The following is a 63202-nucleotide window of genomic DNA, read 5'->3' as shown; positions in this document are numbered from 1 at the left end:
TTTAAATAAGCTCAATTGCATCTGGGATATGTTTAAAACTATTTAAGGTGTTAATATTGCCACAGTAAACTTACACTCTTGATTGTGTATGCAACTGCACTTTCATAATGGATAGTTTTTTCCATAATAACAGGTAAATGCATATATGCATATGAGTATATGGAAAAGTTTATTTGTTTTGTTTTATTTTTGAAGACTTACCAAATATTCTATCTAGCAGCATTAATCATCACATAGTTGTCAAGTATTTGTTTGTTTAACAGTCTAAAACACAACGTTCGCATTTGCTTTGCTTTGTCTTATCTTTTAGTTTTAAATGTTATTATTCATATAATACAATTATTTTTATCCTGCTTGAATAGATAAAATTCGACCTGGTTGGTAAAAATATAAAAATAAAAATGGTTTAAAAATGAAAGGAGAGAAATGACTTCGTGGTCCTTCGAAGTCCAAAATTTTAATTTATTAAAAAACGTACTAATGTACACATACGCCAGAATTGATATTTCAGAATTTTGTTATCATTTTTTCAGAAGTTCTTGCATTCACGTAGAAACAGCTAAACTTTTTCAGATTATGTTTTAATTAGAGCTTAATTTTATGTGACCTGAAATGTGAGGTCTTCACTCAAACTATCAGGAACGATTCTCACAATTATTTATAATCAGAAATAAAATGATTAGTTTAGTTTATTATTTGGAATTCCAGGATCAAATGACGGGGCTTTCATACCTTTCCTTTTAAAACAATACAAATGAAGCCTTACAAACGATACCTGATTACTTTTGAAGTCTTCTAAATCATATATCCTTACTTTAATTTACTTGCCCATTGTAATGAGGAAATACCATGTAATTGGTCTGAATTATTTTGTATGTTTACTTGGTTTTTGTCTTGTGAATCCTCCAGCCCAATTTGCATTTTCAAGATTAAGAACAGCAATTCAAGTGTTGTTCATCTGATATACATTTTCCATACCCCCATACCCATAATATTATAAAGTTGTCAAAAGACCGATAATCAATTACCTTAAGAGTTACTTTTGTCATAGTTTTTTCATGCTTTAAATTGTAGCAACTCTGTCATTCTTGCTACATTTACATTGCTATTGTAGGCGTTTGGAGAATAACAGATTTGTTTCGATTGTTTACACTATATACTGCCATCATTTGTTTTGTTTAATATGACGTTACTTTCATTCGTTTCGAAATGGCAATTGATACCAATAAAATGATCATTCATTTATGCATTTAGCCTTTCGCACATATTTGCACAAAAAGAGCCTGTTGAACTAGACAAAACATATCTACATAGTCTTTCAATCTGTAAATATTGTACACTGTCGTGCTTTTCTCTGGTTGTTTATGACGTTTTAAACTGAAACCGTTGGATTTGAACTAATCAATTTTTCAGACTGGATAAATATGATGAACTTAATAGTTGGAATTTGCTTTGAACTAGCTTGCAGTATTTGTGAGCACTCTCAAATCGGTACTTTGAATTTTTCTTTGTGTATTTGTTGTTTTGGTTGAGCTTCGTGCCGATCTGATGAGTCAAACCCTTTCGGACTGATTTTTACAGTCGTTCTCATGTAAAGGCAAGGGAGAGTTAATAAAGTCATCATCTATACCAGGATTTGAATGCTGTACGCCAGACGTGCGTTTCGTCTACAAAAGACTGATCAGTGACACTCGAAGCAAAAAAGTAAAAAAGGCAAAAAAACGGACGAAATGAAAAACATAGAGGAACCACAATTCCGAAAGATTTTGCCAAATAGAGCTAAGGTAATCTATTACTGAGGAAGAGAATCCATAGTATTTCGAAAAAATCAAAGTTTTGTAAACAGTACATTTTCAACTATGACCTTATGAGTAACAATTCTTGTCAACACAGAAGTGCTGACTACTGGGCTCACAAACATGTTTAATTCCTCTACATTTGTTATGTGTCTATCCCAAGTCAGGGTCATGTAATTCTGTTATTCAGTGTTTATTGGTTGGTTGTTTCGTCATTATGATATTATTTTTCGTAATTATGTTTTGCTTGAATCACAATCGTTATTGTTTTGTTCTTAATTCTTTGAAATTTTGAAACGAGCGTCTGGCGGAAATATAAAATTTCAATCCTGGTATCTATGATGAGTTTATTTGTCATGCTGGGACTTTTTATAAATTACTATGTGGTATGGGTTTTTCATTGTTAAAATCTGTACGATTACATAGTTGTTTACAGCCTCTTATTTTAGTATTTGATGTATAATTGTTTCTTCGGCTATCATACCACATCTCCCTATTTTAGTATTGGAATAGACAAATTTGGTAAAAACTAACATCGAACACTGTTTGTGCTATTTAGCATGATTACAAAATATATATAAAAAAGTTTGAAATAGAGATAACTACACAAAACAATTCAGACTGAGATATTGTATCGTTGTTGTCTGAAACAACTGAAATACAGATACAAAGTTAATGTTCATATTATAACACATAATCCAGATGTTTGCTTTTGCCTTATCCTCTCAATTTCTTCCTCGTTTTGCTTTATTTCAGCTTTTCTTTTTTTCCTGTTTTCTTTTTCTAATTCATAAAACTCACGATCATAATAACCTCCCAATGATTCTATTTCATTTGAAATTTCTTGTGCATATTGATCTCTAGAGTTAGACAAATTTTCAACTGCAACTATTCTTTTTCCACATTGTTTATAAAGTTTTTTCAAATCATCTGAAACATCTTCCCTCATGTATTGATGTATTGGAATATGGTCATCATTGTCGTCTTCGATATCGGCTTTTCTTGTCATAATTAATATGGTATGGTCAAAGTAAGACTCTTTTTGAAAAATTTGCCTCAGAGTACGAATAACCCCCTTTTCCTCGTCTGTTGCTCTCCCAGGTTTTAGTACAATCAGAAATGCATTTGGACCTGGTTTCAACGCATCAACAGCTTTGCGTATTTCACTGCTAACATTTTTGCCTTCTGTGTTTAATATCCCTGGTGTATCAACAACTGAAATGCGCCTACCAGACGGCAAAGTTCCAGTTACCATTTTAGTTTTTTTTGTGCAACTGTCAGCAGTCCCGCTCGAAACGAACTTGTTTTCCCCGAGAAGAGTATTTCCTACCGCGCTCTTGCCAACACCCACTTTTCCAATTAACACTACTCGGATACTATAAAAAAAAGTAATAGATGATGCTATATTGTTTTATAGACTTGATCTAAATTACGACTACGGCTTAAACAATCATGTTTAACGTTTGACCAATATCAAAGAAAAACATATACATGTACACTCCGATGAATAATATCTACTAAGTATTTAGACCTTGTTTGTAATTGATAAAACATACACACACACAGAAATAAAAGATAAAAAATGTATTGGAAAAATATAATCAATTCATGCGCAACTTTGATTAGTTTAACCACGACAAAGGCTACGATTTGCTTAATTTGCTGCTTTTGTTGTATTCTATATCATGCCACTTTTGAGTCCAGTTTGGCAGGAAACGCTGGCTCTAACGACATTATCATTTGGGTTTTTCAATATTTTGTACATTAAAAATAGATTTATCAGTTTAAACATAAGTAAATTGTTTTTGCCTCATTTGACGAAGCACATATTCTTTTGAGTACAAAAACAAATTGTAGATACAGTTTTGAGCTAGGTATATCGATAATATCAAGAAAAGAAGTGTCAAGAAAGGTTTGACTAGAAAAATCCAACAAGAGCGCTCCAGTGTCCCTGAATTTATTTCATATCACTACCACAGGGTAATTTTCCAAAAAGAGTCCTCATATCTTAACTAATATTCATTGTTCTTCAGTGACAGTAAAGTTTAAACTTATCTAAATCTTCAAATTAGATGAAAAAAATATTAATTGAACATATAAATATTGAACGGTGGTAGTCATGGTGAAGAAAATAAGAACGTAGAGGACGAAATTCTTTTATGACAAATAATATGTTTAAGATTCTTAACGATGAATATGAATTAAGAAATTGGTCCATTTTAAAAAAAATTTAAATGTGAAATGGATTCTTTCAGCGAAATAAACAGAATTCTTTGGTTTTGTAAAATGTTTGTTGAGTTATTGTTTCAATAATAATAATAATAAATATAATTATTATAATAATAAAAATAATTATTATAATAATAAAAATAGTTAAAATAATAATCAAAATAATTATAATAATAATAATAATAATAATCATTATAGTTATGAAAATAGTTAGGCTTACGTTTCCCCCGTTTCAATCTTTATTTAGCTTGAAGGGACCCAATAATTGTTTAACTACAGCAAATTTAAAGACAACTAATATATTCTCAGTTCTTATTGTCAAAAAATCTAATTGGAAGTCTGCCTGTAGTCTGCCTTTGGTGTAAGATCTCCTATAACTGAGACCTTTTTTTGTTAAGTACCGAGTGTATATATTTGGCTATAACTATTCATTATAAAACAAGTGAGTGGCAATCTTAAAGATGTAATCTTTCGTGTACACAATGTAGGATTTCAGTATTTTTATACACATCAAGGAATTCTTGAATCAACTCATTTGCAGAATGTCTTTTCACATTGTCAAAATAGACACCAGCAATTAAATATTTTTGTTTTATGAAAACGAAATACGTCTACGATCTATTTTTCAATGAAAGACATTCTGTTCACTATATCTCTGCCATAAAATTCATAATTAACAATTGCATATCATCAGGAGTGTGCTGATTGGTGTTCAGAGTCTAATTTGGAAAACAAAACACGAGTAATTATTTCCAACTTATGCACAAGAAAGTTGCTTGAAGAGAATAACATTTATACATTCGCAAATACATATACATTTGCACGCATGATAATCTACAAATAAATGAGCAATATAGCACAATACAACAAGAAGTTAGGGTTTGTCAATACCTCGAAATTCAATGTGAATGAAACATATATTTATATTCCCCAGAAGATACCTTCAGGATATTTGTTATTCAATTAAATGAATGACCCATAATCTTTCCGTCTTACCATTTGTACTTTTTCAAACATCATATTATTGTAAGGTGAACTGTTTTTACATGATTGGTTAACCTTTCGGACTAGTGAAAAAACGAGCTACTTCTGTACTTTTCTACTTTAATGGATCTATCGTGGATTAGCTCATCAAAAATGAAATATAGGAAGAATGGCAACGATAGGTTTTCTGTCATATTTTATTACAAATTTTCTTTGTTAATAAAAAGTCAACAGTTATATGGATGTTGAGGGATGTTTTTTGAAAAGGAAAGTAACCTTTTTTTAAAGTTGCTTCTGTCATGGTCTCCAAATGGATACTTTTATTCAAAATCAGGTACAAAAATTTAAAGTAAATTGTGCAGTTTTTAAAGTGTAATTAATATCATATATTGTAAAAAGTTCTTCTGTAAAGCCCCCAAAATAAAGCAGCTCAATGTTTAAGCGAAAAGAAAAAAAAAGTTATCTCCTAAATTATATAATTATTACTGACGGTTCATATCATTATAACCTTTTTATTCTCGCGTCTGTTATAAATATATGTTGTATTTGATTAATTTCGAAATGATATACATTTGAAATATAAAAGTTCTGTTAAACATGATATGTCAGTTTTCATGGTTTACGTCGTTCATGATTCTTCATTCTACATTCTACAAAAGCGCTACGGACGCATGAAGTTTATGAAATGCTGATTATTTTCACTTACATGAACTGGGTCGATACCTTTGCTGTTTTACTTTTAGTATCAGCCGGTATCGTCAACTCAGTAGTCGGTGCTTCGGTACTGACACGATTTATAACATAATTTTCTAAAATGACCCGTTTATAACTAAGAATTTATTAAAAAACTAAGGTTTCAACTCCCTCAGGCAAAGGTGACTCTATATGAATTTGTTTCTTCCTCTAAGGTCATAGTCATAAAACTTCAAACATTTCACCGTTTTTATAAATCCCTGGCTTTCAAATGTTAATTTTAGAGCGTTCCTGCTGAAGGTAAATTCGGAAAACGCCTTGAACGCACGAAATTTATAATTATTATTTCAATTCACCCAATAGTGTTTGTAGCTAAGAATTTGTTCTTTTTCAAGCGATTTTTTATAGTGATTATATAGTAGTACTAATCGGTATAATTATGATATTGATTAAGATTAATATTATTATTAGACGTATTAGGAAAGTCAATACGATTTTGACGCTGATGTTAAATACCGAAACCACTACAGGCTATTGTGGGGACCATCTCAAAAACCCCAGGTAATAATTTTATTATAGTTACCTGTATGGGTTAGTTTGATAATGCCGAGATGATTTTTATACAATTACATAATAACAATGTACTACGAGGAGGATCCAGCAAAACAACACGATCATTATTAATATTATCATAAAATTGCCTTGATTGAATAAGTTTAAGATCGTTGTTCCTCCATTTCTTACTATGTTGTTGAACGACTACAAGGAAAATCTGCAAAGTGATAAAAATAAATGAATAAAAAAAATACCACTGCAATCAAATCACACCCGAATCCGATTTTTTACTCTACGTCAATCTTTGTACAAAGTGTTCGTTTATTTGAAATTTATCTAAGATATACCTTTCAAAGCATTTATACGGGATGGGTTTTGCTCCTTTTTTTGGGGGGGGGGGGGGGGGGGGGGGGATACGGTGACCTATAGTTGCAAACATTTGCGTCATTTGGTCTCTTGTAGATAGTTGTCTACTTTGGCAACCATACCACATCTCCTTAATTTATATCATTTTCTAGATTAGAGAAATGTGTAGCTTACAATTCTAATAAAAAAACCTAGAAATTTGTGTACTTGACAATTAAAAAAAATAAAAGAATGAAACAAAAACTATTTCAATTTGATAATCTTTATCTTTTTATTTTATCCAGAAAAGTCACTCTGGCAATTTAATGTAATGCTGAAAAGGGACAATACCTAAAAAAAAAAACCCGTTAAAATGTGTGAATTAATTATTCTTATTCACATTTTAATTGACATTTTCTTTCTATCACCTTTTGTCAGTTAGTTTATCTTTTTATTTTATCCAGAAAAGTCACTCTGGCAATTTAATGTAATGCTGAAAAGAGACAATACCTAAAAAAAACTCGTTACAATGTGTGAATTAATTATTCTTATTCACATTTTAACTGACATTTTCTTTCTATCACCTTTTGTCAGTTAGTTTTTCGGATTTTCGGACAGAAGAGGATAACGAATAAAGTTTTAAAAGATTACCACATTTGGCCATTATTCAAGCATGTTAAATTTACGTTTCGGTGAAGGGTCGGAAGTTTTTTTTCTTGGTATCACGGCTACCTCCACCAACAAAACAGAACACCACGATTAAATTGAGATATTGTTGAAAGTGGAGTTAAACTTTTACATGGAGAAGTTAATTTTATTATCCTTGGGTCAGAAGGATATTTTGAAAATGGAATATTCGTTTTCACCTCTTGCAAAGACTGCTTAATTATATGTCGGGCAATTTTTGTTTTCGATTTCCTTCATTTTGTTCTTCCTAATATTCAATATACTCTTCGCTTTCTAAATAGGAAGGTATATAGTGATGGTTGAATGGGTCCACCCGTCCGTTCTTTCTTCTTTCTGTCCATGCTGTGCATTCATACCCAGATAGTAGTAGACAATACGAATCACATACGGCTCGTGGAAAGTGGTTTTCTTGAACATAAAAAACGATGCGCAGCAAGACAACCTTACATATTGTACTCATATTATTTAATGTATATATTCGGACTTGTGGTCGTCAAATCTGCCATTCCCATTTTTGACCCTTACATATATTTTTTTTTAAGTTTTGTTTTGCATTCCCAAATCAAACAAATACAAATGAATGTATGAAGATCTACGTAAGGCCAATGCACGTCTTAAAAAAATTGGAGTCGACGTAAACCATTCGCTTCATATCAAACACACCACAAAGCTGAACTATACTCCGGGATACTTTTCAATGCAATTGCATTTTGAGAAAGTCCACACTAACATCTTGTATCGGTATTGGTATTTAACATCAGCGCAGTATTTAAATCCCTTTCCTAACACGTCTATTATTATTACTATTATCATTATGATTGTTATTGTAATTATTATCAGTTTTATTATTGATTGCTGAATTGTTGGTATCGCGATTAACCCGTAAAATATCTTTCATATTTTCTATCAAAAGTCTAAATACACAGCTTGAGATCGAGGTACTGCGAAACTTTTTATATTATAAGTGGTGGTGTGGAAAAGACCGGATTTTTTTTTTTAATCTCGAAAATCTGAAAGTCCCTTTTCAAATGCAGTAGTTTAAGAACATTTGATTTCCCCGCTGTCACAAAAGTATTCTTCATTAAAAACATTTCAGTCAGAATTAAAAGATTTGCTAAACATTTTGGCATTCTTAATTGAACTAACCTCATCTAGCAAATTTGTTCTTTTTTTGTATGAGGCTTGTTACTAGTGCAAAACTGCAAAACTACCAGGAACGCTTCATTTGGAGATCCTGTTATAATTTTTTTAGATATGGTTTTACCCCCAAAGGATATATTGCTACACGGTATAGTTTACAGGGATGCTAATATGTGTAAAATATCGTATTTTATGAGGCCTTGGTTCATACTTATTTTTCTAAAAAGCTTTCATTTCCATTTAAAGTGATAGAAGTCAATTTAAAATAAGTTTTAAAGACTTGAATAAATTTACTTATTCAGGGGTCAAATAATAGCTCTTATCATATCTTCTTTCTTTTCATATTTATTTGTTAGACGAAATTTCGGGTTTACAACTGCCAACAACTCAGTACAGCAGACCATAAAAAGAATTCTAAATGTTGACGCACGGTGTTCATTTATGGACTAGTCTACTTACCATTTGAAAAGCTCAAAATCCCGCCCTTTACTAGACAATTAGGGAGTACACTCAACACACACAAATTACCATTGATCAGTGAGTCTTTGATTTTGCCATTTGTTATGGGAATTTCTGTTTTGAATTTTCCTTGTAGTTCGGTACTTTTGTTGTTTTATTTTTTATAAGTGTCAAATTAATGTAAGGACTGTTCCAGATTTAAATGCATGATGCATAATAATTTCCAAATTGACCAGTAGAGGACGTGATTTCGAGCTTTTCATAGTGTAAGTACCCTTTTTAGACCATTATCACCCATAATGTATTTTTTTTAATTATAAAGAAAATGCAAGTGCCAACCACATACAATTTATAAATCTAAGTACCCCGATCCCCATCCGTTCAATTCTGGAGCAACTCACAGGGATGGATAACAAAATAACAGAAAGATGCACTATCTGAAAAACAACTTTATTAACGTCTTCACTATCAACTTTTACCTTCATAAGGAACGCTGAAACCCAAACATTTGAATAAAAGTAAATTAACAGAAAGCCAGAGATGTATAAATACGTAGAAACATTAGGAGCTTTATCATAAAAAGGACATATATTGATGAACAAAATTTGCCTGAGGGAGTTGCAACCTTAGTTTCGTAGTAATCTGAAATTCTTAATTTATCAAAGGGGAGTTTTAGACAAATATGTTATAAATCATGTTAGAACCGAAGCACCGACTACTGAGGTTTTGATACAAAAAATACTCTATATGGGCATAAAAAGTTGTCGTCACTATTTTAATTCCGATTTTGTGATTTTGCCCTATTTTCTCAAATAGTCCGTTTCTATGTATGTTGGCGTTTGTTTTTGTCGCACTTCAGTGTCTCTGTCGTTCCGTTGTTTTCCTCTTATAGTTGATGTGTTTCCCACTTTTTAAGTTTTAACCCGGATTTGTTTTCACTTAATCGATTTATGACTATTGAACAGCGGTATACTACTGTTGCATTTATTTCCCAGGCGGCCACGAATTTCTTGTAGAAAGTTCCAGACAGGCCGTTTGAATGAAATCAATTTTATTATTTGGGGTTTAATTAATCTACTCATTTAAACGTTGACAATGTTTTTTTTCAGGTAGAAAACATCTAAAAATTAATTAAAGGAAAGGGGTTAAACATTTTTGAGCGACAAATACGGAATTTACTTTATTCTTTAATGTATTATGATGCATTTTTAGGTACAATTGGGTTACATTTGGTATGGGACGATTCTGTGACACAAGAATTCGTTTAAAAACCATGTACAAAAAAGATTAACGAGTACAAATTTCTTTTGTGAGGCTGTTGTTAACATGTTAAACAAACTGGGAAATATCGAATAAAGCAATTTTGCAGTTTTCATTTAAAAACAGCAAGCTTGATGTGCTAAAACAAATATGGAAGAAAGTGTTTATATTTTCAACACTAATGCCATATTTAAGGTAAAAAAACAAACATTGAGGGAATCATATGAACTCCAAATCAATCACTATGCGAATCAACAGTTAGTCGACATTCACAATTAGAAATATGACACAATTGGAAAATTAACAGATGAGACGACTTTTCTGGTATCTAAAGATCTTAGACCGCGAAAAAAATTCGCTAGTGAGTGGAGACAGTGATGCATCGTACCAGTCAACCAATTAGTGATGGTGACCGTAAAATTTATGTGGTGTCGATATAGGTCTTTATTCCACAAAACTGTTAGAGCAAAAAAAGAGAAAAAACGCCTGTTATTGCAGTCCCTCGAGTGAGAACATAATCGAGCTTGAAGTTGAAATAATCTCGCTTCTCATAGAGTCTAGTTTGAAGTCGTCCATCTGTGTCAATATCGAGATAAAGATCAGATATGAAGCCGATCATCTAGTCTAAGAACTAGTTTCGGAAGTATTTTATCCCAAGTTTAATGGGATATATGAGAGGCAAGCACTCACTGACATTCGGGGTATTGCGCGATAAGAGCCATTACATTCCCCGGAATTACATAAATAGTAATTCATCAACATATGTACAATTATATAAGTTTGACATTTTACACAAAACTTTTGGAAAATGTAAAATGAGTCAAGACTTTACTCAACAATATTGTTTACCCACATTAAAATCTTTGTTTAGGAAATCTTGTAGCAAAACATCTGTTTGGGTTAGTCATTCGCTCATATCTAAATAATAATGTCAAGCGTCAAAATCAAGGATACTTTGTCAGTTTTGTATTAACGCCAACAAGTTCGACGCCCTAATGCAAATATGTAAGCCATAATTCAAAAATATGAATACTGATATCTAACAGAATGATGTCTTATGATATCTGAAGGATTTCGTTTAATAAATAAATAAATGTTGGAATTCAAGGGTCCTAAATAAAGGCCATATTATATCTCCTACTTTTAGTATATTTATCCCAAATTCCCTTGTCAGATATGCACCAGGTATTAATATACCCAACCTGCATATTTCAAATTCAATTTAATATCAATGTTATAAATGAAAAATTATATTTTTACTAAGTAGAGATTTTTGACAAACGTTATCAACAAGTAACATCTTTCCCAATATCAGTTATTAAGATTAAGTTTCCATTATCTATATTTGTTTGTAATTTCTCCACTTTTTCTGCAGAAGTTTTTTTAATAACATAGGCGATCAATTCAGTGAACCTATTTAAATCTTTTATACTTATCTTAAATCATGGACATTGTCTTCGTAATAACACATCAGGTATTTCATGTTTTGTCTATATAAGAAATATAGAAATTTTAAATTCTTTTATTTTGAATTATACATCATGTCATAACAAAGTTCTTGTAAGAATGTATACAATGCAAAATCATGTGAATGCTCTAAATGTTTGGTTGCACTAAAGTTCTTAAATTAATTCAGCGTGGAACCTTTATCATGCGCCGTTTATAGAATAGAACAAAAACCCCTTTTTTGCTCTTCTGCAACTCTTTCGATTTCTCGTCTCAATCGTCTGGTTTCCTCCTCCTGAATTTTCTTTTGTTGCATTAATTTGAAGTATGCATGTGAGTAGAAACCACCCATTTTAACCACTTCATCAACAACTTCCTGGGCATATTTTTGCTTTTCATGTTCAGAAGCATGTTTATTTTCTACTGCCACAATTCTTCTACCGCATCGCCTGTATAAGTCTTTAACATCATCAGCAGCATATCTCTGCATATACTGTTGGATGGAGATAGGATCTTCATTTTCGTCTTGAATATCCGCTTTTCTTGTCATCACTATAACTGTATGTTCCATGAATGCTTCATCACCAAAAAGACCTCTCAGCTGTTTTATGACGCGTTTTTCTTCTTCTGTTGCTCGTCCTGGCTGCAAAACAATCAGAAATGCATGTGGGCCTGGTGATAATGCAGCAATGGCTTTTGTTACTTCATCACGAACATCTCTACCTTCAGTATCCATAATACCGGGTGTGTCTACTACTCTAACAGCTCTACCATTTGGTAGTTTTCCAGTCTTTGCCTCGCATTTGATTGTTACAGATTCCGATGCTGCTGTAGACTTGAATTTTTTCTCTCCGAGTAACGTATTACCTAATGCACTCTTTCCAGCTCCTGTTTTGCCAATAAGGGCAACTCTTATTCTGAAAAAAAAAAGAATCATGTGATAAATAGACAGGAAACGTTAACTTACTATTTGCTTTCCTTTGAATCCTAAATTATTTGAAGTTATAATTAGTTGTTTCACATTAACAATTAACTGTCATTGTGGGTGAATATAATAAAAAAGTGAATATTGAGTGATATCTAAACATGTTGTTAGAAATAAAGACTAAATTTTACTTCATGGCTGAAATAATATCTTTCATTATTTGTAAATGGGGAATTTAAAAAAAAATATGTATTAATACCTTTTCAATATATTTTTTGTTTTTGTACATAAACATATGATTACGCACTTTTAAAGAAATATTACAGTTCTATCTTATTAAGAACAAACCTTTTTACTTTTTTTAAGACTATTAACTTTCACAATTATTTACGTTGGAAATTTTTTACTCCCACATGAATCTCTAAGATCCCATAGTTTTATTAGACACACATAATTATTGACCGATGTTCCAATAAATTAAAATAAAAAAAACTTACTAAATTAAAATTTTGTCAGTCTTCTATGAAAATTCTATTATTTCTTTCGATGAAAAACCATACCGAGAAATCATCACAACTGTCTTGACCATATTTTGATTTCTATAAAATGCTTAAGCAGAAGAACATAATGATTATCATTGATAATCCTTTTTTATATTTTAAATGATGTCCATGATGAATTTAAGATAAAATTCATATAACTGCAGTGGTAGGAATGTATTGTAAGCGCAAATTTAGATGTTTGTTACATCACTCTTTAAACCCGATGGCTGTAGTACAATGGTTTTTTCATATTTTGAAGAAATCGTGTTCTAAACGATTTTAGTTTGATATTTTGACAAAGCATATTATATCATCAGCATGTACACTCCCCCGAACGAACTCTGCGGAGTTATCGCAGCCGATAACAAATAATGGCAAACGACAAAATCGGCAATGCTTTCATGTTATTCACATACAGAAGCTCACATATTAAATCTTCTATATTTATGTTTAATATGATACAAACATTTATGTATTTACAGATTCATTTTGTTTAATTAATAACCGATGATCAAATAGTGTATGACACATTTTATGATTTCATGTGCATATAACTGAAGTTCCCTTTTTAACATAAGACGATTATGCAAAACAGAACTGAAATTAGATTTTTTATTACGAATTCTTAATTTTTTGTACAGGGATTAAGATGTCTGTTTTTACAAATTTTTAAATTTTTCATCGTTTGTTTTAAATTGTTTATATGGATTGTATTTATTGCTTTTATTGTGTTATGCTTAATTGCATTTTTTCCTAGATTCGTAAAACATAGATATTAAATTCGTTTTCTCAGAGATGGTTAATTAAGAATTAAAATAATTTGCAATATAAAGAAAAATATAATGACGAGTTCTGAAATTATTGATAGAATTTTGTGCTGTTCCAGTGACTTTAAAGTCGATCTTATTAATGTTATTAACTAATTGAAAAACTTTGAAATGACAGGTTAATCCATAGAAAAAAATAAAAGTGAAATTTTCATTGTGTCAGTCAGATTTCTGTTACTTTATAGAAAGCGATCAGTAAAAATACTTACGTTTCCATATTTCTGTTCCAGCTATACTTCTGCTACCGCAATATTAGACACTGCAGTTTAAGGGCCACGAAAGATATGGCAACAAGAAAATATTCACATGATACCTTATATGGTAAAGTTTTCCATGGTTTCTAAGACAGCATGGCTCATGTGATACGACAAATTGCGAGTCGTCGTTTTAGGACGACTAACGACTTTCATTGCCTTATTTGGAAATCACATGCTATAGTTACCAAAACGAACATTTAAACATTAAGAATTGCGCACCACTATTCTGTTTGTAAAACACACTAACAGAAGGTGTTGTATCATGGCAAAGAGCTCAAGGTAAGACATTTTGACTGTTATTTTCATTTTCAAAAGTTAATTTTCTAATCTATTTGAGAAAAAGAGAAACAAAACCATAAACAACTGACAAATTAGAGAAAAGGTACAGTCCTTTGAAATTATGATTACGCTGAATTGTAAAACGTTTTTTTTCTAAATAAACACATCCTTATATGGGGTCTTCGTCGCGTTTGTGATATGTTACGTGTAAGAATATTCATGAACAGGTAGTGATGGTAAATATCCATTTCTCAATACGTTCCATTCACAAAAAAAGTTATAAATATGTTGATTGTGTTTATCCTACATAAATTGAAACGGTTCATGGCTGCCCGTGGTTTATCTTCAAATTTATCTGGTGTAGGTTCTGTATTATATGTTTACCTGTTTTCCTATAAAACACTGCTTTTGGTGTATTTTTACCGTACATATGGAGTCCCTGTCATACAAGTGGGAGGTTAAGCAAATTATAAAACCAGGTTTATCCACCATTTTCTTCCGAAAATGCCTATACCAAGTCAGGTATATAACAGTTATTTTCCATTCGTCCCTTGAAATAGTCGAGCGTTTGATTGTGTCAGGTTTAATGGAATTCTCCCTTTTGGGAATTTAACTTGGAGTTCAGTATTTTTGTTAATACTTTTTTCCCAAAGGTAAATTGAAGCAACAGTTGGTTACCAATGTTCAAATCTCGTACATTCATGTAGAATTTACAAAGAAAAAGCCGAGGGAATCGCATGAACTCCAAAACCTCCAATAATCCACAATGTACAATGAATCTGTTTACAATAAATAAATAAAATTTAAATTTAAAAATGGAAGCACAAATTACAAATAAAAAGTTTAATAAATAAATCAATTAAACATATCACATTTTTAATGTCAAAATAGTATGATAAATTAAAAAAAGGCTCGGTTTATCAGTGTAAAATTTTAAATTATTCAAATAATGTTTTCAGGCAATTGGATGGAATGACCATAGTCTTATTTGGGTCACTTGGAAGCGGTAAAAGCTCTACTGGAAACAATATCATAGGATCAAAACCGTTCAAAATTGGAATTGGGACAATACCCATTACAACAAAAGTTGAAACAGAGACCGCATATCGAGAAAAGTTGGCCATTCGTGTAATCGACACACCCGGTCTTCAGAAATCGTCGGACTTTTCAAAATTAAGAGATGAAATTAAGCGAATCCTTAGAGACCATCAGATAGGGAACGTTACATATGCTTTGGTAATTCAAGTAGGAAGATATACAACAGAGGAAAGACAAGTAATTGAAGATATTTTCAAGAAAAATAAATTATTCCTGAAGAATACCATTATTATTTTCACCAATAGAGAAGAGCTATACGACGAGGACAATCCAGCTGATCGAACAATCGATGGTTGGCTTAAAAAGAATCCAAGTTTGTTGGCACTAATGCAGACCTATAAACTGAAATACCGAGCATTTCAAAATAAAAGACTGCTGGAAGAAGAGAATGATCTACAAGTCCGCGATCTGATTTCTGCTATTTGCGAAGAGGATCAGCCAGCTTCATATTGCCCTGTAAGTGACAGTAAGAAAAAGAAACAGAATTTAATATATGTGTCAAAAGAACAAATGGGGGAAAAGTTTGGGACGTATGGCACTGAATTCTTTGAAGACCAATTGACAATACAAAAGAATGTTGATGACTACGAAATGCTGTGTAGGTTTTTTCTCATTCATTGTAAGACAATCGTACGTTTTGTAACCTTACAAAAAACAAATCCGACACAACATAAATAATTATCTGGTTTTAGTTCTTTTAGAAATTCGAAACGCAAGTTATTACTATTATATATCGTTTCAAAAATTATAATGTGGAATACAATCGCTAAAACCATTGCTACTTCGATGTTTTCAATGAACCGGAATAATTTGAAATTTTTACAAATAGTTAACCCTCTTTAATGTTTATAAATACAATATTAATAATATATGTTTAATTCATTTTTTCAGGAGTGGTGTAGTTTAATGTAGCAAATATGATGATGGACAACTTCTGAAAGAATATAAAGTATATTTATGCATATCTAACCAGCTGTGAATATTCGAAGTTAATACTTTAAATTTGGAGTAACAATCAAACAATTACATGCATATTTTTTTTTTACTGTTGAATACGTATTGATAACTTGAAAACTGTACTGAGACATAAACTACATTTTTACATTCAAACATTGAAATTAATCACCAGAAAAAGAATTAAAAAATGTTCACTCTTGATACTGATCAAAAGCTGAACATGTGTAAATAAAAATATTTGACAACATAATATTTTTTATTTGTAGAGGAGAAAAATAAAAAAAAATCTAATACATTGTGTTTAATTTTTCTTTGGAACACTTGATTTTCTGTTTGATAAGTAACTATCAAAACAAGTTCTTCTGATTGCAAATTGATCAAAATAAGGGATAAACAACAATAATGTTCAAAATAGTACCACGGAACCTTTTAAACTTTACGGCGACGTTTTGAAAATAGATAACGTTTAAATTGAAAATATTTAAATCTAAGATTGAACAAACGAACTTCTGAAAAATCATCCATACCTTGTTTAACAATCAAGGGGAGAGCAATGCAATTATATATGATAATGCAGACATCTGTCGATACCTGTATCTTGGCATTGCACAAGGTAATGTTTTTCTCTGACTGTTAATGCCGTCTTTACACTAAAACCTTTGGATGTTGGATGTGTACTGATTGATATCTTAGTCTTAGATGCATGATTTTTTTTTATTATTTGTTATTGGCTTTGAACTAGCTGTCAGTAACTGCGAGTACTCTCAGATCTGTACCTAGGGTCTTTTTGTTGTGGGGATGTATAAGTATCCTGCCACGTCCACTCTGTGTTTTTGTTACAAGTATTTCTGCTTTGTATCGATCTGACGATTTAAGCCCGTTTTTTGTTTGTTCTTATGTTGTACTGTTACACCACTGTCCCAGGTAAGGGGGTGGGTTGGCGCGCCTTCAAACTAGTTTAACCCCGCCACATTTTGTATGTGCTTGTCCCAAGTCAGGAGCCTGTAATTCAGTGGTTGTTGTTTGTTGCTATATAGCATATTTGTTTTCGTTCATTATTTTGTACAAAAATCAGGCCGTTAGTTTTCTCGTTTGAATTATTTAACATTTGTCATTTCGGGGCCTTTTATTGCTGACTATGCGGTATTGGTTTTACTAATTGTTGAAGGCCGTACGGTGACCTATAGTTGTTAATTTCTGTGTCATTTGGTCTCTTGTGGAGAGTTGTCTCATTGGCAATCATACCACATCTTTTTATTTTTATAAATGGAAACTCAAATTTCGACGAGTGTTTAAAATAATCGGAGAAATAAACGTAAAGTATATTTTTCGTTTGAAATTATTTGACTGTCAATTGTATACGGGAAATGGATTTACAAGATAAAAAATACACTGAGAAACTTGCTCCCGCTGTGTATTAACTTGCCTATTCGTGACAGATAAAGATTAACGTGTCAATCAAATTTTCAAAGATTCGGTAATTATAGACCCCTGACCATAAGCTTAACAACTTCAGAGATAATCTTATTACATCTCACATGACTGTCACTGGAACCCGCATCCAAATTTAGTTTATATAAACATTTAAGATATTGGTGATGGATGAACCGCTTGCACAATTAAAAAATTTTCTGACCAGTTTTCGAAACGAGGGTGATATAGGTAAAAGTAATATACTTACATTACACTCATGATGTGTCATGTCAAAAGTGATGTGAACCAGAGCCGACCATGTGAGGCCCTCATGGGTCGTAAAACACACCCGCATAAGTACCGGTAATATGAAATGTTATAAATTGCAAGCAATTCGTGATGCAAACATTTTAAATGTGTGAAACGAGATTGTAAACACAAACAGGAATATCCAGTAGTTATGATTATAACATGTATGGATAATACATGAATTTGATTATTGACTTTAATTCCCCCAAAATACACTTATCCATCCATAGTATTATTCATACTAGGGGTATAAGTACGTTCCTAATTGACAATGATTATCAATCATTGAATAGACATGTATTAATTTTAAGTATTTGTTTCCAGTTCTTATTGATATTTTAAACCATTTATTAAAGACAAATAATTGGTCCTTCATCGTTTGTTACTACTCAAAACAGAGAAAACACAAGAGATAACGTATGCTGTACAATAATTAAAAAGCTAATTTGTATGGTTTTTCGAATTGCATAATTTTCATTTTATATAAAGTATGACTGAAATACAAAAAAACAAAGGCTTTTACTCGAATATTGTCCGTTTAAGCGACACTTAATTTATGCAGTAATAAATTGAGAACTGTGGAGACTTTTCAAATTTAAGAATGTGTATTCTTTCACTGATGAATTTCAATTTTTGACACTGACGATTTTTTGAAAGTTTGTGCTTTGTATAGAGATAGAATAAATATTTCTGTTAGCATGGGACATCTTTTTTTCTGATATTTTGCCCCAAACATGGATTTTGATAATAAAAATACATGCCCCAACTAAGTAAAAGATATAGTAAACATTTGATGTGAAAGTAATTTTCGATCATTGATCAATCTTTCTATGTGAATACTTGATTTATTTTCAAAAATAGTACATTTTATTTAAAAACATCAACAAATCGATCTTATTTTATATTCAAAATTAATGAGGGACGCTGAAATCGTTCTGCGTGGCCTTAAAAGTTTTGCACACAGCAGTTCTTCTGAAACCATTGTATTTCCTGTTTTATTTAACCAATGGTTTGTTGTAGATGATACTATATCCTAAAGCTTGCATTTCCTATCATAGTTTCCTTAATAGAGGGTTGCTGCTAAATGGAAACTATAAAACCAAGGGTTCCAAATGGTAAAGTTGAATATTCCCTTCAAAAATTTAATAGACGCTATCACGAGTTGGTTGACCGTTATGTAATTTCTGTATCACCCATGACGACGGATATGTTCCAATTATCGTAACACTAAATCTATCTTCTTTTCCTCGACTATGGCATCACCACATGAGACTTTTCATCGCATTTCCATAAACTGAGCAACATGACGGGTGTCATATGTAGAACACATGATCTGCTTACCCTTCCATAGTACCTGAGACCATCCCCAGTTTTCGTTGGGGTTTGTGTTGCTCAACATAAAGTTTTTCTATGTTATGTTTTGTAGACAGTTTTTTGTATTATCGTTTTTTTAGCCTCTATTAATTAGTTTTACGTTTTTATTTAGTAAAAGCATTTTGTAAAGTATTTATAAATGAGTCGGCTTTCATTGTATATTGTGAAATAGATAAATTAAACGTATATGTTACCATGATTATCTTAAAAAATAAAAAAAATGTTCCTGAAAGTATGTTTTCCCAATAGTCGTCTCATTTCATGTGTTTTGATATTTCTTTGTATGGCCCCGCCACAAAAATGTCGGGGTAATATAATTTTACCCTTATCCGTCATTCTGTCTTTTCGTCATTCCGTCATTCCGCAACGAACAGTTTTTCTAAACGCCTTGATTTATTGAGCTGTATTTTTAGTATGTGAATCTACTATGATGACTTACAGATCGAGTTTACGTTAGGTTCCGCTCGGCTGATTTTTGCCCAAATAACATGCTTTGGACATTGAAAATTTTGTGAAAATAACAGTTATACGGACTTTTTTTTCTAAACGCCTTCACATATTGAGATGATTTTTAGTATGTGAGTCTACTATGATGAGTTACAAATCGAGTTTACGTTTGGTTCCGTTCCATTGATTTTTGCCGAAATTACGGATATTGGACCTCAAAGATTTCATGAAAATAACAGTTATACTGACTTTTTTTTCTAAACGCCTTCACATATTGAGCTGGTTTTATCCGTCATTCTGTCTTTTCGTCATTCCGTCATTCCGCAACGAACAGTTTTTCTAAACGCCTTGACATATGATGAGTTACAGATCGAGTTCACATTTGGTTCCACTCCGCTGATTTTTGCCAAAATTAAAGACTTTGGACTTTAAAAATAGCACGAAAATAACAGGTATTACCTTAACTTCTTTCCCTTAAATACATAGACTTAAATAAAACAAACAATATATTCATATTGCCGATAACCCAGACAGCTTGAAGGACACCGGATTTTAATAGTTGTCAAAACGATATGCACGAATATAACTCATAAGCATAAATAAATCATTACAATTTCAATGATGAAGTGCTGGTATGCTGTATTTCTAAGTTAAATACCAAATATTGACAAAATCTCTATCATCGACGATCCCGTCAGCCAGGAACAACCAACTAAATGATTTAATACTTTATTTTGTGACACGGATCCGAAATATGATTCAAAAAGATTACGACGTTCTATAAGTAACAATACCTAATTCAAAGGTTTACGAAAATAATTTTAAAAACTAAAGACTCTGTTTCAAAATGCCAACCTTGAAACTGTTGCATGCTTTCAATCTGAAAAGTAACCAGCAAAACACTATTCAAGCTAATATGAGCCAAAATCAGAGGCAAGATTGAAACTGTTGTTAGAAATGTTGTTATATGTAGGGAAAAGATTTCAATGCAAGGACATTTTTATCCACTGCCTGAATTGATATCTACATTAGGAAATCTGATTACTGTTCCTGAAAGATCGGAGTCTGGCGAGAATTTTCGAACACGAAAAAGAACTACAGGAACCTTTCCTAGAATGAAAAGCATTAAAAGTAGTGCAATTCTTTAATCAATAAACATATAATAGTTTTCTTTTTAGAAATACAAGTTTTGATTATTAGACCTGTACTTAAGAAGTCTTTCAACTAACGAGGCAGGCGATATGTTTTCTTTGCTCCATGTTGTTTAATGTCATAAGGATTTTGATGCATTTCTAAATATTTTATAGCTTAAAATTTCAATTGCATATATACTTTTTAATTTCAGTTAAAACATCAGTTCATAACAGTCAGCCTATTTTAGGCATAAGTGTGAAACCAATTAGCATCGACTGAATGATTGATAATTGGTATTTTACATCACTTTCAGCGCTGTTGGTTTTATCATGGAATTCAGTTTTTATTGGTTCAGAGGACCACGTACCTCCGATAGGATATCATGCAATCCAAGTCAAATTAAGATGGAATCGTGAGCACCATGTCACGAGCGGGGTTCGAAATCACAATACCAGTGTTAACATGCTAGTAATCACTGTTCATAACATAGACTGAATGAAATACTAACACTTTATTATCTTACTTAATTACGTAAGCGAGAACATCATAGCTTCAATTACAACAAGGTTTAGGAAAGAATGAAATGAAAGGCACGGAAAAGACATTTGTCATTTGAATAGAGAAATTTCATGGTGTTTCCGACAACGCCCAATTCTTCAAATATACTTGTACCAATATTATGTAATATATATATATACCGGTCAGTGAAGCCACTGACGTTACGCACGGTATTCGGTTTAGCAATGGTAATGTTACGCGACGTCGTTTATTGTTAATTTTGGTCGACTTTTGTACGAAATGTCAGAACTAAGGAATTCTTACACCGATTAAATTCTGACTTTTGACTATTTATTTAAAAATCTATCCCTATTCCCATTGATCTGTGATTATCATGCAGGCTACAATACGAGCACTTTCTGATTGTCACTTGACAAACTGGAGAATATATTTTTCGAATATTACAGGTTGTAACTATTTTCTACCATAATGGTTTTAAACTGCCTCCAATAGTTTTCTCCGAATATTATTCATTCTCATTATGTGAATTTAAATGTTTTTGTCGAAACAAATGGCGTAATCTCTAGAGAATAAGACGTCACCCCATGCTTGCAAGCTGTATCTCAACAATATGAGGGTTTGTGCTTCTTTTGAGGGATATACAATCTACTAATTAAATGTGTTCAAAATCCAGAAAAAAAATGCGACCGACGTAAAAGAAAAATAGAATTTCTTTTTGAGTAACATCAGGAAATATAAGCATATTCTGATTCTCAATGGTGTGTTTGATCACTATTGAAGTATCCCAACTCTTAAATGGCAGCATAATGTACTAAATAACAATTCAGTAACAATAGGCATCTCTTTTGACATTTTCAAAATATTTCATTAAAAATATAATTAAACGTATGAGTCAACGTGCTTTTTTTCAAGCTAGAAGTCGCCCAAAATTGCCCAATTTTGTATAGATTATTCATGAAAAAACACTTTTTCGTGAATGAAAAGAAATGTATGTGGTAGAAATTTGAAATAAAATATGAGAAGATAGGTTTCAAAATATGCTTTAAAAAAAAAAAAAAAAAAATGGTGTCACCGACCTTGTTTTTTCTTGCTACAAGTACAAAATGAAAATTTCACTATCATTCTAGTATAAATTTCTTACTATAAGAGTTATCTCCCCTTATATGGCTAAGTTGAAAAATCGAATCGAACAAAAACAAATATTTAGTATTTTTTAAAACAATCTGACTAAAGCAATACTTCACTGCGTTTTTTATGTAGACGAACACTCATACATATTAATTGCTAATCTGTCTAAATATTTGCATATTTAAGCAATGAACTAGACCGATTGTGTACTTCCATTTTATAATCCAAGAAGGCGTTATACAGTTCATCAACCTTTAATAACATAATTATCTACATTGTCAATACGAAATGTCAGCTCTAATAAAGATAAAAAAAATACGCAATGTCAGCTTAAGGTGAAAAAAAACAAAACAAAACAAAACGCAATGTCAGCACATTGTAGATACCCGCGAATACATGGTTTCTATTAATAACTAGGATTTTCGAATTGTTTTGCCAGAGTAATTGAACTTGTGTAAAGTATGGTTTTCTCTTTCACTAACCCCATAATAGATAAAAAATGTAAATATAAAAAAGAAGATGTGGTATGATTGCCAATGAGACAACTCTCCACAAGAGACCAAATGACACAGAAATAAACAACTATAGGTCACCGTACGGCCTTCAACAATGAGCAAAGCCCATACCGCATAGTCAGCTATAAAAGGCCCCGAAATGACAATGTAAAACAATTCAAACGAGAAAACTAACGGCCTAATTTATGTACAAAAAATGAACGAAAAACAAATATGTAACACATAAACAAACGACAACCACTGAATTACAGGCTCCTGACTTGGGACAGGCACATACATACAGAATGTGGCGGGGTTAAACATGTTAGCGGGATCCCAACCCTCTCCCTAACCTAGGACAGTGGTATAACAGTACAACATAAGAACGAACTATAAAAATCAGTTGAAAGAGGCTGAACTCATCAGATGGATAAAAATACAAATAACCCCATCTAACATTTCTCCTTAGAATTTTGGCTTTTTATGATTTCATGATTTGAAATTGGACTTTGATGTACGGAATAACGGAATGATTGTGCCATGCTAGGATTTGTGCAGCTCTTTTATTAAAAATATATATCTGTTGCTCCAATGAATCACCATCAAATATACGGCTATAAATACATTGTGTACATGTAGGCATTATGAATATATTAATTTTTGAACTGGTTTTCTGTACATGTATGAACGCCTACTGTAAATAAACCAAAAAATCGCTTCAAATCATTTGAATGTGAATCAAATGAATAAAATGTTTAAAGGGTGGATTATTAAGAAAACCAACAACAACAAAAAACTTAGACAGTCTGATTACTACACAAATTATATGTCTAAGCTGCGATTACAAGGATATTGCAATCTATGAAATTCCTCCCTACACATTTTTGAAGGTGTGTATCATAACAAAAAAATTAGAGGATCCCAAAAGGGTCTTTAGTACAGAAAGAAGAACCGATCGTTGTCATATTCTTTAATGAAAACGTGGAGGATTTTTATATTAATCAGACTACTTTAAACAAATATTTCAAAAATAATAACATGAATATCAAATACTGGACATTCTATCTTTCGTTCCCCATCTACTCATTCATATTATTCTACGATTTTATTTGGCTAATATGTCGATTCGCTTTGTAAAAATAAATACAAATCCTTACCTGAATCACCAGATGACCCTTTCAAACCCTTTTCACCATTGGCACCTTTGTGACCGGGTTCACCTGTTTGGCCTTGAACTCCAGGGAGACCCATGTTACCTATTTGACCTTTGTCACCGATTGTACCCTTGTCACCAACTGATCCTTTGTCTTCGAATTTTCCATTGTCACCTTTACTTCCCGCGGTTCCTTTATCGCCTCTTTGACCTCTGTTACCGATAGGACTATTGTCTCCTCTTTGACCTTTTTCGCCGATTGAGCCTTTCTTGCCTTTTGGTCCGTTGACACCTAGTTGACCTTTTGTATAGAGAAGTCCCTTTTCCCACAATTTGACCTTTTGAACCAAGGTCACCAGTTGGTTCTTTGTTGACTGTCGTTCCTTTCTCGCCATTTTCACGTATAACGTGTACAACTATGGTAAATGTATTTGTCAAGTTTGTATGCATGTATGATTACCAGAAAGATAACTTTAACATTTTTGTAGTAGCTTTGGTAAAAAATAAAAGATGAAACAACAATGACCGTATTCATCACTTACTTTATTGCTTCGCATCACGGTGCGAAGCTATTAGTTTCATACGATATTCACGCCATCTTGAAATTATTACGTAACAAATATTGGTATTCATAGGTTGCCTTATGATGTGGGAAAGATTCTATTGGCTAGAATGAGATGTAGAATTAGAAACATGTCCCGGACAGGAGAAGATATTACTCACGGAAAAAAGATCAGTAGGTGTATTCAAGATTCGATCTCATACCTTCTATATGTCGCGACAAATTCATGTTAATAAACAAGAGGAGGGACAAAGATAAAAAAAAGTTTCTGAGTGGTCATCTTACTATTCATGTATATTTATTTATATTGTGTCATAGATCAAACTTATTCGTTCAGTGTATATTAACTTGTTTTTGTGTCGAGTTAAACCATTTCAATTATATTTCATTGTGTGTCTTTTTATGTTGTAATGTTATACCACTGCTTCAGGTTAGGGTGAAGGTAAGCGCCTGTTAAAACGTTTAAATCCGCTGCATTTTTATGCACCTGTCCTAAGTCAGGAGCCTGTTGTTCAGTGGTTGTCGTTTGTTGGTGTGGTTCATAAGTGTTTCTCGTTTCTCGTTTTTTATATATATTAGACCGTTGATTTTCCTGTTTGAATTGTTTTACACTATTCCTTTTGGTGCCCTTTATAGCTTGCTGTTCGGTGTGAGCCAAGGCTCCGTGTTGAAGGCCGTACTTTGACCTATAATTATTTACTTTTTACACATTGTGACCTGGATGGATAGTTGTCTCATTGGCACTTATTCCACATCTTCTTATTTATATATATGAATATACACCAACACTTAAAATACCTTTTAATGCCAATGATCTTCAAAAGAATTGTCAGATTACATGTCATCTATGTTATAAAACCAAATGATATAGACAAACACCAGCTCTACTAAGAGCACAATCATGATACACCTGAATTGTGCATTATAATGGTTGTGATAATGATGTGGAATATTAAGAAGGCATCTAATAACAAGAATTTTCCTTGGAGTTCGGTATTTTTTCTATTTTACTTTTTACGCTGTTATTGACTAGTTTCTCAAACAATTTATTGGTACTAACGGCATTAAAAGTAAAATATTTGTATTTACTTTTGTTGCTGATTAACAAAATTTCACAAACTCATGGGAATTTTGACGGTTTTTGTTTTAACTGAATAGATGTTTAATACATAATTCAAACTGTCCTTTATCATTAATCTGCCCTTTCCCTTTAATCGCATGAAGAATAATTCATACAGGAGCTGTTAATGAAGAATAAAAGAAGCTAGCATTATCATTTAACTTCAGGTTCCGCTATATTGATCATTTCCTCTCATTAAATAAAACAAGTGATTAAGTTGCTCGCATTTATCCCATCGAACTTGAAATGAAAAATACCACAGATACAGTTTCCTGTATCTATAAACTGACCATGAGAGGGTCGGTTGAGAACAGAACTTTCGACACAATATATGGTTTTTGATATTATATTCCATTTCTATCATGATTTCCTTGAAAGTGGATTTTCTGTTTACAAGAAAACTATAAAACCTAGGGTTCTATGTGGTAAAGTTAAATAACTCCTTCGAAAAATTTTACGGACGCCTTCATGAGTTCGTTGACGGTTATGGAATATATGTTGCACATATGACGACGGATATGTTCCAATCGTCGTAACAACAATTTTTTTTTCTTAAACTCGACCATAACATCACTGAATGAGACTTTTCACCGAATGTGTACTTACATTAGCAACATGACGGGTGTCACATATGGAACAGGATCTGCTTACCCTTCTAGAACACCTCAGATCATCTCCCGTTGTTGTTGCAGTTTGTTTTATTCAGTCTTTAGCTTTCTGTGTTATGTTTTGTAGAATGTAGTTTTGGGGTCTTTTTTTAGTGCTTTGCCTTTATTAATTAGCTTTACATGTTTTAGTACAGTATTAACATGTCATTCGGCTTCCATTGTATATTGTTAAATAAATCAATAAAAAGTTTTTGTTACAATGTTTGTTTTAAAAAAAAAAAAAGACAAATTGTTCCAATTGTCGTCTCATTTAAAGTGTTTACTGTGTTCCTTTTATGTTTCTATTGATACGATTCTAAGTTGAATTATTCCAATTGTTAAAGTCTGTTGAATATTTGACTTGCAATTACAGCATATACAACAATGTATTAAAAATCTGGAAGAAAGCCTTCTTCAGAAACCTCAGAGCCGAAGTTTGGCAAGCTATGGATAAATATGAGAAGCGTTGAAACTAGAAGGGATCTCAAACAGAAAACTAGTATTTGGGAGATGGAATGGCTTTTGAAAACGCTGAAACTATTGTGAAGCTAAACAGTAAATCAAACAGCTTTCAGTCTAATTTGAAATCCAGTGGCTAATATATACTAGTTACATATTTATCTTAACATGTGGCATTTAGACGAGTTGCCTATCAAAGTGATCAAGTCTTCAATATTAGGAAACTTCTTCATTGGTCTATACAAAATCAAATGCCAACACTATCAACTTGTTATCTTTTAATGTGTTTTTCTGAATTTATTTCAATCGTTCATCATGAATTTCTTCTTCTGTTGACGTTAGTATGTAGCATTTCAGTGATAAGGTAAGTACTTGTTAGTACACAGTATACAGTTTTGCTAATAAATAATGTGTAACAGAATAAAAAGAAATTGATATGATATATTCTTAGTTTAAGAAGATAAATTAATTTTTTCTGCAACCACATTGTAGAAGTTATTATATTTGCCTTGTTTATTTCTCAATATTTCGTAATGTTGGAGAAGTTCATTTTTAAAAATTTCAAACACATTAATATGTTATGTTTTCTGCTCGGATATATAATATACTTTATATATAGTAAAAAGTATGATTGTTAAAAAATCGTTAATATTGTAATAATTTGTATCGTTTATATTGTATCCATACAAAAGTGATGCAAGTGATATTATATGATGTCCTATTTTAAGTTTGTCTGGTATTAGTTTTATTTGATCCCAAAATGGTTTCAGATATTTGCATGTCAAAAAGTAATGTTCATAATCTTCAATGACATTACATATATTACATAAAGGAGTTTTAGTTATTTTCCAAGAGAAAAGTTATTGTTTGGTTGGTAAAATGTAATGTAGAAACTTCCATCTTAACATTCTCAATTTATTATCTTGAATATAGTTAAAGTTAAAGTACAACATTTGTTCTCTTTTCCTTGTATTGTTATCTTAATTAAGAATTCTGTCCAATTTTTGAAATCCTATTGCTTTCTCATAATATCCATTTAAAAGGTAGATGTAGATATCTTTGGAGGAAAATGTTTTTATTGGTACCAATTTTCCTTCTCTATCTTGGAATTTAAATTCGGAGTCGGTAGCGACTTTTGTTTTAATTGATTCTTCTTTAATTAGCTCTTGTAACCACTGTTTTGGTATTGCTTTCATCAATTTTGTACATTCCGAAAACCAATTAGCATGGCAACATAGTTTATCTAAAATCTTTTTTCGATTAATTTTTCCTTTATCATCAATTATGTCATTTACAATAAAATGTTACTGTTTATCCAATTTTTGAAAATAAGACATTTACCATTTAATTTGATATACTTATTGCCCCATATTAGTTGCTGTCTGATATGTTTATATGTTAGTCGATCTGATTCTTTTCAGATTTTGAATTTATCCATGATATGATTATTTTGAAGTAAAATTCTGGAACAATTTCTTTAAGTTTATTAATCAAATTAATATTGTTAAAGTCCATTTTAAATATAAGGAATTCTTGTCCAAATTTGTCTAAGTAAAATTTTGGTAAGACTTTCCAATAGGGTGATGAGGCTTCATTATCAATGAATCTTTTTACCCAATTAATATTTATGGTATTTATCTATGTCTATCATTTTAAGCCCGCCAGCATGATAATTTTTACTTATTATAGCTCTTTTAACTTTTTCTGGTTTATTATTCCATATAAAACCATATATTATTTTTTTAAATTTTGCGAGGTATTATTTTACCAATTTCTGTTACGGATGCAACATAGGTGATATTTGGTAGGATTCGTGATTTAACAAGAGTTATTTAACCTAACATAGTTAATTTTCTTTTATTCCAATCTTTAATTATTTTTTCCGATTTTTCGTATTGTCTTTGCAAGTTTAATTTTTTACACTAATTTTTATTAAGTCCAAAATATATTCCTAATACTTTTATCGGTTCTTGTGTCCAATTAATGTTTTCAACTTTATCTTTACAGGACTTTAAATTTCCGAGCCATATCCCCTCTGTTTTATTTCGATTAAGCTTTAGGCCTGAAAGTGATCCGAAAATTTCGATAATGTTCAAAGTTAATGAAACTTCTTGTTTTGAATTTAAAAATAAAGTGGTGTCATCTGCAAGCTGGCTTAACTTTAGAGTATGGGTTTTATTATCTAGTTTGATTTGAAAACCTTTAATTTTTTTTATCTTGTCTTAATCTACAGGCTAGAATTTCAACAGCAATAACGAAAATTGTAGAACTCGCGGGACACCCTTGACGGATCCCGCGCTCAATGCTGAAGGGTCTTGAAATCCACCAATTATTTAATATGCAACCCTTTATATCTGCATATTAAGTATTTATCCACTTCAGTAAAGATTTCTGAAAGCCAAATTTCTTTAATGAACAATACATAAATTCCCATTCTAACGAGTCAAATGCCTTTGAAAAATCTAAAAAAAGGATTGCCCCGTCTACATTGAATTTTTCTGATTAGTCGATAATATCTTGGATTTGTCTAATATTAAACCCAGTATATCTGTTTTTTACATACCCGTTTTGATCACTGTGAATGATTTTATGCAATACTGGTTTAAGTCTTTGTGCAAGAGAATATGCTATAATTTTGGTATCTACATTTAATAAAGTAATTGGTCTATAATTGTCTAAATTTAACGGGTCATTTTTCTTGTAAATAAGGGTAATTAATCCTAGTTTCTGTGAATTTGTCAATTCTTTTTTCTCATAACAATGATTAAAGACATCTACAGCAAAATAGTGTAAATTGGACCAGAAAGATCTATAAAATTCAATTGGAAGACCATCAATACCCGGTGTTTTGTTAAGTTTCATTTAAAAACAGAATCAGTACATTCCTCTATTGTCAGCTTTCCTTCAATTTCATTACTTTCGTGTGTAGTAAGTTTACAGTTTATTTTTGTATTTTCAAAATAATTCTCAATTTCTCCTAAATCTGGCTTAGTTGACGTATATAAATTTACATAATAATTACTCCCCGTTTCTAATATTTCACCTTGATTCTCAGTTATTTCCCCTTCACTGTCCCTAATAGCATTAATATTTTTTCTTGTCTGTCTCGATTTCTCTAATCCCAAAAAATATTTTGTATTTTTTTCGCCTTTTTCTATCAATTTAAATCTTGATCTTATTTGTGCCCCTTTTTATCAGAATATAGAGTTTGTAGCATTTCATCGGGTTTCTTTATTGAATCTATTATGTTCGGCAATTTTTTTTCTTTTCATCAAGGTTGTTATCTTGAATTTCATTCAAAAGTTTTAGTTCTTGTTCTAATTTTTAATTTCATCTCTTATTTTTAGCTTTAATTTTACAATGTTCAATAGTCGTCTCCTTTACCTCTATTTTAAACAGATCCCACACGATTGCTAAGCTTTTTCGGTTTCTTAAATTTTCATATTTATCTATTAAAGTGTTTATTTTCATTTTGTATGATTCGTCTTTAAGAATACTATTGTTTAATTTGAAATAACCCTTTCCTTTCTCCCCCTGACAATGATTTATCTTAAGTGAAATCGCTAGATGGTCTGTATATTGAATTGTAGCGGGTCTTATATCAGTGTGGAGTACCCTAGGTCTCACGTCTTGACTAACAAGAAAATAGCAATTCTTCTAGCTACTTCATTATTTTAATTCTCCAGGTATATTGTGTTTTATTTGGATTTATTACTCTTCAAATGTCTATAACTTTTAGTTTTTTTTATTAAACTTTTCAACGCATTAGTCTTATTTTTTATTTTTTGTTTATCTTTTCTATTACTTTTTCTATCTTTTATATTAAGCGTTTCATTCATATCTCCCACTATAATAATTTATACCAAGGCTATATTTTTCAATGACACTTAAAGCTTTTTAAAAGAATATATTTGTATCTTTACATGTGTTTGGGGCGTAAAGGTTTACAAAAGTAAAAAATTCTGAATTAATAGTAAAAAAAATCAATGGGTTAAGAAAATGGGTTGCACAGACTAAAGTGCAAACCCTGTTTGATTTCTGTAACTGTTTGATGCTTTCAATCTGAAAATTAATCGTCAAAACACTATTCAAGCTAAGTTAAGTTGAAGTGAGCCGAATGAGAAGCTAGAATGATCCTCTGTTGTTAGCAAAAGGGATACTATGTCCTTCCACGGATATTTTAACCAAGAGTTAATTAAATATAAGTGATATGATCTTGGAAAATAGATATTCAATTAAAATGTGTACCATGGAACGATAATCAATTCCATTGTACTTTACGTGATGACAATAGCTATTTTAATGAGCATATGAGGTCATCAGGAATAACTTTTCCAAAAAGCATAGGGTTTGACGAAATGTTTGGAAAACGCGTCTTGCATGTATTGAAACAAAATTTTTTTTATAACTTTATATTGTAAAACTACTGTTTGTTGTATGGATTATATAGTTCCTGTATGTAACAAGACATCCGAAAAGCTATTGCCATTTTCCCCTGCATTCCATACTGAATCACCGTCACTTGCTGATTCACAATATACCCAGACTTCCTCTCCCTCCGACAACAGAGTTACAGCACTAGTGGAGGTACATGGACCGTCATCATGATTGTTTTTCTGATTAAGAACCCCAAATTTGTTGTTATTAGCTCTCAACGTCATCAGCACATTATGTGTATCTTCTGGACATATTTGTAACATAAACAAAAATGTACCTGCCTGGGGAACTGTAAATTTTCCAGTTGATTTGTCATATCCACTTCCAGAATTGATAGCTACATTAGGAATATTTTTTATTTTTTTCGCCTTTTTCTATCCATTTAAATCTTGATCTTATTTGTGCCCCTTTTTATCAGAATATAGAGTTTGTAGCATTTCTTCGGGTTTCTTTATTGAATCTATTATGTTCGGCAATTTCTTTTCTTTTTATCAAGGTTGTTATCTTGAATTTCATTCAAAAGTTTTAGTTCTTGTTTTAATTTTTTAATTTCATCTCTTTTATTTTTAGCTTTAATTTTACAATGTTCAATAGTCGTCTCCTTTACCTCTATTTTAAACAGATCCCACACGATTGCTAAGCTTTTTCGGTTTCTTAAATTTTCATATTTATCTTTTAAAGTGTTTATATTCATTTTGTATGATTCGTCTTTAAGAATACTATTGTTTAATTTGAAATAACCCTTTCCTTTCTCCCCCTGACAATGATTTATCTTAAGTGAAATCGCTAGATGGTCTGTATATTGAATTGTAGCGGGTCTTATATCAGTGTGGAGTACCCTAGGTCTCACGTCTTGACTAACGAGAAAATAACAATTCTACTAGCTACTTCATTATTTTAATTCTCCAGGTATATTGTGTTTTATTTGGATTTATTACTCTCTAAATGTCTTTTACTTTTAGTTTTTTTATTAAACTTTTCAACGCATTAGTCTTATTTTTTATTTTTTGTTTATCTTTTCTATTACTTTTTCTATCTTTTATATTAAGCTTTTCATTCATATCTCACACTATAATAATTTATACCAAGGCTATATTTTTCAATGACACTTAAAGCTTTTTAAAAGAATATATTTGTATCTTTACATGTGTTTGTGGCGTAAAGGTTTACAAAAGTAAATATATTTTTATCAATTTTTATGTTGATTAAAACAATTCTTCCCTCTTGATCTACATACTTGTCAATAATTTCATGTTTAATTATTTTGTTAATGTAAATCGAAACACCCCTTGATTGTGTACTTCCAAACTATGATATAATTCTCCCGTGAATTCTTTGTCTATAGAATTATCCGAAAAATGAGTTTCTTGTAAAAATATATAATAATATTGCATTTCTGTTGTCTCATCCATTCTTTTAGTCTGTTTCTTTTTTCATATTTTCTCAACCCCTGACAATTTAAAGAACATATGTGTAATAGATTAAGTGACATCTTGGTTGTTTTTAAAAGTATTCGATGATAACTAAAAAAGCAAAAGTAAAACATACAGGTATTTTCAACTATAGAATTTAGAGACAAAATGAAGAACACACATATATCATAAATGACAGATTTAACCTTCACCCTGTGAGTTGCTAATATATATATACATGTACACACATACATTTAATTTCTTATTGACCGACTTTAATAGAAGAGGGACGAAAGATACCAGAGGGACAGTCAAACTCATAGATCGAAAACAAACTGACAACGATAAAACAATAAAAAGACAAACAGACAATAGTACAGGTGACACAACATAGAAAACTAAAGACTAAGCAACACGAACTCCACCGAAAACTGGGGGTGATCTCAGGTGATCCGGAAGGGTAAGCAGATCCTGCTCCACATGTGGCACCCGTCGTGTTGCTTATGTTATTACAAATCCGGTAAATAGTCTAATTCTGTAAGTCACATTCGTGAAAAGGGAAGGGTATTGTAGTTACGGCATAAGGAACATATCCGATATGTAGAACGTCGTGAAAACCATCACGACAGAATATATTTAGAATCATTGACTGGTAAAATATATCAACCTTCAAATGTATAACAATTGATTTTCACGAGGATCCACACTATATTAACATACCTTACATTGAAATATATAATTGTGTTGGATGTAGTTCAGATTTTTACTCAACACCATGTTGTTTTTACTAATGGACGTAACACCACTACTAACCGTGTATTGAAATAAACCACGTCTACTAACCCCATATGAAATATACACGGCCTTCACGCGGTTGCTTTTAACCAATCATATTCCTAGAAATGTATAGGAGGTAAGATATATATATATAAAAGACATCAATACAAAGCCTCTCCTATATAGTGGTTAATATTCAACTACCAGCACAGTTTCCGCTACAGATGTATATTGGTTTATAAATTTTAGCAAAACAACCGGAAACTAGACCAATAATTATAAAATTATAATGGTTTACGATTGACTTCTCTGGTGACTGCCAGATACATAGCAAATGAACTTAAGGCATAAAAATGTCTCAAAATAGAACTTTGCTTTTTGTGAAACCATTCCTCTCGGGGGTATTGATAAATACAGATACAGAATAATCCTTGGATACCTTACATGTCGCAAAACGAAAACAAAAACAAAAAAACAGTGAAAGGAATATTGAACTGACGTGTAAACATATCCATAAAGCTATTACAAAATGGCAAGTCCCATCTGAAATACGGGTATGTTTTGAACTGATATCTTTTTTAAAACAGGTAATGTTTAATGAGCTATTACTTATTTGTGTGACACGGATCGAGAATATGATTCAAAACCATCACGACGTTCTATCTGTAACCATATACTTTAAATTCAGAAATTATCGCGTGCATCTATTATTGCGATTGTTGAACAATTGACACAAATGAGGGTTCAAATATTGCTACTTCATGAAATGCTGCATACAAATAATGCCATCAAAATGTAAAATGTGAGTTTATAAGTTTGCGACATACATCCTCTCGCAATTTTCGCAAAAAATTCTGAATTAACAGTAAAAAAATCAATGGGTTAAGAAAATGGGTTGCACAGACTAAAGTGCAAACCCTGTTTGATTTCTGTAACTGTTTGATGCTTTCAATCTGAAAATTAATCGTCAAAACACTATTCAAGCTAAGTTAAGTTGAAATGAGCCGAATGAGAAGCTAGAATGATCCTCTGTTGTTAGCAAAAGGGATAATATGTCCTTCCAAGGATATTTTAACCAAGAGTTAATTAAATATAAGTGGTATGATCTTGGAAAATAGATATTCAATTTAAATGTGTACCATGGAACGATAATCAATTCCATTGTACTTTACGTGATGACAATAGCTATTTTAATGAGCATATGAGGTCATCAGGAACAACTTTTCCAAAAAGCATAGGGTTTGACGAAATGTTTGGAAAACGCGTCTTGCATGTATTGAAACATAATTATTTTTATAACTTTATATTGTAAAACTACTGTTTGTTGTATGGATTATATAGTTCCTGTATGTAATAAGACACCCGAAAAGCTATTGCCATTTTCATTTGCATTCCATACTGAATCACCGTCACTTGCTGATTCACAATATACCCAGACTTCCTCTCCCTCCGACAGCAGAGTAACAGCACTAGTGGAGGTACATGGACCGTCATCATGATTGTTTTTCTGATTAAGAACCCCAAATTTGTTGTTATTAGCTCTCAACGTCATCAGCACATTATGTGTATCTTCTGGACATATTTGTAACATAAACAAATATGTACCTGCCTGGGGAGCTGTAAATTTTCCAGTTGATTTGTCATATCCACTTCCAGAATTGATAGCTACATTAGGAAATTTAATTATTGTGTTCGAAAGATCTGCGTCTGGCGACACATTTCGAGCACGAAAGACAACCACAGGAACCTTTCCTATAATAAAAAGCATTGAGAGTTGTTGAGCAGTTATTCAATTTTTGGAAAAACAAAAGTTTTGTTTTAGCAAATTTTTATTATTTAACTTGTATTCAAAGAAGTCATTCAATTAACGAGGCATACGATATGCTGTTACATGTTGTTTATTTTCGTAGGGATTTTCGAGTATTTATAAATACTTATATGTAAACATTTCAAATACATGTATACTTTTTTATGTTATGTTATGTTAAATATCAGTAAATAACAGTCAAACTATGTCAGGCGTAGGCAAAACGAATTTGCATCGACTGAATGATTGATTGTTGGTGTTTTACTCCAATTTCACCACCGTTCGCTCTATGATGGTATTTATTGGAAAGAGGGCCACCTAAATTTGGTAGACTAACTGCCAATCCAGTTAAAAAGTCGAACGAGCTGAGTTCGAACTCACAACATAAGCGTTAACATGTAGACATCCTAGAAATCACTGTATATATATGACATCGATTGAATGAATATATCAGCACTGTATTATCTTGAACATAAGATAAAAATACGTAAGCGAGTTAATTTTTTAGATGAATAGACACATTTCATGTACGTACGACAACACCAAATTCTTTAAATATACATGAATGTGAACTTAATGAATTAAACGGAGATGTAGAGTGGATGAGAAAGAAAACCAATAAGAAGATGTGGCATGATTGCCAATGAGACCAAACTACGCTAAGACAATATAATTACGGTACTACACAGATCATGTGTCCAAGCTTCGATTACAAGTTCGTGTAAAAAAAGATTCAGTCAATGAAATGCCTATCTGCACATTATTTGAAAGATGTGTATCATTACAAGGAAATTAGAGGATCCCAAAAGGACTTTAATACAGAAAGAATAACGGACCGTTGTCATATCCTTAAAGGAAAGCGTTGACACAGGATTTTTATTTTAATCAGATTGCTCTAAAGACATCTTTCAAAAATAATAATACTGATATCAATTACTGGACGTTGCTTCTTTCTTTCCTTGTCTACTCATTCATATTTTTGTACGATTGATGTTTTTTGCTAATATATTGATTTGTTTTGTGAAAAAGAATACAGACCTTTACCTGATTCACCGGATGACCCTTTTAAACCCTTTTCGCCATTGGCACCTTTGTCACCGGATTGACCTTTGCTGCCTGGCTCTCCAGTGGGACCTTTGTCACCTGTTTGACCTTTGTCTCCGATGATACCCTTGTCACCTGTTTGACCTTTGTCTCCGATGATACCCGTGTCACCAACTGCTCCCTTGTCCCCAAATTTTCCATTGCCACCTTTACTTCCCGTGATTCCATTATCACCTCTTTGACCTTTCTCACCGATGGAACCTTTTTCACCATCTGGACCTTCGTTACCTGTCTGACCTCTGTCCCCATTTTCACCTTTGTCACCGATAGAACCGTTGTCTCCTCTTTGACCTTTTTCGCCGATGTAGCCTTTCTCACCGTTTGGTCCGTTGGCACCTAATTGTCCTTTTGCACCAAGTAGTCCCTTTTCTCCCTTTTCTCCCATTTGTCCTTTGTTGCCGACTGGACCCTTTTCTCCGATTTGACCTTTGTCGCCAATTGAACCAAGATCACCAGTCGGTCCTTTGTTGCCTTTCGTTCCTTTCTCGCCATGTTCACCTATAATGTGTACAACTATGGTAAATACTAGTATTCTATATCTGTCAATTTTGTATGCATGTGACACAGTTCGAATACCGGAAAAGATCACTATTTGCAGCTTTTGTTAAAATTAATGAAACAGCAATGACCGTATTAATCTCTTAATTTATATTAATCATATTAATATTCATCTATCGAAGATTGTTATAAGTATTCATTTTGATTTTCGAAATTCTGCATTTTTATTTTCACTTTGACTTCGGCTGAATAATTATAAGAAATGCACTCAATGAATATCAGACATGTTTATAAGATTATTTCCGGGTTTTGTCCGCGGTCAACGCCTTAAAATTAACTACTGTTTAATCTTCGTTGTGTTCATTGTTAGCGTTTGCGGCCTTGTTCTACATTGAATGCATTAAAATAGACTGGATGTTAAAAGTAGGGTAACTTTGCTGTAATAAAGCAGAAAGTATATAAGATATAAAAAAATAAAAAAAAAAATTATTTTCAACGTCCACATATGGAAGTCGAATAGTAAAAAGCATATCAGTGTCTGAATGGAGGTACAAAGTGTTGAAATCAAAATGAACTAAATTATTACTGTAGGATAATTAATGTTTTAATTTCAGTACGTTACCAAAACAACAAAATATTTATTAATTTTAATATCACCTTTAGAGTATCAACTTTCATATTTAAACACTTTTATGACAAAAAGATTGAAGATGAGATGAAGTAGCTATACGGACTTTGTACATCTTAACATGATACACTATTTTTGACATATATCACAGAAAATTCCCACGTTAATTAAACTTTATTGTTCCTACTTAAAGTCAAATGTTTCTATACATATTAGAAATTCTTAAAATACTACTTGTAAATATCAGATATATCTGTTATATTTAAAATTTTATCATAGAACCGATATTTTCTGGGGTCAATGTGTTTTCTCGTTTTACTTGTCATTTTGCACGTACACACAACAATCATTTCAGTCAAAGTTGAAAAAAGAATATTGTTATATGTTAAATAAAGGCTCATAGAGTCCATACCGCTCATTTGGAATATAATATATTTTATTCATGTTAAAAATCAGAATAAAAATTATTTCAAGAAACTAGAAACGGAATTATTAAAGCACTTCCTTTTCCATATCTAAATGGTCCTCTTCTTAACAGCTATCATTAATCTGTAGATCATTATACAATCTAGATATAAAGTCTAAATACATTTCTTACACTCCTTTCAATTGTAAATACGTATAACAAAAACAAAAATGAAATTAAGAAATGGAAGAGATTCCGTATATCGTCAAGTTATCGGAAATTCCAATGGGGAATAACTGTGCACCACTTATTGCGGACCTGTTTCTATATTGTTATGAGTTACAATTTATGACTAAAATCAGCAAAGACCCATCGAAACAACATCTGATACGAAAATTTAAACACACTTTTAGATATTTGGATGATATATTGTCTCTCAATATTGACGACTTCAGTATGTACACTAAAGAGATTGAACTGACTTTAAATAAAGCTAATACTAACAATGAACACTGCCCTTTCCTAGATCTTATATCTATATCTTTAACGGGAAGCTTAATACCAAAATTTATGATAAAAGAGATGTTTTTTCTTTATCTATTGTTAATTATCCATTTTTAGATGGTGACGTTCCATGTCACCATCTTATTGTGTTTATATATCTCAACTTGTTCGATTCGCTCGTGTATCCAACAACGTATTTGATTTTAAAGAAAGAAATCTCTGTATTACTGAAATATTATTACACCAAGGTTTTCGATATCACAAACTAGTCAGAACATTTACTAAATTTTATCATCGGTACAAGGACACCATTCGTAAATATAATTCAACATGCAGACATCTTATACGTTCAGGTATTTCACATCCTATCTTTCATGGTAATATTCTTTACAAAGCACAAAGGTGTCGGCATTTATCTCTAAAGCTAACCAAACCTTTAAACAGACTTATTCAGAAGGGATATAGTTACGATAATGTCAGGTCATTAAAGATGGCATATTTTGGTATTAATATTGATTCACTTTGCATCGGAAATAAACACATTTATTCTAAAACCAGTTGTTGTCATGATACGGGTTATGTTCTTCTCATATATTTTTTGATGGTATGATACTAAACCCCTAACAGGAGGGATTGTTCTTGATTTTTATATGATGAAGACAGTTTAATTGAGGTCTGGCGCTGGCATGTCAGTAACTGCTAGTAGTCCTTTGTTAATTTATGTATTATTGTCCTTTTGCCTAGCTTCTTTTGTTACCTATTCTGACATCGGACTCGGACTTCTGTCAAACTGAGTTTTACTGTGCGTATTGCTGTGTTTTTGTTTTTTCTACATTGGCTAGAGGTATTAGGGAGGGGGGGGTTGAGACCTCACTAAACATGTTTAACCCCGCCGCATTTTGCGCCTGTTCCAAGTCAGGAGCCTCTGGCCTTTGTTAGTCTTGAATGTTTTTTAATTTTAGTTCATTTATATGTTTCGGAGTTTAGTGTGACGTCCACTTTCATTGAACTAGTACACATTTTGTTTTAGGGGCCAGCTGAAGCCCGCCTCCGGGTGCGGGATTTTCTCGCTGTGTTAAAGACCCATTGGTGGCCTTCGGCTGTTTTCTGCTTTTTAGTCGGGTTTTTGTCTCTTTGACACATTCCCCATGCATGCATTTCCATTCTCAATTTTACATATTCATTTGATTGAATATTTGTAACCCGGATTTGTTTTCGCATAATCGATTTCTGACTATTGAACAGTGGTATACTACTGTTGCATTTTTTTGAATTTAAAAAACATAAAATGCAAATAAATAGCATATTTTCAAGGACAATAACTATAATAAACTATCAATTGACAGTTTTGGCAATGAATGTTTAGCTTTAACTTTAATTGTGTATTGCTTGTTACCGTTGATGTCCATATTTTATAACAATTCATATATATCTTTTTAGATAGATACTTATTTATTCCAAAATTGTCCTGTTTACAATTTCCTCATCCAGAGTCCATTATTGGTTTCAGTAACATTTCTTTTGTGTGTGTGTAGATCTTGTATTGTTTGTACTTTTTGCTGTTTACTGTTTCATACAATATAGAAAAGTTTTCAAGATTAAAATGCAGTATTAAAAGAAATTAACGTTAGTTGATTTTTTGGCATTTCTGTAGATCAAATAGTGCTGATCATTTGCTGTTGATTAATTCTGTTATATTTTAAAAATGATAGGAAAATTTATTAATTGGTTGTTAGTTGTTATTTATGGGCCGTTACCAATATCAGGATAATTTTAATAGACAAGAAGGTATATACATATAGATCATAACATGTCATTTTTCATATCAGACACCTTATCAGCCCATGGTCAATATCATCCCTCGAGCATGTCGGCTCTCGGACTGATATCATGACCTAAGGATCATAACATGGCATTTTTCATATCAGAGCCCTTATCATCCTTAGGTCATGATATCAGCCCGAGAGCCGACAGGCTCGAGGAATGATATGACCATGGGATGATAAGGGCTCTGATATGAAAAATGACATGTTATGATCTTTTTATCATATACTTCAGTATTGTTGTTTTGAAAGTCCCAGTTAAAATTCTGTTAATGTGCCTGATATGAAAAAAGGACGAAATGTGATTTTTATGTCATTAGGCCTATGTATGGATACAGTCATGGTTGAAAATTTATTTTAAACAAGTTTAATATGAAACAAATTTATAACAACACATTTATGTTTCAAAATTTTCAAAATGTGAGTAACCAGTTTTTATCCTTCTCTTAAAGTACATCAATTTCATACAGTACATCAATTTCATCTGTCGTGAATGAATCTGCACCTTTTTTTTTTTTTTGATACCATGCCCATAGACATCAACTCCTTCGTCTTGGCTGATAAAACCTCTCTGGAGTGATGGAACTCCTTGTCTTTTATGATATTTATGTTCCTATTATCCATTAAGTGACTTTAAAAACTACTTTGGAAGGATTTGATTGTACTGGGCTCGTAAGAACTGACGTCATATTTTGTGATTTTCATAAAAAAAAAATTGCTATAATTTTGACCATTGCATAATAGGAATATCCTCCAAACTTCTTATATCATCATTACCCCTCATCCATTTGGTCAAAAAATTAATATCACCGAGTGTTTTCTATTTGTGTCGACATATTAGGGGAATTTATGTAATCGGTGGTTTCGTCCCAACTGGCCTCAGACCACAATTATTCTTCCCATTGGTTACAATGCATTTCTTTGTAAAAGTCAAATTGAATTAAAAAATTTGCACCGCATCAAACATGAAATAAATTAAACTGCTTATAGACCATTATTATTCTAATAAAATATGCTTGTCCCAGGACAATTCATCAGTGCTTTTTCTTTTGAGAGCCATATTAACATGCCAATGGTAGGATAATCTTGAATAATTGCCGAGGGCTAATTTCTACCCTACTTTCATTTTGGCCAAATCACTACTTTCACTTTCAACAATAAATTTTTCCCACATGTTTTACTTATTTTAATACATATGCAACTGATAGGACCACTTAAATAGTAAACATTTCAAAGAAAACAGTAGTCAGAATACTCAGGAAGAAATACCCCATATAATAATTGGGAACTATATTCCTAGACCACGAACAAAGAGAATTAATTGTGGTCTAAAGCCAACTGTCATCTGCTATGTTTTTTTGTTTATTTAGTGTAATTAGCGAATTGATTACGGAAATTACTGATAAGGCGAATACGGATTGAGTGTGTGATATAAGCCGGAAAGAGTTGATATAAATCAGAAGCAGTTGATTACGAAAGTCATATCGCACGACTTAGACAATTCTTCAGATTTAATAATGTAAGTTCAGAAATTATTGCGAGGTTTTTATTAATGCGAATAATGCGACTCCTTGAGTATCGCAAAAATAAAAACTCGCATTCTGATATCTGTTTTGTATATCTGTACAAAGCTTTTCCTAAAATCGCAATAATTAAACTCGCGTTGTCATTCTTGAAAAATCGCAATAATAAATGCACGCAATAATTTCTGAATTTACAGTAAATAAAAATGTACAATTTACACTTTCATCAAGGGGTACGATTATACCATTATTTTTTTTTATAAGTATATGATAAATCATGTTATCATATACTTAGAGTAAATAACTTGTAATTTTAACAGTATGATAACAGCATTAAATTTACATGAATTCCATATTTTCCGAATTGGTGTTTAGCGGGCTGATATGAAAAATTTATCACATGCTTTAGCTATTATCACATGCCTTTCCGTAACGTTATTGCATGGCATTCCGGTGTTACTCGGCAAATTCCGGAAAATACACCTCAATGGTACGGTTTCAGTGAAAAACATAACAAAGTAGGATACAAAAAATTATTAGGAAACAGGAAAATATATTATGTAAAAGCAAAAAAACTAATGATACAATAAATGCATTTTCAAAGTTTCCAGCATAATTTAGAAAGTTATCTTACAAAATTGTTGTTGACCTTTCCAAACAGTGTTCATTATGTTTTGTTGAATTTTTTTAATCGTCAATATAAACATATTTTATACTGTAATTTTTCTCCTCTGTTGAGGCATATGATAGAAAGATTTCATATCGGATGTATTACATTTATCGTCCGACGTCGTAAACTTTTCACTTTTTGAACTTCTATACTTGAGAACCACTAAACAGGATCAATATATTAAACTGTTATTTTCTCCATTGTTGAAGCATATGATAAAAAGATCATAACATGTAATTTTTCATATTAGATGTATTATCAGCCCTCGGTCAATATCAGCCCTCGAGCCTTCGGCTCTTGGGCTGATATTGAACCTTGGGCTGATAATACATCTGATATGAAAAATGCCAAGTAATAATCTGATAATATTCTGAACATTTTTGCGACTGTTAGATTTTCTGTAAATATCAATTAGAGTAACAATGACTTGAAATTGACCTTTATGTTCTATATTTAACCATTTAGACCATGATGATTGATTGATCAATATGAAATTAAAAAAGGAGATGAAGGTCTTTGAAAAGGTTAACAGACGAAGGACGAACATAAAGCGACAACAATAAGTTAAAACAGCCGACATTTATGTATTGCTAGTACTGTACGTCATCACGTACAGAAACCATCAAATCCTAATTGACGACGGCAACTCTTCAACTACATAACTCAGAGCAGTATCCCGTGACGTCAACCAAAATGTGTGGCCCTTTTTTTTAAGAAGACTTTCAATAATATGAACTGAATTTGCACAGTCACATCACCTGGGAACTTTGTGTAGCAACAAACTGAAAATGTCAATTAGGAAGGAATTGGTGCATGAGCTCGGCATATCGGCACAGAACACAAAATTCAAAGAAACATATATTGTTAGAAGTTTTTATATACTAAACTTGAGAATGGAAATGGGGAATGTGCCAAAGAGATAGCAACCAGACCAAAGAGCAGAAACAGACTGTTTTCACTACTATTTATTTCATTCAATAAATTTAATGATAGGGCTAATAACTTTCTAAAAAATAAAAAGGTTTTTTTACAAGTTTGTTATTGCGAGAATTTGTAGGCTCCTATGTGTATGTATAGTTCGGTCAACACGCATTAACTGTTAAGTGGCTTTTTATAGCAGACTATACGGTATGTGTTTTTCTCGTCGTTGAAGACCGTACGGTTGCCTATAATTACTTACATCCACTTCATTTGAACTTTGGTGGATAGTTATCTTAAAGGAAGTCATACCACTTCTCCTTATTTTTATAATAACTAATATTGTCGATTTGATTCGAATATATACTGGTCGTATTGATGTCTTTGACAACACAAATCTTTATCTCTTAATCGTTGATTATTCGGACGTCAAGATAAAAAAAAATAACAGAAGAAATGCTTCGGACAATCAATAAAATCATTAATGAAAGAAAAACAAAAAAAGCATCAAAATCATCAAAAAACAAACATAAGGTAAATAATCAAACCATGACGAAAAAACGACGAAAAGACGAACAACAGTCTACAAAACACTACACTTTAAACCAAAGACTGATAAATATGAGTTACGAATCCCACAAAAAAAACCGTGGGGTGGGGGGTTTCAGGTGCCCATGAAAAGTCAGTAGATTCTGCTCCATTTGTGACACCCGTTGTTTTGCTTATTACCAGTTCAAATTCAATGATATTTCGCATTCGGTAATCATGTCACAATCCCGATGAAATATGAAAAGAGATCGGAATTGTTTCTACGAGCATTGGAGCATATTTGATGTCATCTCTGTCACAGACATTCAATTATGATCAACACAATAATGATTGCGTCCGTAAAACTTAAGAAAGGATAAGTTAAACTTTACCGTTAGAAACCATTGGTTCAATAGCTTCCTTGTAAAAGCAGGAACCCTCTATCAATAAAGTAATTATAGGTAATTCAAGCTCTGGAAGGTATATACAGCATATGTAGGCGATGCTGATATGTTGCTACTTACATATAGTAATACAGGATATATAGGAACAAAGAAAAATTCTTAATATATCGCAGCTATGTACAAATAGAATTTATTTAGACTGAACAGAAACCTGAAATACTGTACTTAATGCACTATTTGTGAAAAAACAAAAACAGAACTGTTGCACAAGACAGTTGATACTTAGATACAAAAAGTTTAATTTGTAAATTTTTATTCTAATAGTTTTCCTATTAAAGAACTAATTCTTGTCTTAACCAGATGATGACCAGTGTTTCAATATTATGCTTGCGTTTACATTCATACTCAAATTAATGAAAGTATTCCTATTTTTCAAACCCACCTTTTTTGCCTGTCGGTCCCCTTATACCTGGTAGTCCATTTTCACCAACATTTCCTTTTTCTCCCTTTATGCCTTCCTCTACTTTACCGCTAACTGAGCCATTTGTTCCCATTGTTTCATTTGCATAGTTCCTTTTAAAGAAATTTTTCAAAGAATGTTCTGTGTTTTCCTCCGAAGCGTTGCGCTCTGAAGAGTATGTATAAACAAAAGTTAGGATACTCAAGCTGTCTTATTCGAAAACGTGTTTAAAAGCAACGACTGACGATGGTTTTGACTTGGAACGGGCATATGCAATGTGGAATTTAAAAGTTGTCCTTTCTTAAGATTTCAAATCTTCCCCTTGTAGATGTCTATCATGGGATACTGCCATTACTGTAAAACATTTACAACAGGGATACAAATGTCATAACTTGGTCCAGATCAGAAGCATGATTTCTATATCAGCTTTAATTCAGACGCACCACTTTCATTTATTAGCACTGGGTATATGACACTGCTGGTAGACCGCTAGTCCCCGAGGGTATCATCAGCTCTGTAGTCAGTACTTTGGTAATATAATCGTTCTTCATCAGGCTATCGACCTTATATAAAATTAGCTATTCTCACAGGTCTCGTTTGGTGGCATATAGCTCATTACGTATTCAAGTACTTATACATCCTTGGCGTTCCTGATGACGGTAAATCCAGTAAAGTGCTTCGAGCACACCAATTATTTCTAAATCTGTTAAATATTTTTACATTATGGCTAGACTAGGAAAACAAAAAGGTCGGCATACAGCCTTCATAAATTAAAACATGTCAAGCTCAAAAACACCCGACTTTAGAAATATGTGAATATTTTTAACAGAATAACTTCCATAGACTCCAGATTCTCAGGATAACAATTATAATACGATACAACAGGGATGCAATCTGGACCAAGTTATGACACGTGTGTCCCTGTTGTATCGTATCCCTGTTGACATATTTGTTTGTTTTTTATAGTGATTACGGTTATAACACAATGTTGACTGCTGTACCCCTATTTTTGACATTTTTACCTATTTTGTCTGTTTGTTTTGTTCACACATTTTTGTAAATATAATGAAATCTTATGCAACTGTCATGCAAGTGAGAGGTTTAGCTAGCTATAAAAACAGGTTTAATCCACCATTTTCTACATAAAAAATGCCTGTACTAAGTCAGGAATATGACAGTTGTTATCCATTTGTTTGATGTGTTTGAGCTTTTAATTTTGTAATTTGATTAGGGACTTTCCGTTTTGAATTTTACTCGGAGTTTGGTATTTTTGTTATTTTACTTTGTACAGTACTGACGTGATGTTTGACGTTGGACAGTAGATGTCATGTGATGAGTTTTTTTTCATAGTTCTTTGAGTTTTCAATTATCCCTCTTTTCAATCTTGAACGGGGTCTTACAAAAAGGTACATAACTTAACATACATAACTGTTACATATAAATAATATTTACATATATAATAGTGGTTAATGTAACATATATACCGAGCAACCCAATTTTTGACGGGATTGTTGATATAAATAAAAGAAGACGCTGGTTATAACAAAAATAACCAAGAAACCTAGAGGACAATATACAATCTTAAATAATAGACAGATGTCTTACTAACATGCCAAACTTTAATGTACATTACAAAACAAAGACATACCAAAGAAACACTTCAGTATTTCCCTAAACCATATCTTAGCAAATCGATGTTTATCCCAAAAATATTATACATGAGGTTGAACAACAAAACCTTTATTAAAGGGGCACTAGCTGTCAAATTCATGTTCACCGATTTGACTCAAATTCTCATATTTGATTTATAACTATGTCAAATATTTATTCAAATTATAAAAAGTCTAAAATAAACAATATACCGGGCATGGGCTCGATAATATGTAGATTCGTTTCGTATGTATTTTAGTCTAGACGCCATCTAATTAACTGTCGAGTTGACCTCCGATTGCCATATAAGCGATATAAACATAAATATAGATATAAATAGATTTCAGACTCGTGCATTTGGATTTTTCTAAATGTCTGTTTAATTTCATATTATAGATTAAAAATATATGTAAATCATCGTTTTTACCCGTATAAGAATGATTTTTTGTGGATCGAATCAGTCAATCAAATGATTTACCTTTGTTTCACTTTCAATGTTGACATTCTTTTCATTTAAATAATTGAACACGCACAAAGCATGCGGTATCCATCTCTAGCTAAGGGGTTAAATTGAAGTTCACATGAATACGGATTCAATGACTTGCAAGTGAATAATTCATCATCAATGTTTCTAAGCTTTTTTTGACAAAATTGAACCATACTGGCTGCTAAAAGCGATATATTATTTCACTATTTCACTTTCATTATTGATTGAACAAAAAAAATCATATTTTATATTTCTAATATATCTCTTAGCTAGTGCCCCTTTAATTCGTCTATTAAGCCAAGAAGGAATAATTGAAGGACAATTGAAAATTGAGCTATATAAACAACATTCTAATGCAATTAGGCATGTAACTCCACTTTTGGCGTATGTCATCAATTGCACGGTTGACGGTCGGGGTCATTGGCAACAACCAGTTGCACAATCGCAGTCGACTCTTACAGGATATTCGAAATGGTTGGGTTTTTGTTTTATAACATTTTATGAGTATTGCATTAGAATATGAATAATAGTACTGTATTTGAATAGTTGGCAGCACTTATTTTTGATTTGACAGTCGTAAAAGTCCTTTTTACTGACTCCTCCCTGCGTCTCCAGCAAAGCTCTATTTGCGACTGTCAAAATCCCCAATTGACAGTGGCAACTATTCAAAAAAACGTACATTACTGTTCATCCTCTATAACTGCAAAACGGTGGATGCGAAATATCTCTTTTCATAAAATTCTGCAAGCGGAATCAAACTTTCATAACAATAGATCTCTATATTATTGATAAACTGTAAAATTAACTCCACATAGCAATGTAAGAATCAATTACAAATTTGTACGTTTTGAATATTATTTTATAAAGACTCGCTGCAAATAAAAATATAACGGTACAAGTTCATATTGACAGATATCACTTGTTCGTCACCTTTTTATAGTTTCTTGGACAAAGTTAATTTAAAATACTACCTACGTTTGACCTAAGGGTAAAACATTTAAATTGGAACGAATACTGAAGTTCTCACAAAATTTAAAAAAGTTGTTTTGCAAGTGTGAAATAAATGAACCTATATTAAATTACCCGGTTTGTTTGTTTCCATTAGATGAACAGTTACCACTGCGGTTAGAGCAGAAACACATATAACTACCAGAATGACCACCATAGAAACTCCTATCACTTTAACACTCGAGGATATTTTTCCATTTTTTCTTGTAATTTTCAATTTTTCGTCGGGTGTTTTGTTGAAGACAGATGTATCTGTTGACATATCGTTTCCTAGGTCTATGTAATCAGACATTATCATCTTTTCAAGAATAATAAACTTCCTTCAAATACAAAAGCGTGAAACAAGTTTCAGTTCCTACTATAATGATTGCATACATGTACATGCACATGTAATTGATAAATATGGAGATAACTTAAGTATAGATATTTGTAATTGTATCTTAAGTAATAACCTTGAGTAGCAGATGTATGCATACGTCATATTTGTTTTAGGAAAAAATAACAATTTAAAACATTTTAATAAAAGATAAAAAAAAAATATGATTCAACTTTGAAAAGTTAAAAAATGCAAAATGATTTCTAAATAAGTATTTACATAAAATATAAAACGCTTATTTTATTTAAAAAAAAGTTTTGTGATAAACAGATACATATACATGTAGACGGATAGAATAACTTTATTTAAATTCTGAATAATATAAGCATTGCATCATTAAACAAACTCTGGTCAGCTGTTTGCAGAATATGAAAAGAAATAAGAAAATGCTTCATGTAGTTACAAAACATTCAATTTCTAGTACAGTTTCTGCAAACAGCTGACCAGAGTTTGTTTATTGATGCAATGCTTATATTATTCAGAATTTAAATAAAGTTATTCTATTTTATTTTATATAAAGATTTACATGTCTGACGATCTCAAACAGGATTGACATGCGTTCAATATCGTAGCTGTTACGTAGGACTATATAGATTTCTAGAGATTCCAAAATGGCGTCGGAAAGGTTATTACTCATTATGTCATTTTGATGGCTAGCTACGTAGCATATCGTTCAATATCAAAGACAAAGCGACTATACTGGCTGCTACGATATTGAAAGCAACCCAGTTGTCTATGTATCAAGCGCATGATAAAGCAGCTGTTTGGGACACATGAAGTATATCAGCAGTAAATACAGCAAGTTATGCAGCAAGTACATAAATATTTATAAAAACCAACACAAAATCAGCATATACAAATCTGACAAAAAGAATGTATGCATAAAGCATAAAAGATTTCAAGAGTGACTATACTTTCCACAATTATGTCAAAGGAGACAACGCATCTGCATCCATATCATTCAACAAAAAATACACATAGGAATCCACAATTTCCCCTGTTCAATGCCAAATACTGACAAACCTATCTCAGATCATCTTCTAATAGTACCTCAAGGTTTTCTATGGAACGCCACAGCTGTCTTATGTGGAACTCTGATATTACTTTATGTTGTTTTATTATTACTTGATGATATTTTGTCTTTACTTAATATGGTTTTGGCATTACGTTATGATGTTTTGATATAACACAATATGGAATAGTCATTACTTAATGATATTTCGATATTACACGATATGGTTTCGTATTCACTTGATATAGTTTTGTCATTACTCAATATGGTTTTGTTATTACTCGATGTGGTTTCACCATTATTTAATGTGGTTGTGTCATTAGTCAATGTGGTTTTAACATTACTTGATGTGAATGTGACTTAACGTAATGTAGTTGTTTCATTACATGATGTGGTTTTGTCATTTCGTAATGATGATTTGCCTATTCTTTATAAGGTTTTAACATTACGCAATGATGTTTCAAAATTTGACGATTTTACACTACATGATGTGTTTGTTTCATTATTTGATGTGGTCCTGTCATTCTTTGATGTGGTTATCCCATTACTTGATGAGGTAAAACCACGTGACTAATTCGGAAAAAAATATGTTCTATTTTTAAACAGAGGTATAGGGGGTGGGGGGTTGAGATCTCATAAACATGTTTAACCCCGCCGCATTTTTGCGCCTGTCCCAAGTTAGGAGCCTCTACCCTTTGTTAGTCTTGTATTATTTTTAATTTTAGTTTCTTGTGTACAATTTGGAGTTTAGTATGGCGTTCATTATCACTGAACTAGTATATATATTTGTTTAGGGGCCAGCTGAAGGACGCCTCCGGGTGCGGGAATTTCTCGCTGCATTGAAGACCTGTTGGTGACCTTCTGCTGTTGTCTGTTCTATGGTCGGGTTGTTGTCTCTTTGACACATTCCCCATTTCCATTCTCAATTTTATTCAATATATCGTTTGTTTAATGTGCTTTGGATGGGTATCGCTATCCATTGAGTTAAAGTTCAAATTAAAGTTCGAGTGGTTGTTCAGAGTTATTTGGTATGAAAAAGGGGAACGGCAGACAATAATAAGAAAAAAAGTATTAAAAAGTTTACAGTATTTCGGACATATTAAGATATCCCCAAACCACTTGGTGCTGTTGTTTTTATCCTAAGTTCTCAAACGGAAGCAGTATTTTTGTAATAAATTTGTAAAATATTCCACGGAACCCTGTGTCTCTCCTGATATAGCTGCTGTAAGTGTAAAAGCGTCATGTTGATCGGCTGTACATTTATCTATACATTTATCGGTAAAAAAAAATTTAAAAAAAAATGTTTTTCTGTAGATGCTTTTTCTTGAAATTGAGGAATAACTCCTATACAAGTTTTTAAACACTTCATGGAGGTTTACAAATTTATCATGTCAAAACAGTTTAATTCGGTTTTATTTTACTAAAACAAAACTGTATGGTTTTCAACAATGAGCAAAACCCATACCCTATAGTAAGCTATAACAGGTCCCGAAATGAAAAATGTAAAAAACTAGAAACCTAACGATCTATAGATAGATAGATAGATAGATAGATACTTTATTCTCTAAAAACTAAATACAAGTTTACAGAGAAACATACAATATAAATACAGATACAATAGTCGAGGTAAACAAATACAGTATGATATTCTAAAAGTATAAAATTATGATGGCATACATGTTTAGTAACATGTATAATGAAAGGTTAAACTCAATATAATTCATTATACCAGAAATGAGTATTTTAGATGTAAAAATGTATTTAAAAAAACTTGACAAGTCTAAAGCAACTGGTTTAGATGATGTTGGACCAAATATTTTGAGGATGTGCAGCGATGTCATTGCACCAGCTTTAACATATTTATTTAATCTAAGCATCAAATGTGGTAAATTTCCAAGTATTTTTAAAACTACAAGAGTTTGCCCAATTTTTAAAAGTGGCGATGCTTGTAATCCTGATAATTATAGACCAATAGCAGTTTTGCCTTGTCTCTCCAAAATCATAGAACGACATATAGCTGATAGTTTGTATATATATTTAAATAGTAATGACCTTCTTAATACTACACAGTCAGGTTTCAAACCTAAACATTCGTGCACAACTGCACTTACTAAATTACAGATGAATGTTTAGCAAATATAGATAATGGAGAAATAAACGGAGTTATATTTTTAGATTTAAAGAAAACTTTTGATCTGGTTAATCATATTATTTTATTAAAAAAGCTTGAATATTATAATGTTTCAAACTGTACACTAGACTGGTTTAAGTCATACTTGTTTGAACGAAGTCAACAAGTTAAGGTCAATAACGTCATGTCTAATACTAAATGCATAAAAACTGGTGTACCACAAGGCTCTATCCTTGGCCCTCTGTTATTTATTTTATATATCAATGATTTACCACTGAACATAAAAAAAAATCATTAATAGATTTATATGCAGATGATTCTACATTACATAGTAAAGGTAATAATGTACTTCAGTTAACTGCTAACCTTCAAAATGATATTCATGTAATTGAAAACTGGTGTTCGCAAAATTGTATGAAACTAAATGCCAAAAAGTGTAAATCAATGATTATTGGTTCAAAACAGAGGCTTTATTCAACTGGGAACAGTTTAGATATCAACATTTCAGATGAACAAATAGAGAATGTAGATTGTGAAAAACTTCTCGGTTTATATATCGACAAAAACCTAAATTGGAATGAGCAAATAGATAAAATGTCATGTACAATATCAAATAGAATCAATTTATTACAAAAGATAAGAAAATATTTACCTATGCATATACGTATTATTTATTTTAATGCTTATATTCTGCCATTGTTTGATTATTGTTGCAATATATGGGGAAGTTGCTATGAAAGTGGAATAAATAAACTTAATAAGTTATTACAGAAATCTGCTAGGGTTATAATAGAAGCTGACATAATGACATCATCCAGTTTGTTGTTTAATAGTTTAAACTGGTTAAATGTGGAAAAACGCATTCAATATCAAAAGGCAATACTTGTATTTAAATCATTAAATGATATGGTTCCTAACTATTTACAAGAAAACTTTCATTTTATTGGTAATCAGAATTATAATTTACGTTCGGCTGATGAAAAACTATTAAATCTTCCGAAACCAAAAACAAACTGTTTAAAGAAAACATTTACATATTCAGGTTCTCAAATATGGAACAGTTTACCAAATGAAATAAAAATGAGTAATACACTTGTATCTTTTAAAACAAAATGTTACAAATTTTTCATCAATTGTGCAAATTAATATGCTTTTTCATTATTATCTAGATACAATTGTATATTGTGTATAATATATCATTATAATATTTTATGTACTTATAAATATGTTATTATTATTTTGAGGACTCTCAGGAAGATTAGTTTTAACTAATGGGATTATCCTCTTGAAATAAAGATTATTTATTTATTTATTTATTTTATTTAAATGAAAAAAATGGAGATGGAGACGCCGACGCCACTATCGACGACGAAATATTGGTTTGTTGTGTCTCACTGCCGCTACATTGATGTCGCAGGCTCGACACAAATCAAAAGACTTGAAATTTATTGTTAACAAATGAAACACTTCAAATCAACTCACACTAAAGTTACAGGGAAACGGGGGAGGGGGGCTTGGACTAAGCGACAAAGCATCAATACTATAAAATAAGAATTCTCCGATTTTTTTTTTAGCGTAAATGATCATTTGAACTTATACGAATATCAATCTTTTATTTGTAATCAATTGAATTCCCTGATCTACCTCGCACTAATTGAAAAATAAACTTTTGGAATATCTGTTTCACATGTGACGACGGACATGTTCCAGTGGTCGTAACCATCGTACCGTCATCTTTTCCTTGAATGTAAACTACCAAATAAAACCAAAATCACTGGGTTTGTACTTTCTCGAATAACACGACAGGTGCCTTTCTGGAGCATCCGAGATCACCCCGATGGATTTATATTACCCATTCATACCGATCTATTGAATCAGCCAAATGAAACTGTTTTGTATGCTACCGCCACTGAAAGTTGGGGGGCATATTGTTTTACCCCTGTCCGTCCGTCCGTCCCATTATGGGTATATAGTTATTCCGCATAACTCCTCCTACAGTTTGAATCCTAGGAAGTTTTCTCTTTACTGTCTGTTTGTAAACATATTGAAGGTGTGCATGTGGTCAGGGTTTTTATTTTTATTATCTTTTGCTCTTTTGGGAGTTAATCGAACTTTTTTTTGTCAATTTGGGGTATACGCGGTTAAATGAGTTAAGTGGGGGGGGGGGGGGGGGGGGGCATCACTTTGTCTAGTTTACATTTTTTTCTCGTGTTGTGCTGTTACACGACTGTAACAGTCCGATGTACGGTTAGGATTTAGCGCTCACATACATGTTAAACTCCGCCACGTGCACTTTCTTTATGTACCTGCCCCAAGTCAGGAGCAAGAAGTTCAATTGTTGTCGTTGTATAAATGTGTGTCTTTTTTTTTTGTAGATTGTTTATTTATAAATAATACCGTTTGTTTTTTTCGTTTGAATTTTTTCACATGGTGCATGGTGGCCTTTTGTAGCTGACTATACGCTGTGTTGAAGGCTGTACGGTTGCCTATATATGATTTCTTACATCCACTGCATTTAAACTCTGGTGGATAGTTGTCTCATTGTCAATCACACCACATCTAACTTTATTTCAAATTCTATGTTGCCTTTTGTATACTGTAACATTGTTTATCTTTTGTGTGCATACCCCGGAGTCCTCTTTTCGGAAGCCCGAGCAAAAATCCTTGTTCCGCGATAGAAAATTTAATTACGAACTCGTATAAGATAGCTCGAATTTCAAATCAAAATCTTGATTAATCTAAATGAGACTTAAATTCGAATCTTACTCAAACTCTACCCCAAAAAGTGACTCAAATTTAATGTTGTAAGAACTCTACCTTTAAATGTGACTCAAACTCGAAGTCCAACTCAAAACTCAGTGCTAGCTAAAAATTTAGTTCTAATAGTGACTTGAATTCGAAATCAAAGACTAACTCAAAGTTTAACTCAAACAGTAACCCGAACTTTAATTTGAACTCTAATTCGAAGGATGGCCACACTCATCCAAGGCACAACATGGAAATCTATCTAAAAATAGAACAGGTTTTTCCGAATTGGTCACGTGATTTTACCTCATCAAGTAATGGGATAACCACATCAAAGAATGACAGGACCACATCAAATAATGAAACAAACACATCATGTAGTGTAAAATTGTCAAATTTTGAAACATCATTACGTAATGTTAAAACCATATAAAGAATAGGCAAATCATCATTGCAAAATAACAAAACCACATCATGAAATGAAACAACTACATAACGTTAAGTCACATTCACATCAAGTAATGTTAAAACCACATTGACTAATGACACAACCACATTAAATAATGGTGAAACCACATCGAGTAATGACAAAACTATATTGAGTAATGACAAAACTATATCAAGTCAATACGAAACCATATCGTGTAATATCGAAACATCATAACGTAATGTCAAAACCATATTAAGTAAAGACAAAATATCATCAAGTAATAATAAAACAACATAAAGTAATATCAGAGTTCCACATAAGACAGCTGTGGCGTTCCATAGTTTTCAGTGAAAAAGAGATCATTTACCCTCTCTTTTTCCTGTGACATTCAATGAGAAAAACGAAACGTAAGTAACCTTATAATATGAACAAAATATAAATGTAGTATTGAATATGCCCAGTGTACGGCAAAGAGGACGTGATTGTTTTAAACAAACATATCATGAAAGTATTACAAGGTCACAAGTAGCGAATTTAATTACATTCAAGTTTGCAAATGCAAATAATAAATAAAGCAAAAATGAAACATATTATCGTTTCTTTTTCTTTTTTGTTTATTTCAAAAGCAAAATTTAAAAAGTACTAACGTTATTAATTTAAGATTTTGAATTGGAAAAGTTTTATCCATCAAAAATCATTTTATGATGCACACTTTCAATATATAATAAGTGAAAGAGAGAAATGCAGATGAAGCTGATCATGAAATAACAACAGAATATTGAAATGAATAAAATATGTGTGCATTAAAAATTTAGATAAATGTTCGTTTATTATTAACAACATAATGTTGTTTTGTGTATATTTAAGTACACACTACTTTGCATTAAATTTAAATTGTATAATGTTAACGTTATTGAAGTAAATCTATCACTGTGGTAATGGTCTAAACGAATTAAACAGACTAAGAATCAATTTATCACCGTATCTTTCAATATAACAACATGTAAATTGAAATTCGAATTTATTTATTCAAATTATATGCAAACACAAGACATTACATTTTAAACCTAAACTCTAGGTCTTAATAGTACTTGGAAGGGTAATTTATCAGTCCAAAAAGTGGACGAAAAGTTACTTTGAATGTTTAATCTCCAATGCTGTTTGAAATTTTCTTATACCATAACAAGTTCACTTGTATACTGTATATTAATTTTTGCACATGTTTTATTAGCTAAAAACAAAAATTTGTGAAAAGCGTCAGCTGGGGAAAATAGAAACAATTGTACAATTCTTTATTTTTGTTGTTTTATCAACTAGATATGGAATATGGATATGATTTTCCACAATAAAAGTGAAAGAGTCAGGCTGTACCGCCAGATTAAGTCTGGTCATCGTGCATTTATAGATTGAAAAAAGTAAAATTTCAGAGATTTCTGTTGCAGCAACAGAGTCAAATAAAATAAAATTGAGAATGGAAATGGGGAATGTGTCAAAGAGACAACAACCCGACCATAGAGCAGACAACAGTCGAAGGCCACCAATGGGTCTTCAATGCAGCGAGAAACTCCCGCACCCGGAGGCGTCCTTCAGCTGGCCCCTAAACAAATATGTATACTAGTTCAGTGATAATGGACGTCATACTAAACTCCAAATTATACACAAGAAACTAAAATTAAAAATAATACAAGACTAACAAAGGCCAGAGGCTCCTGACTTGGGACAGGCGCAAAAATGCGGCGGGGTTAAACATGTTTTTTGAGATCTCAACCCTCCCCCTATACATCTAGCCAATGTAGAAAAAACAAAATTACAGTACGCACAGTAAAACTCAGTTTAAGAGAAGTCCGAGTCCGATGTCAGAATAGGATACAAAAGAAAATAAACAAAACGACAATAATACATAAATAACAACAGACTACTAGCAGTTACTGACATGTATATCTGTAGCCGTACAATAAGAACACGTCAACAGAGTCATACGTATATTTGTAACAGTATAGTTAGAACACCCACAGGGTCGTACGTATATCTGTTGCAGTAGAATAAGAACGCACCAACAGTGTAAAACTTATATAGAGTAATATTAATATCAGTAGCAGAACAATTTAAAAGTCATCAACGGAGTCATTCGTATATTTGTAGCAGAATAATAATAAAATAGATCAGCTGATGATCATGCGTATATCTGTAGCAACATTATAAGAACATATCAACAAAGTCATATGTCTGTCTGTAGCGGTATAATTAGAACATATCAACAGATCCTACGAACACATGTAACAGTATAATAAGAACTTATCAACAGAGTCATATGTATATCCGTAGAAGTATAATAAGAACACATCGACAGAGTCATACATTTATCAGCAGCAGTTTAATTAGAAGTTAGAACACATTATGAATCAGTAGTCATACATATATCTGTCGAAATATAATAAGAACGCATAAAAGGAGTCATATGTATATCTGTAGCAGTTTAATAAGAACATATTAACAGATTCATGTGTATATATGTAGCAGTATAGTAAGAACACATCAGCAAAGTTATATATATAATATATATATATATATATATATATCTGTAGCAGTATGATGAGAACATATCAACAGAGTTTTACGTAGATACGTAGCAGTATGATAAGAACACACCAACAGAGGCATATAACATATAACGGTTGAAGTATGATTAAAACAAATCAACAGTCATGCATATATATATTTGTAGCAGTATGATTAAAACACATTACAGATCAGAGGCATACACATATTTGTGTTGTTTAAGGTATTCAAATTCCTATCTTGCTATAGACAAAAAATCAATTATATAAAACATTTTATGTAGTTGATAAGATACCTTATATACTTTTAAAGATATATTATATACTTTTAAAGATATATTGTAAACTTTACAAGATATCTCAAAAGTATGTGATTAAAAGATATGTTTAAATAGATGTAAGATATCTTATAAAGTATATAAGATATCTTTTTAAGTTAATTTGATATCTTATAAACTTAATAAGATATCTTATAAAGTAGATAAGATATCTTATTAACTTATAATTAAATAAGATATATCATATAGAATACAAGATATCTTATATACTTTATTAGGTATCTTACATTATTTACTTTCTAAGATATCTTGAAACTGAATAAATATACGGTCGGCTTGCCATACAAAACACTAACCAAGGAGGATAAATTACATAAGTGTCCTTACCAACAACGTTATATTGATGGGTTTTACAAGTGATCCACGAAACCTCTTTCTAAATTTTTAACATCCATTTTATCGGCAATGAAAGCCGGGCTGTAAAGTTATTGTAAAACTACCTATTGTAGAGGCGGTGTGTATCAAATGCGAATACTTAAAAATTCAAAAAATATGTTGGAGTACATTAAATCTAAGACTCTTTCATCTTGCAATAATATTAAAACCTTTCATTTTTCTACACTTTACACAAGTATTTCCCATTCCAAACTTAAAGACAAATCGAAAGAGTAAGTCCTGCTTGACTAAGGGAGGGATAAATCGTACTTTGTAAAACATCACTCTGATTCAAACAAAAAATTCTCTAAAACTGAAATTATGAAGATTCTTGATTTATATTTGTTACGTTTGGAGGATGTGTTTTTTCAGCAAACAATCGGCATTCCCATCGAAACAACTGTGCTCCTCTTCTTGTCGACATTCTCAATTTTATGTTCCTTTATTCTTATAAGGATGACTTCATACATGAGCTTCTTAGGAAGAATAAAAAGAAGCTAATAGTATCCTTTAACTTCACTTGAATGTGAAGAACAAACTTGTATCTAGCAAACAGGAAACGCATTTGACTAACAGGTCGAACAACAAATGTTCTTAAATCCTGCTGACTGCCATTGGCGATTGCCAAATAAACGGATCACAAGGTGTAATAAATGGATCTTAACTTTAAATTTAATACCAAACAGAAAACAATAAACTTGCGGCGAAGATGGTATACCGCAAAAAAGTGCAAATATTTTTTGTACACCATATCCGGATTTCAACAATTAATGTCTCTTCAGTGATGTTAGGGATCGAAACGGTTATTGGAAGGCCACATAATTTACCTCAATTTGGGATAGACTCTTGAATTTTGAGGAGTCAAAATAGGATGAACGGATCATATAAACCCGAAGGCAAATATAATACAAGCCCAAACGAAAAAATATAAACAAGTCTAAATTGAAAACAACGTTCAAACCTATGATTGCGTTGGATAAAAACCGCAATTTTTATACGTGTGCATGCAAAACAAATTTCTTGTTAGAGGGGTCTAAATACAGCACAAACAACATTTTCCAAAAGACCAAAAAAGTGAAAAAGTATATTTTAACAAAACGCATTTGACTAACAGGTCGAACAACAAATGTTCTTAAATCCTGCTGACTGCCATTGGCGATTGCCAAATAAACGGATCACAAGGTGTAATAAATGGATCTTAACTTTAAATTTAATACCAAACAGAAAACAATAAACTTGCGGCGAAGATGGTATACCGCAAACAAAGGTGCACATATATATATTGAGGTAAATTATTACCGTTTCGATCCCTAACATCACTGAAGAGACATTAATTGTCGAAATCCGGATATGGTGTACAAAATTTGCACCTCATGTTTGCGGTATACCATCTTCTCTGCAAGTTTATTGTTTTCTGTTTGGTATTTAATTAATAATTAAGATCCATGTTACATCTCGTGATCAAATTATTTGGCAATCGTCAATGGCAGTCAGCAGGGTTTAAGAACATCAGTTGTTCGACCTGTTAGTCAAATGCGATTTGTTAAAATATACTTTTAACTTTTTTGGTCTTTTGGAAAATGTTGTTTGTGCTGTATTTAGACCCCTCTACCAAGAAATTTGTTTTACATGCACACGTATAAACATTGCTGTTTTTATCCAACGCAATCATAGGTTTCAATTGAGACTTGTTTATATATATATATATATATATATGATAACTTTGTCTACAAATCATCGCTTCTTGAAATTTGGTATCAAGTTTGGTATTCGTAAGCTCTACTTTCTGTTAAATGCCTTAACGTTTCTTTCTTTTATTCAAAGTAAGAGCGTGGTATAAATTATTGAGCAGCAGCAAACAGTACATCTTGTTGGTAAATCTTATCAAGTTTGTTAGTGTACTATTTTTGCATATTTTATGTTTGGTTGTTAACTATATCGATGTCACTTTTGTTAGCACTTTACATCATCTTGTTTTGGTATGTCACATTGTAGCTCTAGTGGCCATGCTCTGTTGGTTCTATACACATATATATATATATGTATACAGGCAACAGTAGTATACCGGTGTTCAAAAGTCATAAATCGATTGAGAGAAAACAAATCCGGGTTACAAACCAAAACCGAGGGAAACGCATCAACTATAAGAGGAAAACAAATGTACAACAGGAACATAGAAGTGTAACAAAAAACAAACGCCAACACACATAGAAACGAACTATTTGATAACAAATGCCATATTCCTGACTTGGTACAGGAAATTTTAAGAAAAAATGGTGGGTTGAACCTGGTTTCATGGCATGCCAAACCTCCCGCTTTATGACAATGTTAAAAAATATCGCTTAAACACTACGTGACAGAAATACAGCACAAACACACGCAAGAACATTCATAACAGAGAAACACACAAACAAATAATATAATAGTCGACACAACATTCAAACCAAAGAAAAACACCATAGGATATATCAAAAACAGTGACGCGCTTACGTAACTAACATGCAATCTCGAACATTATACAATTATTTTCACAATATTCGTCGTATACCTCTAAATATGTTACAACTTTACGACAAACGTTCTCCATCGGATTACTTGTGGTTATACAGACTGAGTGCTAACACTATATATAATTCGTCTCAAATGATTTAGCCCAACAATGTTAGATCTGCAAATTTGCGTCAGCAATTTGTTCTGCCATGAGCGGGATTTGAACCCCTGATTCTGAGACATCATGGCAACACCGCCTGCACTGTGTCTAGCACCCTAGACCACTCAACCAACAAGGCTATACAAATATAGCTTTTGTTAGAAGAGTAATGCCTTTTCTCGTCGTCTTTATATAAGGTTGTAACACCGTTCATGACGTACAGTGGCAAGTGGATGGTATACCTGGCAAATCAGCTGTTTTTGTCTGTCATCAAGGATTATAATTTACTTACCATGCGTCATATCAAATTCTAATCTTATTTTTATTATATATCTCTAAATATGTGACAAATTTACGACAGACGTTCTCTAAATAAAGCCGACGAGGAAAGAAATTACTCGACTAACGAAAGTTATAGCTTAGGGCACTAAACACAATGCAGGCGGTTTTGCATTTTATATTTTTTTTATTTATACATGAGTCGGCTTTCATTGTATATTGTGACGTATGTGTTACCATGATAACCTTAAAAAATAGATATGTTCCTGGAATTATATTTTCTCAATAGTCGTCTCATCTTATGTGTTTTGGTGTTTCTTTTTTCTTTCCACCATACAATTGTAGGTTGTCAGTTTGAATCAAAAGTCATTGACTTTGAATTTACTGCGTTTAAAACGCTTTATATCAAAAGAAATCCTATCCTGTACATTGAATAATTTTCGACTCTCAATATAGTTTCCACTCCAGATAAACATTAGCTTAAAAATTCAACATAACAAAACGGAAACAAATAACAATAATAATGATAATAATAATAAATATTTAGAGTTGTATTAAGCAAAGAAGATACGAACGAGTATTTGCTATGTCCTTTCTATTTCTTTAATTTTAGAACTTTGTTTTTTTTAGGCAGACCATTCCTCCCCGAGTCTTTTCCAGATACATAACTATCATTGAATACCTCAGTTGTTGCCAAATTAACTCATAGGAAAGTATTATTGAATTGACGTGTTAACACATCGATAAAGCTTTTAGACCTTTTCAACAATTGCCTACACCTACAGTTGACAACGACTACGACAGGTAAGATGTAAATGGTCGTCCCAAAAGTTTTAATGATTGTATATAATAATTACCTGCATTTATACCACAACGATTTTTTTCTTGTTTTGGTTGTACAGCATTATTTGATTTAAATTCCCTTTCATTTTTGTCGAGCCTGCGACTTTTGTCGCAGAAAGCGCGACATAGGGATAGTGATCCGGCGGCGGCGGCGGCGGCGGCGGCGTTAGCTCACTTCTTAAAAGCTTTATATTTTAGAAGGTGGAAGACCTGGATGCTTCATACTTTGTATATAGATGCTTCATGTTACGAAGTTCCGTCTATCACATGTCCATGGTCCTTGACATCATTTTCATGGTTAAGTGACTACTTGAAAAAAAAGTTAAGATTTTTTGTAATGTTAATTTCTCTCTTATTATGAGTAATAGGATAACTATATTTGGTATGTGTGTACCTTGCAAGGTCCTCTTGCCCGTCAGACAGTTTTCACTTTACCTCGACCTCATTTCATGGATCAGTGAACAAGGTTAAGTTTTGGTGGTTAAGTCCATATCTCAGATACTATAAGCAATAGGTCTAGTATATTCGGTGTATGGAAGGACTGTAAGGTGTACATGTCCAAATGGCAGGTGTCATCTGACCTTGACCTCATTTTCATGGTTCAGTGGTTATAGTTAAGTTTTTGTGTTTTGGTCTGTTTTTCTTATACTGTATGCAATAGGTCTACTATATTTGGTGTATGGAATGATTGTAAGGTGTACATGTCTAGCTGGCAGGTGTCATCTGACCTTGACCTTATTTTCATGGTTCAGTGGTCAAAGTTAAGTTTTTGCGTTTTGGTATTTTTTTCTAATACTATATGCAATCGGTCAACTATATTTGGTGCATAGAAATATTTTATGATGTATATGTCAGTCTCGCAGGTTTTATTTGACCTTGACTTCATTTTCACGGTTCATTGCTCAGTGTTAAGTTTTGTGTGTTGGTCTGTTTTTTTTTAAACTATTAGCAATAGGTCAAATATATTTGTTGTATGGAAGAATTGTAAGCTGTACATGTCTGACTGGCATGGTTCATCTGACCTTGACCTCATTTTCATGGTTCATTAGTCAATATTTAGTTTTCATGGTTAAGTCTGTTAGTTTAAAAGCAATAGGTCAACTGTATTTAGTGTATTGAATGATTGTGAGGTGTACATGTATTTCTTGTTTGGTTTATATGACCTTGACATCATTTTCAAGGA

The 63202-nt window shown here is 32.0% G+C and overlaps 4 protein-coding genes and 1 long non-coding RNA gene across 6 annotated transcripts; 1 reads left to right on the top strand and 4 right to left on the bottom strand.

Moving 5' to 3' along the window:
• Window positions 1-2475: 2475 nt before the first annotated feature.
• On the bottom strand, window positions 2476-3051 carry LOC127699249 (GTPase IMAP family member 6-like). Its single transcript, XM_052203005.1, has one exon. It carries the CDS (start codon window positions 3049-3051, stop codon window positions 2476-2478), a length of 576 nt encoding a protein of 191 aa, XP_052058965.1.
• Window positions 3052-11654: 8603 nt separating this feature from the next.
• On the bottom strand, window positions 11655-14197 carry LOC127737621 (GTPase IMAP family member 7-like). The gene is made up of 2 exons (XM_052248459.1): window positions 14098-14197; window positions 11655-12511 (listed from the first exon to the last, which is right to left on the bottom strand). The coding sequence occupies exons 1-2, from the start codon at window positions 14103-14105 to the stop codon at window positions 11809-11811; spliced, it is 711 nt and encodes a 236-aa protein (XP_052104419.1). The 5' UTR covers window positions 14106-14197; the 3' UTR covers window positions 11655-11808.
• Window positions 14198-14335: 138 nt separating this feature from the next.
• LOC127737622 (uncharacterized) lies at window positions 14336-16774 on the top strand. 2 transcript variants are annotated; one of them, XR_007999719.1, is made up of 3 exons: window positions 14336-14424; window positions 15384-15978; window positions 16414-16774. It is a non-coding gene; the product is annotated as an uncharacterized LOC127737622 (long non-coding RNA). The 2 variants fall into 2 exon arrangements; XR_007999718.1 differs by having other exon boundaries at window positions 15384-16120.
• A 4248-nt stretch (window positions 16775-21022) lies between these two features.
• Window positions 21023-24845, bottom strand: LOC127699247 (otolin-1-like). The gene is made up of 2 exons (XM_052203004.1): window positions 24455-24845; window positions 21023-21132 (listed from the first exon to the last, which is right to left on the bottom strand). The coding sequence occupies exons 1-2, from the start codon at window positions 24843-24845 to the stop codon at window positions 21023-21025; spliced, it is 501 nt and encodes a 166-aa protein (XP_052058964.1).
• Window positions 24846-31680: 6835 nt separating this feature from the next.
• Window positions 31681-45292, bottom strand: LOC127699246 (otolin-1-A-like). Its single transcript, XM_052203003.1, has 4 exons — window positions 45120-45292; window positions 36878-37273; window positions 35470-35529; window positions 31681-32012 (listed from the first exon to the last, which is right to left on the bottom strand). Exons 1-4 carry the CDS (start codon window positions 45229-45231, stop codon window positions 31681-31683), a joined length of 900 nt encoding a protein of 299 aa, XP_052058963.1. The 5' UTR covers window positions 45232-45292.
• Window positions 45293-63202: the final 17910 nt, after the last annotated feature.

Source organism: Mytilus californianus, unplaced genomic scaffold (assembly GCF_021869535.1).
Source record: "Mytilus californianus isolate M0D057914Y unplaced genomic scaffold, xbMytCali1.0.p SCAF_4, whole genome shotgun sequence".
Taxonomy (NCBI): Eukaryota; Metazoa; Mollusca; class Bivalvia; order Mytilida; family Mytilidae; genus Mytilus; species Mytilus californianus.
This window is presented reverse-complemented; position numbering and strand designations above follow the sequence as displayed.

Excerpts from the sequence above, each read along its gene's own strand:
- LOC127699249 (XM_052203005.1), bottom strand. The coding sequence starts at position 3,051 with ATGGTAACTGGAACTTTGCCGTCTGGTAGGCGCATTTCAGTTGTTGAT.
- LOC127699247 (XM_052203004.1), bottom strand. The coding sequence starts at position 24,845 with ATGGCGAGAAAGGAACGACAGTCAACAAAGAACCAACTGGTGACCTTG. Across the intron at positions 21,133-24,454 it reads AGGGTCATCTGGTGATTCAG|GAAAGGTTCCTGTAGTTCTT; the intron begins GTAAGGATTTGT and ends TTTTCATTCTAG.
- LOC127699246 (XM_052203003.1), bottom strand. The coding sequence starts at position 45,231 with ATGGGAACAAATGGCTCAGTTAGCGGTAAAGTAGAGGAAGGCATAAAG. Across the intron at positions 37,274-45,119 it reads GGGACCGACAGGCAAAAAAG|GTGAACATGGCGAGAAAGGA; the intron begins GTGGGTTTGAAA and ends TACACATTATAG. Across the intron at positions 32,013-35,469 it reads ATTTACAGCTCCCCAGGCAG|CTATCAATTCTGGAAGTGGA; the intron begins GTACATATTTGT and ends TTCCTAATGTAG.